We start from the raw sequence: 69,635 nt of genomic DNA on the forward strand, positions 1-69,635 counted from the left end.
TGGTTTTATTTGCCACATCTGTACAGTGAATGGGCTCAGGTGGAAACCACCCCATGGTATATACAGTATATATACACACAGGCTACTATAGCACACTCATTGTTCTCCCTGCACAGTGGCAAACTGGCCCTGAGGAGGAGGGCAAGTCTCATTATTATTAGAGACTATAATGTGCCGGTGGGGAGAACAACCACACTGACACTGATTGGAGTGGATGAAGCTAAAATGTCAGCTTTGAATGTGTATTTAAGTTTAAAAATAAATACAGGAAGAAAAAAAAGAAAAAAAAAAAAGTAGGTTGTAGCTGTACTTGACTGGCCTGGGTGAATCATGCAGCAGGGTTTGTGGTTGTTCGTTGATTTAGGAAGAGTGAGTGTTAGTGAATATTAATATAAAAAAAAGAGAATAAATAAATGTTGTATGAATCATCGTTTTTAACCCAATCACAGCGCTGTGAATCATGTCCGCACAGGGCATTGCTTAATTACTTTGATTACTGCACTTTTCTATGGGGTTGTTGCATTAGTAGCATTTCCTATCATTTTATGTGGTTTGAGGAGAAGAAAGAAAACACTTGATAAACCAAGCTAATTGTTGACATGCACTACATGTTAATGTAGATGCCGTAGGGCTGGAAAACTAAAAAGTTCAGTCAATATTAATATTGCAAATATAAAACATGCAGAAAGAAGACGACCCGGTCTTTGCATGTTATCCTCGTGTGTGTGTGTGTGTGTGTTTTCTGCGGTTTCCTACCACAGTCCAAAAAACATGCAGATTTGGGGATTAGGCAAATTGGACAAATCTAAATTCGCCACGAGTGCGAGAGTGGATGGTTGTTTTGTTTTGGCTCGACGTGTAACCCTGCGATGGACTGGTGGTGACCTGTCCGGGGTGTACACCAGCGCCCCCTGTGACCCTGTGATGTGGAGGATAAAGCTGCAGAAGATGGATGGGTAACGCTTTAGATTAGGGAACTCGTATTCACCATTAACTAGGTGCTTACTGACATATAGAAGTAGCATGTTAGGCCTTTATTAGTAATCATTAAGCACGTATTAACACCTTATAACCTTATTCCACCTCTATTAAGGCATGAAAGGTGCTAATACGTGCTTAATATTTGCTAATAAAGGGCAAGTATGCTACTTATATGTATCTTAGTAAGCACCTACACTCTTAGAAATAAAAGTGCTAAGTAGAACCATATAAGGTTCTTAGGGTTGTCCTCATACGAGAACCGTTTTTGGCTCCAGGTAGAACCTTTAAAACCGCATAGTTAGGGTTCCACCTGGGACCCATCAAAACCCTTTATTCGGGAAAGGGGTTTTAAAGGGTTCTCTGGAAACGGTTCTTATTGGAACCATCAATGTTACCAAGAGCCCTTGAAAAACCAAAGGGTTTTTCAGAAGCAAATGGTTGCAGGTAGAACCTTTTTTTTAATATAAAGATTCCACCTGGAACCCTTTTGGAGGGCTCCACCAAGAACCCTTTTAAAACCCTTTATTCAGGAAAGGGATTTTAAAGGGTTCTCTGGATCAAAATGGTTCTTTCTGGAACCATCAGTGTTACCAAGAGCCCTTGAAAAACCAAAGGGTTTTTTAGAAGCAAATGGTTGCAGGTAGAACCTTTTTTTTAATATAAAGATTCCACCTGGAACCCTTTTGGAGGGTTCCACCAAGAACCCTTTAAAAACCCTTTATTTAGGAAAGGGATTTTAAAGGGTTCTCTGGATCAAAATGGTTCTTACTGGAAACATTAGTGTTACCAAGAACCCTTGAAAAACCCTTTCTTCGGGAAAGAAGCAAATGGTTCCAGGTAGAACCTCAGCCCTTATAGAAGGACCCTTTTGGAACCCGAAGAGTGCACTTACTTACATGTTAGTACAGGCACCTAGTTAATGGTGAATATGTGTTCCCTAATCAAAAGTGTTACCGACAACAAAACATTTGTTAAAACACAAAAAACCATCAGCTAATCTGAGGGCAAATCTCTCACAGTGTTGTGCCTCAAAGTGTGCCAGGCTAATAATATACACTGAACCATTACTATGTGATAATACATCACGATATATGTTGGTTTTGGCCCTAATGAAGTGCCTCTTTGCCGTGGCAGCTTTTTAACTTTGGTACAAACAGGAGACGAGCGCCGACAGTGAGTTTTGACAGTGACCTGCTGATGTGAGTTATGCGAGTCAAAGGGAGGACACGCGCGTCTTGCGGTGTGTATTTAAAGCTCCCAGGCGTTGTAAACAGGAACTGTTGTTGCAAATCTCGCTGAATGTCTGAATGACAACACGCGCGGCGCCTCCTGCCGTGAAACTTTGCCGCGCTTCCTATTTTGTTGCGAGAGGATTTCCTGTGTGTCGTTTGTCACGCCGCAGCAGTTTCTGACATTCGTGGCAAAAAGCGTTTTTTCTTTCACGACTATCCTCCGACGCCGCGGAAGAAACGACGACTGCTGGCAAAGCTGCGTTTGGACATGAAAGCGTCCGAGACTTCCTGAGAAATGTGCGAAAAACACACAGAGGGAACGGTTCTATTTTTGAACGGCCCAGTGATCTAGTATAATCGTACTCGTACAGTACCACAGAGAGAATACATCAGATATGCTGCACAGATAATAAGGTGAGAGCTGGTAGCAGAGCAGAGGAAACAGGTTGCCAGGTTAGACCTAGTTTGTCCTCCACGTCTGGCCTTAAAAAGAAGCCTCACCTTGACATAATTGTGCCATCTGTTAATGTAAAGATGAATCCATAATGTCCTGATTCCCTCTCAGGGTACATTTTCACGGTGTGGTGATTTTCACAAGGCTGCAGATTTCCAGATTCCAGTTATTTGGCCATGATCCAGTCACCTCCACGCCTCAGTGCCTCAGCTTTTCTGAGCTCTGCAGAAAGTGGGTGCAGTTTTTTATTTTTTATTATTTTTTATTTTTTAGTTGTAATGAAACTCAGGAGGAGCGACAGCAGGGACAGCTGCCGAAACGAGGGCAACCGGTGGCAAAGCTCCCGTCAGGAAATCTGAAGAGATCATTATCTTGATTATCTCGATCTTTAAACTTACAGCTGCGTCTATCTTGTATCTGTTGAGACAGGAGTTACTGAAGTTGTACTTGCTCTGTGTTAACGCCACAGGTTTCTGCTCTACGGTGATGGAGTGAGTTATTTGACACTGCAGGACTGACTGACCTGCCCATCTGATACTTTTGTACACAGGACGATATGTCACGCAGGATTGACTGGTCAGATTACAGGAAACACCGTGTGCACACACATCAGTGGTGACCCAACCTTAACTTCAACATTTTTTTTTTTAAAAATAGAAATACCAAAGATGTAATGATTAATGCCTTGCTAAGAAATGAACTGACTAGGAAGATGAGTCGTTTTGAGGTTTTTTCTTTGTTAATATAACCCATCCATCCAGCCATCCATTATCTACCGCTTTATCCTCCACCGGAGGGTCGCAGGGGGCGCTGTGCCTATCTCAGCTGACATAGGGCGATAGGCAGGGGAACACCCTGGACAGTTCGCCAGTCCGTCGCAGGGCCACGTATAGAGACAAACAAAAATCTATTCACTGACGCTCTCACGCATACGGTCAATTTAGAGTGGCCAATTCGCCGAATCCCCATATTGCATGTTTTTGGACTGTGGGAGGAAGCCGGAGAACCCGAAGAAAAGCCACACACACACACTGGAGAACATGCACACTCCATGCAGAAAGGTCCTTGTTCCAAGCGGAGCTCGAACCCGGGAACCCGCTTCTACCCGTACTACACCAACCTTGGGCCTAAAATGAGTGTACAAAAGCATATAATGTCCACAGAATCATTATCGGTGATGACTAGTTAGCAAATGATTAACCTACAACACAGTCTTCACTACCTCCTCTGAGCCTCTATAGTGCCCAGTGGAAACATCTCATTTCTCTGTTAGAAATAGAGAATTACATACTTAAGCGCATACGTTTTATATAAAGTGTGCATGTCTGGCAATTAGGGCAGCAATTCCTGATTAATCCAGTAATCGTTTGGTCCAAAAAATGACAAAAAAATGTCGATTGGTGTTTACCAAACCTGGAAATAATGATGTTCTCAAATGTCTTGTCATATTATATCCTATTTCTCCAAGTTAAGTTAGTTCCCTGGTGTCCTAATGAACATGTCAGTGACATGCTTTGGTCATAATACCATAAGGATGAATCACCACAGCAGTTCAATCACCATGAACAAAACAGCCCTGTTCAGAACGCTCTGTTTAGTAGTATCTCTTTAGGTCCACCTTAAAAAAAAAGTAAAAAACAAAGCTTAAGGGACAGGAAATGAGATCAGCCACAGAGGCTACAGAAAAAGTGATCATGTGCAGGCTCTAGCAGGCACATTGCTGTCATATATAACATGTATCCACTGGACAGATAAATCCTCTGAGGCTGGAAGTTTGTGTAGAACTCTGTGCTGCACCGTGGAGCCAAAAATAGAACGTTTCGCGGACTGTGGACTTCTGGTTTTCGGATACCGTTGCCCTCGCCAGCGCTCTCGCGTGTTTTACGGACAAAGCGGAGCTCCGCGAGACAACAATTCAAGGACTTCAGCTCATTGTGACGTCCCAAGGAGCGCGGAAGTCAACATCGCGTGTTTTATCTCCTGTACTAAGACTGAGGAGGACCACAAAAACATGAGCGAGTCGTCTTTTTTCACACTTTGCCGACTGATAGGACCTCTAGAGTCCCAAATATAAGGATTTAAAGGGACAATGTGTAGTATGTATGGGTTTATATGACCCAAAATCCACTTTTTTATACATATTATGTGCTCCTGCATTGTCTAGTCGCTGTATAATAGTTTTTGTTTCATTTTCGTAGTGTTTCAAAAAGTCATGTAAAATAACATGACCGTGGACCGCGGTTGCATAGCCACTGTTAGCAGTGAGACGCCATGTTTCTACCGGAGCCTGTAAGGACAAACGCGAGAGAACAAATCAAGCGTCTCTTTACTTGTAGCAGGAAGTCCCGCCTCCTCTCTCTCCGCTTCGTCTGCTACGGCCGCGGTAGCTCCGCCCTCTCCCTCGCCTCACGAACCTCATCTGCTGACACGGAGAAAGACGACGAGGACGACATTTGACCGGCTGAGGACACCGTAGCGCTCAGGGAAGGGAGGGGGTGAGCAGAGGAGCAGTTCTTTGTTGTAAATCTCAGCCTCTCCGCTAGATGGCACTATAAACTACTTACTTCACCTTTAAGAAGCAGAAAAATCTGAAGACGTCTTTTAACAATGAAAAAAATACTCAAACTGCTTAAAATAGTCGAGAATAACCTTTGTAATCGAATTAATTGTGTATTTGTTTCAGTCATAGATGCGATCTTATCACAGTGTGTGTATCAGTCCACCACTGAACACAGAGGATTTTAATAATACGTCACATAATAGGAAACGTCACGTCGGTGTCATTTGCACACACACTGGTACAAGCTTGTGGAGATTTCAAAGCCACAAAGGAGAGCGTTATTATGAACAAAAGCCCAGGACCGTTTTCTTCTTTGTTAACACACGTTCCTAATCGCTAAAGATCAGATTCTTACAACAGCAGCTGAAACTCACTGAGGTTCCTGCTCAAACACGCCTCACCCTCCTCTCACCGCCAGCATTAGCTTTATTAGAAAAGACCCAATAGAAGCGGATTTGACCACTACTGTCACCGTGGCCGCTAATTAAATATTATGGTTTATGTTACTCGCATATTGTTGTAGGTCAGCCAAGAAATATCTATCAGATTATTTTTGTGTGTCCTCTGTATAGGATTGTTCTTTTTCCAGAGTGGGTGACCAGCAATCGAATGTGCATGATGTCATCGTGCACATGAATCACTCCCCCGTCGCCGCGTCGGACGTCTTTTTGGACAATTGCGGCGGCATTGAATATTTCTCTCAGGTTCTAATTTGTCCGCAATATCCTGGGAGCGTCTGGGCTTCATTGTGTTTGTGAACATATCCTCGGGTTTCACAAACAGAGCAGATGACTTGTCTTTGGGGGGAGTAGGAGGAGGAGGAGGAGGAGGAGGAGGAGGAGGAGGAGGATGGTAGAAAGTAGACAAGATAGCATTTGACCGCCGACAACATGAGTCATCATGAGGTATCAGATGAGGAGATAATCCTGTGCTGTATCCTCCAGCCTGGTGCTTATATGCAGCCAGCTGCCTTCTTCTTCCCATGTCCTCACACTACTGTGTGTGCAATCTTACCTTCAGTCTTTAATGTGGGCCTTTTTATATTTTTGGACGGCTATATTAAGGATCCTGTCAGTGGGGAGACTTGGCACGATTAGACTGAAACTAACATTTATTAGTCAATCGTTTGATCAGTAAACGAAGCGTCGCTGTAAAAGATGACTCCGCCCATACAGTGTTAAATCACACTGTGAAACGACAGAGGCTACAATGTACGATATATATTTCGCAGCATATCTGACGTAGGGATTATATATTGTTTATTGTCTCGTTCACTTCAGTCAGACCGAAAAATAAGTCATTTTTTTGATTACCTTGACATGTGTTGATCACTTCCTGTGGTCTTCCTCAAAGGCAGTCATGTGATGTTACATGTGACACGTCTTGCTTCCTGTTTTATACAGCAGGGGGGGGGGGAAACTACGCCCCCTGCTGTCCTGGCCATATCACACATGATATGGCTGATTTGAAGTCAACTTGTTCTGCTTTCTTTTTGGTTGATCGTGTGTTTTTTTGAGTTCATCTCACATGCTAGTGACTATTGAACAGAAGCTCGACGTCAATACGATCGATCCATGTTTCCGAAAAATTGCAATTGGATATTTTCCCCCATGTCAATCAGCCTTAATTTGACCCCTAGAATATTGCCGGACAAAAAATTGTCGCAGCACAACCTCACGGATTATTGTCACGGTTATAACACTGCGTTATATCCTTCCTCGTCAAAGCCTGTAGTTGATGCCTCCAGCAGAGATGAGACGGGTCGGTCAGCGCTCACTTCTTCATTTTCAAACCTTTAACCACAACTGACAACATGCCTGAAGTGACATCAGTTGAGGTAGTTTGTCAGACACGGAAGGGACCGAGGAGCCTTGTATTCAGCAATAAAGAAGCTTTGTGATTTTTCAGCTTCTTAAACGTGTGGACAGTTTCCAGTCACTTCGGGTTCGTGGGCAAAACGAGACAGGCATCGAGACAGAAACGATTGCTAGATCTCGTGCACTCGCAAAACACAGAACTTGCCTTTGGTTAAAGGCGCATTATGTAATAAATCTAAAGCAACTGGCAGTAAAATCCTCCTCACAGAGACTCTTTCAGATTCAGAGAACATACTGAACTCACCAACAACATTATTACGTTATTTTATTGTCTGGTACGACTTTCTGATAATGCATATGTTGTAAAAAGCACACAGAGCAGACACTGACATGTGTGTGTGTGTGTGATACCTTTCATCAATAATGCATGAAAACGGGAAACTGAGATAAGGCGGGCTGCAGTCTGGACATGACATTTAACCAGTGTGACGTATGGCAGACGCTTTTATTTGGGAGACAGCGGCATTTCTCCTGTGGTTCTTTTTGAACACTTACTGCATAATTAGTTTCTCCGTTACTAAGCTATTGTGGAGCAGTGACATGTCTTGCTCCGCTCCACCCGGAGAGGATCTTACCAGGTTGTGTCTTATTTTAACGGTCATTCTTTGTTCCCTTGTGTTGGAGGTCAAACATGTTTGTACCTACGCCGGGGTTATTTCACACATATAAAAAGCTGTCTATAACGCCCACTAACTTCAAGCTCCAGCCCGGTGCCAAAACTTGCACTGTAGCCTGTAGCGTATTACTGAAACCAGCGCCTGTCCAGACTCTGCAGAGACGAACACAAAGACCGACATCTCTTTCTTCTCTTCTCCCCCCCGACACATGCCTTTTTGTACATGAAGGGTCAGTGCTTCTTCTTCTTCTTCTTCTTCTTCTTCTTCTTCTTCTTCTTCTTCTTCTTCTTCTTCTTCTTAACCCCCACGGGGTTCAATCCTGGCCCTTCACCGTTAGGCTCGAGGGATGATCACCACCAGCTCGGACACACATGCAACCACGCAGTTTAAATGATTACCAGTGTGCTTTTGTAATCACTGGGTACACACCGCTTTTATAACCACCACTGTGTGTGTGTGTGTGTGTGTGTGTTTTTGATTAGTGGGCCTCTGTTGAGAAACTGCAGGGTTCGTCAGGGTTTGCTGAGCTCAGACAGATATAAATAGCAGTTCTGGCAGTGAGTATATCTCTCAGAACATTAAGAGTGTATATTCCTTAAAAAAAAAAAAAAAAAAAAAAAAAAAAAAAAATCACACCACTTATCAGCGAGATTGCATAAACACAAGCCATCCCTGCTGAATTAGACTCTCATCCAAGCGGCTAATAACTGCTCATGAAATTTCCACTGTGGTGCAATAAATGTGTGAGAGGCCATTTTCTCCATGAGCTTCTTCTTCATCCAGACAAAAAAAAAATAACAACAATACCTGACACCATCTAGTGGCCGCCACCTTGTACAGCGCGTGGCGCGAGAGGAACAAGTTGGGTGACGACGGCCCTCACACACACCCTACTACTACAACCACCGTGACAGAGCCGTAAACAAATTCGAGCTCAAATCAATGTTGTAATGATGGTTACACGCGTATCCACTCTCCAGTTTAATTGAATTTATCGAATGTGCACTTTTAATTTAGACCACGGCGGAAGATTTATTGCCGCGGCGATAAGAGCGACGCATTATTCAGGGGGTTGTAATTGACAGAGTGCTGGTTAAAAAACGACACGAGTGTGTAATCTGAGTGAGTCCGTGTTTATTTATGGGTGTGGAGTGTGTGTAACGTAAAGCAGTGTGTGTGTCAATATCATCTGCCTTTATAATTAAAGCCACGGTACGTAATGTTTGGCCATTTTTTTTATTGTCGATGCTATCTTCACGTGGAAACAGCCTTTTGCTGTCAGACCTGACGAGGGAGCGCGGAGTCTTTTTTTTATCCTGTCAAACTGCTGAACGGTGGATTTTTAATCAGCGAATTAAACGTTTTCAGACATACTCCTAACAGTTTGCAGCTGTGACGCCTTACTAGCACAATACTGCTGTTGCAGCCGTCCGACCTGATCAGGGGCGGGACCTCACGATACGAAACGATACGTTCCACGACACGTGGTCCACGATACCAATAATATCGCGATACTATTGCGGGACAATTATATATAGCGATAGCCTACATCACGGCGAATTAAAAGTGCCAGATTTCTCTATTTATTTACAACATCTACAACAAAATGCATAAAGTCTATGTATTGAACATAGATGGAGCGTCTCCCACCCAAGTTTCCCCTCGTTCATTTGAGCAGCGCCACCGCGAGGAGACATGAAGTAGCGACGCCTGGCGAGTGAAACTACATTCTTAGAAATAAGGGTTCCAAAAGTGTTCTTCTACAAGGGCTGAGGTTCTACCTGGAACCATTTGTTTTTCAGGGGTTCTTGGTAACACTAATGGTTCCAGTAAGAACCCTTTTAAACCCCCTTTTCTGAATAAAGGGTTTTAAAAGGGTTCTTGGTAACACTAAGGGTTTCTTTATAAAAAGGTTCTACCTGGAGCCAAAAAGGGTTCGTCTATGAGGACAAGCTGAGGAACCTTATATGGTTCTACTTAGCTCTTTTATTTCTAAGAGTGTAGCAGGATCTGTTTACTATGGAGCGCCTTCATTTGTGAACTAAAGTATCGACGTTTGTCCTGGCGCATCGATTGTCGTATTGGACGCACAAGGACGACGGTAAATCACCCAATCGATATTTTGACCCCCAGACAAAAAACACTCCCTGTGCGACACACGGATCAAAACACCGCGGAGAGGCTTAATCACCATTGTGTGAACGTCTTAAAAGACTACACTACACTACAGGAAAGAAAGAAAGAAAGAAACCCACAGATTCAAACCCACAGCACAGTGAAGACGACAGTAAAACGAGTCATTTAAACTGCCTTCACCACCTCATATTAATCACTCGCGTTTCACGTCCACACTGTTGACGTTAATTACCTGTAAACCCTAAGCTGCGGTCAGGAGTCTGACCCCAGTCGGCTCTCGTTAAGTCGACCGCCGACTTCTCATAAACCGGCTGCAGCCGCTTGCTGTAAGCCGTCAGCGCACATGCAGCGGAGTAGAGCGGAGCCTGCAGAGGCACCTGGCCGACCGACCGACCGACCGACCGACCGACCGGCTGCTGCTTAGTCACTAAACTTGGACACAAGTCACTGCTGGATAATCCCAGGTGTGTGTTGCTGCCGCTCGGTCAGAGTTAGCGTCACGGTCTGGATCCAACAACACGAGACTCTGATTAGACGATGAAGTCTGGTCAGGGATGCATGAACACCTGCACTCTCTCTGGAGAGGTTTACCAGGTACAGCAGCTGCTCTGTTCACTCCAAGTGTTAGAAGCTATAGGTGATCAGCCTCATTCTGTCAGACGAGGCGGCCGTTGGATTTGTTCCGTGTGTGTGCGTGTGTGAGTGTGTGTGAGTTTTTCTTTTCTTTTTTTTCTAGTTTGTCTGCAGGTTTTGTCGTAAAACACACTGGTTAACCTCAATCTGTCACTTCTACCGGGCATTTGATTTATCAAGTGAGCGGCGTCTTCCTCTCAGTGGTTTCGAGCCTGACTCTGTCATCGCAGGAAACGTTGTTTTTGAAGGGCACCGTGCGGTTAAAACGAACCAGAATTTTTTCCTGGATGCAGAGTTTAATCAGAATCTGAGATGAGGGTTGTGATTTTTTTACTGCCTGAAAAACGGCTGCGACGTGAAGTGTAAATGTTTTTATTGTTGTGGGTGAAAAAATAAACTCAGTTTGGGGAGAAAGACACGTTAAAGGTGCAATATGTAAGAATGTGGCCAAAAACGGTTACTACATTCAAATTAAAAATACCGAGGTCTTTTAGGTTTCGTTTTCTGACGTAACTGGCAACCCGTGGTTGCTCGGCAGCTGAGACTCTACTGACTGCAATGGTTGGTAGACGGCGGTAGGTGGCGCCACATGACAAAAAAGATTTCTAAACATAAACTTGATTTGCAGTCTGCAAAATATTATTATAATATTATAATATATTGTTTTAATGCAAATATTTTGTCTGTACTGTTGTTGTTGGTGAGTTTGTTTGTTATATGAACATTATTCCCGAGTCTCTGTGACATATAAAGGAGGATTTTATGGCCAGTTGCTTTAGATTAATCACATAATGCACCTTTAAAGATTTAAACCAAAGTGGAAGGTGGAGGTGGAGAAGACGGGAATTCAAACCTTTTATACAGTTATATGTTGTTGAAAAGTAAAATCAGAAGCAATAAATCACATTGTCTGCATGTAATGTGCATCTTGGATCTTAAACATATATAATAATTTAAGTGATTCAATAACCATACATTTTCCTCACAAATGTAGATTAAAACTGGGAATACACCAGTGAAGCATAAGCGCCTTTAAATCAGTTAAATTCGTGTTATGACTCAGATGCTTAAAGCGCCGAGAGCCTGAAGGAATGAAGGTTAAATGCGAAAAGATTCGAAATGGAAGAAATCCTTTTCTTTTGGTTGCTACGGCAACAAATCCTCAACACAATGCTCTGATTGTCATTAACAACCTGAGTGTTAGGAAAGGGGGGGGGGGGGTGGGGGGGGTCACTGTATTAACCACCAAGGCCTTTTTTGCTTGTTTTCTCTGAGAACATGTGGCACCTGCAGTTTCAGATGTTCGACAAAAACACAGCTGATCCCACGAGGTCCTTTATGTCGTCGTACCCTTGTGGGTTACGGACACCTCGTGTCACAAGCCACAAGCAACTTCCTCTTTTCTTCTTCCCCCCCCTCCCCCTCCCCCTGCAGATGACGGAGGGCAAACTTTGCCAAGTACAGCTGCTGGATGACAGGAAGCTGGAGCTGCTGGTTCAGGTATGACTGACTTTACACCGCATGAATCATCACAGATGACGATCACACGACTCTGAGCTCCTATGGCAAAGCCGCCATAGGAGCCACACTCCTATCTGTAATTACATTTTAGACAGCCATGATAGCATTTCTCCTAGACAAAATTGTATTCTCACTAGTCAGAATGGTAATTAAAGCGGAACTAGACCGGAAGTTCCTATTAACGTTGTTTTTTTAGTGTGTATCTGCGTCATTACCTTGTTTATGAAGCCCTGACGGTTCGAAACAAACAGTTCAGCCACTGCTGAGAACGTTGTGTTTTATTGTAATCTCGGGGCTCAACGAGATCACTGAAAATCCCATAATAGTTACGTAAGCAGCGGTTCTCCTGAACAACCGATCGTCCTGCTCCGGGCACTAGTCCGGGCACATCCGGTTGCGTACATTGAACCACAGAAGAAGAATAACGTCCGTTGTGGAGGTGTTTCACGAGCAGCAGTGTCTTCTGACTCTGGGTCTGACTCCGGTTTAAAGTCATAAAAGGGACTGCGGCGGGGAGTCGTGAAGAAGCTATTTTTAAACACTGTTAAAACAATGTTTTGATAATGAGGAGCAGTGCATCCACCGTTCCAGAGGGGGGCACTGCGCTTCTGATGTGCTGGATAGTATTGGCCAATCACAAGACTCTGTCTTCTGGGGGTGAAAGTTCACTCTGAAATCTCGCAGCAGAAAAACACCGTCAGAAAAGAGGATTTCTATCGGCTCGTTTACAGCAACTAGGAGGTTTTTGACCATAAAAACAAGTTAATATATGTAAGTAGACCTCCATAACTAACATTTATGTGCAACAGGACCACTCTATGTCACCTTTAAGGATATCCGCAATAACATTCTTACTAGTAGAAATTTTATTTCAAGATATCTACACCTTTGATTGTACTAGTCAAAACTACATTTAAGATATCTAAAAATCCTTAAAAAGTACAAGTGGCCGTTTTAACATTTAATCGATAGACTGGATTATGTATTACAGATATCTGTCATTCCATTCTTCCTAGTCAAAAAGAACATTTCAGATATCCACATGACATTATTCTTATCCACAATTGTCATTTCAGATATCCACAACGTCATTCTTCCTAGGACAAATGACGTCACTTTTGCCATTCATGTGTATTGGGCTTTCAATTTCAGACATCCACAGCGTCATTCTGGATATATAATGACGATATATCTGCAATAGAATTCTTACTGGGAGAAACTCCCATTTCAGATATCTTCAATCCAATTGCCATAAGCTCCATGGTCGTGGTTTTTCGCATCTTTGACGATACTTAGTTCACCACAGATGATGAAACCAGAATTGAAAAAAGAACGAATGTTCGATTTGATTTTAGTTTTTAACAGTTTGTCATGTGTACAAACACAGACCTTGATCTTACAGCAAAAAACATTTCCTCCGTCCTCTTGTGTTGACATTAATCATTTGACTTATTTGACCACATCCTCTCCTCCCTGCAGCCGAAGCTCCTGTCCTACGAACTCCTCGACTTGGTGTCCTCCCACTTCAACCTGAAAGAGAAGGAATACTTTGGACTGGCGTTTTTTGATGACAAGTATGTCAATGGTTTTTAAAAAAAAAAAAAATGCCCCTTGTCCGCGGGCACTTGTCATGTTTCTCTCTCTGTTTGCAGTGGTCAGCGTAAGTGGCTGCAGATGGACCGCAGGGTTCTCGATCACGACTTTTCCAAGAAGTCCACGCCCGTTGCGCTCGTCTTCTTGGTCAGGTAATAATGCGCCTCTTGGCCGTTTAAAAGGGAAATATAAAGATTTAAGGGCGCGGAAATGAAGTGGATGTTCCAGGTTACCAGGTTTTATAGAGGGTATTACGTCCATGAGTGGATTCATATACGTTGATTTGACAAACAGACAGTTATTGAGAGGACGCAGACATTTATGGAGAAGGGGCGGGACTAATGGGTAAATATAGTATAGTAAATATAGTATAATAAAGTATGCAACTTTATAGTTTTGCTCTGCCATTTCTATGTGGTATGTCCTTTGTTATCTTACACATTAGTGTTTGCATATCTACCCTACCATTCAAAAGTTTGGGGTCACTTAGAAATGTCCTATTTTTGAAGGAAAAGCTCTTTTTTTTCAATGAATATAACATCAGAATTACACTCTATACATTGTTAATGTGGAAAAGGACTATTCTAGCTGCAAACGTCTGGTTTTTAATGGAATATGTACATAGGTGCATTTCCAGTGTTCTAATGGTACATTGTGTTTGCTAATCACGTTAGAAGGCTATTGGATGATTAGAAAACCCTTGAAAACCCTTGTGCAATGACATTAGCACAGCTGAAAATAGTTTTGCTGGTTCTTTGACGAAAGCAGAGTTTGAAGCAAAAGTATTATCGGTCTATAAAGCAAGTTTCGTCTGTCTGTCTGTGACGGGAATATCTCGCTGACCGATTGTCAGATCACCCTAAAAGTTTGGATATTGGTCGAGCATGGCTCGATGGTGCGAGGGTTAGGCTATGCTATATTATTATATATATATATATATGTATATATATATATATATATATTCATTAGCCACTGGCACTGGTGTGGCTGATAGTCACAGAATAGCTAGCCACGCTAATGCTAATCGCTAATGCTAAAAATATTGTGTTGTGCCTCATGAGGTTGCACATTGTTTGTATAATGTTAGCCATGCATTACCATAACTGAAAAATCTTTTTTTATTTCTAATCTTGTCAATGTCTTGACTATATTTTCTATTCATTTTGCAACTCTTTTGATGAATAAAAGTGAGACTTTTAATGGAAAACACAACAAAAATTGTAAAGGTGACCCCAAACTCTTGTACGTGTAGTGTACTTGCACATTCGTTGCATTTCAAGCTATGCATTAGGGGGCGCTAGTTTGTCGACCTGTAGAGTTGATGTTAGCTGTTTTTTACGATGCCCGCGGCACACTGATCGTCTTGTATGCACATCAGTCGGTGTCATTTTCGACGCCCGAGAATACTTTGTTTTGGTTTGTTTTTCACATGTCGGCGTCTCGCTGTCACACGCGTCTCGCAGATCTCACACATTTTCATTCAGTTGTAGGATTTTCTATCATCTTTTTTTCTTCTCAAATGTGTTGTGTGTGCACGTGCTCTCATCCGCTGCAGATTCTACCTGGAAAACATAACACAGCTGAAGGACATCATTACCGTGGAGTTGTTTTTCCTGAATGCAAAAGCCGCTGTCTACAATGTAAGTATGTGTTTGCCTCTGTTGGTTCTGTGCTTTGTGATTTGTGTGTGTGTGTGTGTGTGTGTGTGTGTGTGATGATTCACTGTCTCTGGACCCTCACGGCACCTCAGCTCTGCTCACGTTGGCTGCAGGGCACAGTTTTCTCACTCTCTGTCGGCTGGAATGCAACGCAGACAGTCTGAGAAAGCAGGAAAACACACGCACACACACACACACACACACACACACACACACACACACACACACACACACACACACACACACACACACACACACACACACACACACACACACATTCATGTACTTGCTGCATACTGAGGACCAGCATTTCCACTTTATAAATCAACGCAAATACAAATATCTACTTCATGAACGACATCTACAAAGAACTACTGGTTGCAGTACCATAAAATGTCTGCGGGTGGAGCCCCAGAGCAGAAAGGGCTGGAATTTTTTTTTATTTAAAAAAAAAAAAAAAAATTTGGTCCAAAATTTGACAAAACCATCATACTATAGTATATCGTTCAAAATTTGAAAAAAAAAATTTGACCCAAAATTTTTTGGTCCAAAATTTGACAAAAACGTCATACTATACAATGTTGACCAAAATGTAAAAAAAAATTTTACCAAAATTTTGGACCAACATTTTTGGGTCAATTTTTTTTTTAAATGTTGGTTTCCTAAATTTGACAAAAACGTCATACTATACTATGTCGTGCAAAATTTGAACAAATCTTTGACAAAAAAAATTTGGTCCAAAATTAGACAAAAAAAATTTGGTCCAAAATTAGACAAAAAAATGTTGGTCCAAAATTAGACAAAAAAATGTTGGTCCAAAATTTGACAAAAAAAATTTGGTCCAAAATTAGACAAAAAAATCTGGTCCAAAATTTGACAAAAAAATTTGGTCCAAAATTTGACAAAAAAATTTGGTCCAAAATTTGACAAAAAAATTTGGTCCAAAATTTGACAAAAAAAATGTTGGTCCAAAATTTGACAAAAAAATGTTGGTCCAAAATTTGACAAAAAAAATTTTGGTCCAAAATTTGACAAAAAAAATTTGGTCCAAAATTTGACAAAAAAATGTTGGTCCAAAATTTGACAAAAAAAAATTGGTCCAAAATTTGACAAAAAAATTTGGTCCAAAATTTGACAAAAAAAATTTGGTCCAAAATTTGACAAAAAAACTCATACTATACTATGTCGTCCAAAATTAGATTTTTTTTTTTTTTTTTTTTACAAATTGAGTATAGCATGTTATAGCAACCAAAGGAAGTGATTTCAATGAAAACAAAGTGAGGACCGGCCGAAATGTCCTCACTTCGTAAAAATGACCTCACTTTGTTGGTTAAAAACCCTCATTGGTCCTCAGTATGCCGCAAGTACAAGAACACACGCACACACACAGGCTCGTTTTGAGAGGTTATTGTAGGGCAACGCAGAGAGGAGTCTTTATCTGGATATAGAAAGCTCTCTCCAAATGCACCTCTGCATATCGCATCTATTTATTTTTTCTCTATCCCGTCCATCTCTCGTGTCTCTTAGGGAATTATAGAAGTGGAAAGTGAAAACGTCTTCAAATTGGCCGCGAATGCTCTGCAGGTTGGTGCTTTTAATAGTTGCGTATGCTTTCATACGTGAAAGCGTGTGATCTAATACATTGTGTGTGTTTTTTATCACTATAGGAGGCGAAGGGAGATTACACAAGGTAAGTGCACACATAATAAGGTGGCTGAGGAGTATTTAACAGCTGTAGGACAAGTTAATAGCGAGCTTTTAGCAGAGACGTTAGATAGATCACTTGTTTCAGCGGAAATCAATAGCAGCGTTATGTGGGACTCTTGCACCAGGCAGCTAATGAATCTCATGCTGCTGATAGAAGCCGAGTACTGAAGCAGAGAAACCTTTGCATCGTGGGGCAGCAGCTTTTAACTCCACGCCTTTTGATATTATCAGCGTTCTGACACAAATACTGCAGGTCTTTGTGCAGGTCGCCACCTGGCTGTGACCAGATGCTGATATAGGATGGTGTGGGGAATAAAGGAATCTTTGTCGAAAGGCTTAACTGTCTGTCACGGACGTTCATAAGACGCTCGGAGGGAACTGAGTTTGTGTCATATTTGCTTAAGATTTTAAGCAAAAGTTTACACACTTTTAATTTGATTTAATGCAGAGAAATGTGAGATTTCCCCCCCACGTCACAGTGTGAGGAAGGAGCAGCAAGTAGAGGTTTTTAGATGAAACATAAGATCTTACTGTCGCACTGAAGAGAAGGACATAAACATAATGAGCAATATGTATTCAAGGTAAAATTAAATAGTACATTTAACTGTATTATATTACATATTTCACTATGAAAGGGAGTTGCTTCATTTATTTAGTTTATGGATAGTTATTCAGCACAATGAATAATAGTTTATCAGCTGATTCAGAAGACTCATCTTCATAGTCGCTCCAGCTGTCATATAAAAGCTCTGAAGTATTAAATTTGATTCTACGATCAAATCTTTTTTTTTTTCTGTTCCAGTGATGAAAACACTCGCACGGAACTGAAGAAACTTCCAACTCTTCCCACCAAAGTACTCAAGGAACACCCGTCACTTGCATACTGGTATGTTAGCTTTAAAGTATGAATCGTTTATGTTTTAGTTTGTATTGGAATTCTTGTTTTTCATTACACCAGAATGAGCCGTTTATATTTATATCATCAACCAGGTTAGCTCTATGGCAGACACCATTTTTGGACCTCCATGTTTTTTACAATAGTCCAATCAAATCCAGTCTTCTTGATGCTATCTAAGGGCTAAATAGTTTCTCTAACACATTTGGAAGCAAGGGAAGGGTGTGAGGGGATATTCAGCTGCAACGTATACAACTTCACCAATAAATTCAGATAAATGTTGTTTCATGGAGGCTGCCATCTTGTGCCGTGATGTTTCTCCAGCCAGAGTGTGTGTGTTTTTGAAGTAGCAGCATCATGACACCACCACTGGGAATAACAGTAGCTCCATATCACTAAATCTTACACACTGGACTTTTAAAGGGGACATATAATGCAAAATCAAGTTTTTTTTAAAAATCCTTATATATGAGACTCTGGAGGTCCTATCAAAAAAAGATGTGAAAAAAGATGACTCACTCATGTTTTTGTGGTCCTCCTCAGTCTAAGTACAGGAGATGAAACATGCGATGGTGACTTCCGCCAACGCGTCCCAATGAGCGGAAGTCCGCGAAAAGTTCCATTCTTGGCTCCACGGTGCAGCACAGAGTTCTACACAAACTTTCAGCCTCAGAGGATTTATCTGTCCAGCGGATACATGTTATATATGACGGCAATGTGCCTGCTAGAGCCTGCAAATGATCACTTTTCCAAATGCTAACTGCTGTTAGCTCCCTGTAGCCTCTGTGGCTGATGTCATTTCCTGGGAACTAGTTTAACTTGGAGAAATAGGGTATAATATGACCCCTTTAAGCAATATGTATTCAGTTTGCATTTTGTCTGATTCCATTTTACTGCATTTGCTTCTATTATCCCATATTTTAAGCATGAAATTCTTCCATTTTTGTGTCCTCGCAGTGAGGATCGAGTCATTGAATATTACAAACAGCTGAAAGGGGTTTCCCGCGGACAAGCCATCGTGCGGTAAGTAGTGAAGTTCATTAATCTTCCTCTCACCTCCATTAGCTCACGTCCGCCGTTTCTGGCATCCTCTTTTATTGTCATCAGATAGAAATCAATAGCTCGTCTTCAGCGCCAGTGCAACGAATCGCACTGATCCACTGGAGCGATATCAGTCTTCTCACTCTTAAGGTTGAAAAAACCTGTGGATGGTTTTAAAAAGAAGAAGCAGCTGGTGGTTTTTTTTCACAAAAAATCTCTTTTCTGTTTTTTTTTTTAGGTATTTGACGTTAGTGGAATCGCTGCCCACGTACGGCGTGCACTATTATGAAGTGAAGGTAAAAGCCTGCCGCTGTGATTCACGTCAAACGGCAACAGCGGTCACACCCGATACTGAGTCAGCCTTGTGTAAGATACGCTCTTCTCTTGCAGGATAAACAAGGGATCCCGTGGTGGCTCGGAATCAGCTACAAGGGCATCGGCCAGTACGACCTACAGGATAAATTAAAACCTCGAAAGGTAAATATTTCCCGCTGCTCCTCACTCTTTTTTCACGTGGCCGCTGCTGCCGATTCTTTGTTGGACTTTTGTGTGACTGGGTTTAGAGCAGAATAGAAAAACGCGAGTAAAGTTTCACTCCTGAGAGCTCTCGGAGTTTTCTTTAACCCTTCAACACCAAGATGTATCGACGGGGGCGACGCGCTTGGGCAAGTGCTCTTTGCAATACCGCAATTATGCGATAGTTTGTGCTATTGGCTTCTGAAAGCTGAGAAATGACTTGCACTTCAAAGCCAACCATGTCTTTGTTTTACGGTAATTTTACTGACACCGATGCAGGAAGCCGGCGAATCAATTGGAGAAACAGAGCAGGGATCATCAGATTTTTATTATATGTCAAATTTTGTTGCAAATGCTTGAAAAATTCCATTGGAAGTATGTTTTATACTGTTCAAATTTAAAAACTCCAGTGATTTTTCTCTTCTATTTTCTGTTTCCCTTGACTTTAAGCTGTTGTTACACTCTCTTAATATGCGGCGAATTGTAAATAACTACCGGATATCGAAGTGTTCTAAGTGTTCTAAGAAAAATGGGCATAAACACTTACTCACAGCACATTTTCTGGTTAAAATAAGCACACAAAAGAAAGCCAATACGGACATATTGAGGCTCAGGTGTTAAAGGGTTAATTAATTTTGCATTAAAAAAACCTTTCCTAAAGTCATCCGCCGCAGAGTGAACCTGTTTTTCTCGTCCGTCTTGTGTTGTTTTAGCTTGCGAATTAACTGCTGTAGGTGAAACACCCATGTGAGTGATGTGTAAGCTATGCTGTCCTGTGTGTGTGTGTGTGTGTGTGGGTGCAGACGTGCAGTGCAGAGCTGTGATTAAATACAAAAAAAAAAGGGTGAAAGTTTGGAGGAAGGATTCATCGCTGGCACCGTCTTCCTGTTAAAGCCGCGGTTAATCGCTTGACGTGTTGCAATCCATCATTGTCTGGTGCTTTTCAGAGTTGTGCAAGCGCACGAGGGCCCCAGCTGTGTCTCAGCGGCAGCGGTGTGTGTGTTTGTGGAAGAAGTGCCAGTGAGCTGGTGATGTCAAAGGGAAAAAAGGGGGCTGGATTTGGGTGCGTTTGTTGTGCTGTGTTTTTGGAGAGAATACCTGAGGAGACAAGTCAGGAGCTGATAAGTAGACAGAGCAAAGTATGAGTTTGTGTCGACGGCGAAGGCAGTAAAAAAGGGATTTTTAACAACTCAAGAAACGTGCGGGACGTGTGATCATCCAGGTAAGGTTTAATGCTTTATGTTATAAGTAAAACTGGGTGGACATTCGCTTCTTACAGCTTCTTTCAGGATATGAATAGAATAAATAATCCTCAGCATCCATGCGTAACGTCCGTTTCTTCAACCCCGTGTCTCACTTCGCTCTCGTCCAGACGTACACAGTGACTCATGTGCTCGAACAGATTGTTCCGATGCCAGTAAGCACCTGGTGAGCCATGGAAAAGTGCTGTAGGACTGCGTTGAGTCTTTGTGTTACGCGCTTTTGTGGTGTTCTCCTCTCTCTCCGACACCTGCATTATTGCAGAATTGGCATGACAGACTGTTGTAGTCTGGTTTCCTTTTAATGACGGGGGAGACACACCTGCACTATACTCGTTTTATTTCTGTAATCGTTTCATTTCATGTCAATCACGAGTCTGGATGTGATAAATGTGCGTCACAGCAGGAATGAATGTAATGTCATTATTATATTATAAATCGTATCTATTTTTTCTTTGTTGTTAATTTCTACTTTTTTTTAATTTCTTTTTACCTCCAGCTATACCAGTGGAAGCAGCTTGAAAACTTGTACTTCCGAGAGAAAAAGTTTGCCGTAGAAGTTAATGATCCACACAGGTGAGTAGCAGGAGGAGTTCTACAAACTGTGTATTTGTACACGTGGATAATTCTGTTGTTTTCGTGTGCGTTTTTGTGTTCAGCCCGGGCAGAAAAGCATTAAAGATAGTATATGCAACATTTCTGCAATAAGTAGTGTCCTTACTTTAGCCAAAACACTTAAAATCTACAAAAGAAAAATCTCTGCTATAATTTCCGGTAGCTCTGCCCATAAAGCGTATGTGAAGCAAAAAGGAAGGAGAAGTATGTCACGAGACCTACTGCGTGGTCAACATTACACTGTCTTTGCAAGAAACATTGATAAAAAATAATAAAAACGAAAATATTACTTCCTTCAATTGAAATAAACACGTGCATTTGCTTCACAGGGGATTTTTCTGATATTTCTTCATGATATATATTTTGTTAAAGGTCCCATATTATGCAAAATCAACTTTTTAATAATTTAAATCCTTATATTCGGGACTCTGGAGGTCCTATCAGTCGCCAAAGACGACTCACTCATGTTTTTGTGGTCCTCCTCAGTCTAAGTACAGGAGATAAAACACACGATGTTGACTTCCGCACTCATTGGGACGTCACAAGACGCTAAATTCCTGGAATTGTTGTCTCGCGGAGCTCTGCTTTGTCCGTAAAACGTGCAAGAGTGCTGGCGAGGGCAACGGCACCCGAAAACCGGAAGTCCGCGAAGTCCGTGAAACGTTCTGTTCTTAGCTCCACAGTGCAGCACAGAGTTCTACACAAACTTCCATCCTCAGAGGATTTATCTGTCCAGTGGATACATTTTTATATATGACGGCAATGTGCCTGCTAGAGCCTGCAAAATTATCACTTTTCCAACCTCTGTGGCTGATGTGTCATTTCCTGTCCCTTAAGTTTCGTTTTACTACTATTGTGCTTCATCCTTATGGTATTTCGACCAAAGCATGTCACAGACTTGTTCATTAGGACACCAGGGATCTAGGTTAACTTAGAGAAATAGGGTATAATATGGGACCTTTAAGCTTTTTGGCCACGTTTCCTGGCCCCATAGTTAGATTCTGTGATGGTTATGCCGTTGTTCTTTGCAACAGGAGAGCAGTAACCAAGCGCACGTTCGGGCAGACGGGCCTGCTCATCCACACGTGGTATGCCAGCCACTCTCTGATTAAAACCATCTGGGTCATGGCGATTAGCCAGCACCAGTTCTACCTGGATAGAAAGCAGAGCAAAGTGAGTGTCAGGTTTTTCAAGTTCACGCCTGCTTCTTCTGGTACCGATTCTTTCCCCCCGTGATGTTTGTTTTGACACAATGTCCCTCATGCTTTCAGGGCAAATTGGGAACGGCAAGGAGTTTGGAAGAAATCGCCATGGATCTCTCCGACCACGAGGGATCGAAAATAAACAGACTGGGCGACACAAGCCTGAAGAATAACCTCATAACAGCCAGCAATGGGAGCCTGGTATCCACAGGTTAGTGGAAGCTGATATCGCACAGTATCACATGACATGAATGACATTTTTGGATATAAGGATATGAGCCAAGTTATTTATTTATTTATGTTTTGCACAGGTTCTGCTGACTCTGAAATGAGTGAGGAACAGAAGAAGGAGAAACTCGCGGAGCTGAGAAAAAAAGAGCAGGAGATCCAGGACATCTTGGCCAAGAAAACGAAAGAATTGAAAAAGATCTGTCTGAGGGAGGCGGTGAGGAAAACCGTCTTCATTAAAGCCGCGTTGCTGTAGGTTCACCAGATTAATGTTCTCTGCCGTTACTTAGCGTTTCTGTTTGTGTTTTTCAGGAGCTCACGGGCAAGCTGCCAAAGGAGTATCCCCTCTCCTCAGGTGAAAGACCGCCACAGGTCAGACGGCGAGTTGGCACGGCGTTCAAATTGGACGACCTCTTCCCCTACAATGAGGTCTGTAATTTACGGCGCACTTAAATCAAATGCAGCAGCAATTCAGACCTGGTGTTTTCATGTTTAATAGTATGCGAAATTTAAAGCGGAACTAGACCGGAAGTTCCTATTAACGCTGTTTTTTTTGGTGTGTATCTGCGTCATTACCTTGTTTACGAAGCCCTGACGGTTCGAAACAAACAGTTCAGCCATTGCTGAGAACGTTGTGTTTGATTTTAATCTCGGGGCTCAACGAGATCACTGAAAATCCCGTAATAGTTACGTAAGCAGCGGTTCTCCTGAACAACTGATCGTCCTGCTCCGGGCACTAGTCCGGGCACATCCGGTTGCGTACATTGAACCGCAGAAGAAGAATAACGTCCGTTGTGGAGGTGTTTCACGAGCGACAGTGTCTTCTGTCTCTGGGTCAAAGTCATATAAGGGACTGCGACGGGGAGTCGCGACGAAGCTATTTTTAAACACTGTTAAAACAATGTTTTGATAATGAGGAGCAGTGCATCCACCGTTCCAGAGGGGGGCGCTGCGCTTCTGAGAACGGATGTGCTGGATAGTACTGGCCAATCACAAGACTCTGTCTTCTGGGGGTGAAAGTTCACTCTGAAATCTCGCAGCAGAAAAACACCGTCAGAAAAGAGGATTTCTATCGACTAGTTTACAGCAACTAGGAGGTTTTCGACCATAAAAACAAGTTAATGTATGTAAGTAGACCTCCATAACTAACATTTATGTGCAACAGGACCACTCTGTGTGAGCTTTAACATAAAATGTATTTATATAAAGGTCACAAACATTCAGAAGTCGATAGGTCTCCTCGGTGTCGGTCATCCATGTGTACTGCAGTTTATTTTCAACGTGGCGGCACAAATGTTTATAATCCCCAACAAATACACTGGTTTATGTACTTCCTCAGTGCCAAGCGAGAAATAAAACTATTTTCGGAACACAGGCAAAGTTGAATAGGGACACTGTAGGCCTTTAGGGAACACTGAGTGTCAACCTATCTCGATTTTGTGACAAAAAAACCCCCAATGACAATCTTGTCTTTTGTGCAGGATCCTTTCCTCAGGAACCTGGAGAGCAGATTTGCTCTGCAGCAGAAGATCGTGGAGGCGGCAAAGAAACTCGCCAACGAGTCAGAATTATGCAAAACGGTCAAGAAGAAGAGGAGAAGGAACTGTCTGGACGCCATGCACAAACTCCAACAGATCGAGGACGAGATGAACCAGTACAGAATCAAGAAGGGGAAGAAGCCCACGCAGCGGGCCTCAGTAATCATCGCAGGTGGGTTGGCTCAAGACGATCCTGCGTCACTGCAATGAATCGTTCGTCATCAAATTCTCACTATAAACGTCCTCTTTCACCAGATGAACTCGTCCGTTCAGACTTCAGCTCACTGTCTAGTCTCCCGCTGGACGACGGTGAGTCAGACATTGCACATTCTGGTGCTTTAAAAGCATCCAAGCAGCTGTGATTATCGTGAAAAAGGACATGATATTAAAAAGGAGCTTGTTTCAATGTTTACGCTCTCTGTGTGTGTTCAGACGACTCAGACGGCGTCAGCCAGAGGCCACGGTCACGGTCGGTGCAAGGTTCTCCACAGCTCAGTCCCATGCGATCACTGGGCGCAGAATATGATCTGGAGAGACAGGGATCGCCGAGGGAAAATTACACCAAGAACCACAGCAGGTGGGGAAACAGATGTCTTTTGCCTTTTCCATTAGGTTTCAGTGAGACTCGCTGATTTTATTTGCAGCTTATTTTTTCTCTAGGAACGACGCAATTACATCATGTTTTTTTGTTTGTTTGCTTTTGTAATTGCTTTCCTGCAAATCTCATCCCTTTTAATTTTGATCCCTCTCCTCATCACACATCCTTTTAGATTAGCTTTTGAAGGCCAGGAGGGCTCCCACCACTACCACAATCCGAGAGAAGTCTCTTCCGCCCACACTAGTCCCTATAAAACCCTTCCCAGACCTCCCAGAGATCCGCGCAGCATGCCTCCCACCCCGGCTATGACCCGCAATGCCTACAGCAGCAGCCAGCTCAGGTGTGATCTCCTCTCCACAGCTCTGCTCACCCGTTATCCGTCATTCTCCTTCACTAACTTCACCGGTTCTTTTCCCAACCTTTAACCGAATCCCTCACAACAACTCCTAACCCGCTACTTTCAAGAAACGTTAACCCTAATTGTTCTCATCTCTAGGTCGGAGGGGTCGCCTCACTGCTTCAGGCATCGCAGCGGGAGTCTCGAGTCGCAGCCGCGGCTGAGAAAAGACGGCGAGCCGGAGAAGCCCGTGTTCATCCTGTCGCGCGGCCACCGCAGCAACAGCACAGAGATGTTAGAAGACTGCTCCTCTTACACCAGCCAGTCCAGCCTGGACTACGGCGGCGCGGCCAACTCCCACTACAGCACGCTGGACTCGCGCACCTCAACGTTGCATCGCCTCCACAGAAAGGTGGACGTGTACGGAAACACCGGGAGCATGCCCAACCTGGTCCAGCACCATTCCGGTTGCAGTTATTCGTGCGACACCTCCGCACACTACGCGCCCAGCGCCTACTACGTCACCGACTACCCCTGCTCGGACATGGAGCCTTTCACCAACGGCGGCTACATGTATGAGAACGAAGTGGAGGGCCACTACAACGTCAACCCTTCCTACCAAGTCAACGGCTATCACGGGCACGACAGATTCAGACATTACGGTAGCGACCGCGCAGACGGACTTTCCCAGAATCCCTACGCGACGGTGAGGCCGCCGCGGAACAGGGACGGGCCCAGAAATGAGCTGTTGGCCAAGAACATGCAGAAGGCACTGGTGGCGGAGCATCTGAAAGGCTGGTACCACCGCAGCAGGGGCCACAGGGACGGCGGGAGAGGGATGCTGGCCGGGTACGACTTTGACAGCGGCTCTCAGCTCAGCCTGGGCTACCAGACCATGCCAGCGGCCTTTAGCCACTCCAGTCGAACCACCTCTTTCTCCTCAGGTGAGAAAACGTGCAAGGGCCGTAAGTCATACTGTATTTTAACAAAGGTCATTTTTTATAATCATCAAAGACTCTTATAACAATCAGGATTAAAAGATATTCTCCCCACAGCAAAAGTTTAGCCACCTTTTCCAAATGACTAGTTCGTAATGAAATTCGTTCTCATATGTGAGGGGACATATTACGCAAAATCAACTTTTTAATCATTTTAATCCTCATATTTGGGACTCTGGAGGCCCTATGAGTAGGCAAAGTGTGAAAATGATGACTCACTCATGTTTTCGTGGTAGTAAAGGAGATAAAACGTGATGTTGACTTCCGCAGGCGAGGGCAATAGTATCCGGAAGAGCGGAAATCTGCAAAGTGTCCTATTCTTGGCTGCATAGTGCAGCACAGAGTTCTACACAATCTTCCACTGGATACATTTTATATATGGCGGCAATGTGCTGGCTAGAGGCGGCAAATGATGGCTTTTCCTAATGCTAACTGCTAACTGTTAGCTTCTGGAGCCTCAATGACCATGCTGACGTAGTTTCCTGTGTCTCATTTGCATTTAAAGAGACAGGCACTCAAAACAGAGTGTTGTGAACAGGGCTGTTTTGGCAGAGTGATTGAACTGCTGTGGTGCTTCATCCTTAAGGTTTTTTGACCAAAGCATGTCACAGACATGTTCATTAGGACACCAGGGAACTAGGTTAACTTGGAGAAATATATGTCTCCTTTAATGACTGCACAATTTGGATTAATGCATAAAATGAAACCAACACACAGTACATACAGTATTATAAATCATAATTTCTAAATTTGGCCCAAGTTGATGCAGTAGTTGCTTCATGACGTGGGTTAATTGTTCTATCCAATAACAACAATGATGACACACCAATACGAGTTGAGAATATTTTGCTTTTGTCCGGTTTTGCAGTGTCGTCTGCAGACAGCGCAGGGAACTGGCGCAACCAGCTGGTCGTTGGCCTGACGGAGTACGACGCACCCGTCGTGACACCTCAGCACCCCGGAGCTCCTGCGTCCCCGTACAACAACCGCAGTCCCTCACACAGCAGGTGAGCGCCTCCACAAAATAATCGCACCCCGACGCTCATTGTTGTTTAGTTATGTGTAAAATGTCAGATTAAATTCCGGTTGCTGAGGACATGCATTATGATGGAAGATCACTTTGTGTTGAAGACAGGTTTCTCTTTCTCTATGTATTCTGCCACTGTCACCTAACTCCTTAAAAGGGAAAACTCTAACTCTAACATCCTTCTCCCTCTTATGCCTCGACATATGGTTAATGATCATGTGTGCAGACTTCCCCCAGAGAACAAAGTGTCTGACACTGTGCCTAAAAGTTCTGAGTCAGTTGAGGTGGTTGATGCTGAAGCCACTAGTACAGACGAACCTTCAGACAACCATTCTAGCACTTAAGGGTGAGACCAGTGGGCTGCTTTGTGTGTCATGATCCCAGTCTCATCCCCCATTTTTGACCTTTCCATCCTGATTTGCATGCTGCGTCTTGTATAGACTATTCATTCGACCCATCCACTTTTTCATACTGTGGTTTGTCGTTAATCAGGTGCATTGTATTTGGTCACATGTCCGTCATTATCTTCACCTTGTACATGAAATACATCACAACAAGGACATGACTGTTGAGTCTAGTCCATGTGACTAAGTAGTAGTTGATTCGTGTTCAGCCATTCCCAAATACAACCCATTTTAAATTCTCAAAATATTATTTAATTATTGTTCCCCACCAATTTTAACAGAGATACATGTAATATACATATATATATATATATGTATATATATATATATATACATATATATATGTATATATAAATAAAAGAAGAATTTTTAAATGGTTCTCGTCAAACGTAGCTCAATTACAAAAAAGATGTATTTATTTATTTGTATTGCACTTCCCAGCCCACCTGCAATACCTTCATTAACCACTAGTGGGCAATGACCACTCTTGTTCAAATAGTTGACGTATAAAAGAAAAGAAGTAGAAATTCATTTGATACACAACTTGTTGGAAAATGTATAATCCTGCTTATAAACCAAAACAATAGATGTGTGAAATAACCTTTGGTTACACACAAGTATGAGATTTGTGCGAGAAATTAATAAAAATAAAAAGTAAACACTAACTGAACCCAAATAAGCGGAAGTCAAACTTGCTTCTTGAAAAAATCCAAGAGCTCTGAGTCAGTTAAACTACAAGTAAAACAGAAACATGAGAGTTTAGCGTAGAGGTCAAGTAACAAAAGAACAAACACTTAGTTGGTCTCATAGAAATCTACAAGTAAAGCACTGAGGAGGTCTGGTGCCGTGTGTGGAGACGGGACACACTGGCAAGGAGTGAAAGGAAAACCAGAGTATATGAAGCAGCAGGTGATGAGATCATGGGTTGCAGGTGTGAAACTCAGAGACTCCGCCCAGCCGACCGGGCCAACCTCCTGAAACACACAAAGCCAAAGACAATTGCACAGCAAAACAGGAAGCGAAACAAAATAAGACACAGAACATGAAGAAAGTCAGTAGTTTTTCCAACATTCCAACTCATTTAAAGTTCACCAAACAACTTGGTGGTGGTTCAAAAGTAGGAAGGTTGCCATGTGACTGTGGTGTGTTGCATTTCCATCCCTCAGTTCTATCACAAGATTCAATCACGTGTTCGTTGTTCTCAGCCAGACGCAGCGTCCAGTCGTGTTGACGTGTCCTTGTGTCATTTCCCATACAGGTTTCGAATGGATGGAAGCTACATGAGCATCCGCTAAAAAAAAAAGGACCAAATCGAATTTTTTGGCACAAAGGAAACCGGGGGCGAGGGGGGGGGGAGTGGCCCAGCAGCCCAGCAGCACATGAAAGGGATGAAGTTGAAAACACAGGGTGAACACAGACTTGGCAGCCATAACTCCACCATGGGAGATGTTCTATCCGTGGCAGTCTTCTTTGTGCGTACGCCAGCTGTCCTCGTGTGAAAGTAACCTCGGAAACACAGTGATAACACTCTTGAATGACTTTCCCATGTGCCTTGGATCGGATGAACTGTACAGGTGGATGAGAATGTGTTAAAAAAAAAATAAAATAAAAAAGATAAATGGACTGGATTCAAATGTGATTGTGTATTTAAGATGAAAAAGAAAAAAAACAGACGACGTGTTGTTACCAAATCCAATTCCACGGCTACTGTCTTCTACGAAACAGTAGACTAAAGAATTTTAATGATTATCACGACCTTTTCTCGGAAAAATAATATTCGTAAATATGCTGTAACATCCAAATTGGAAACAAACTCCGAGCTTGAAATGTTCACAAATGACTCGATCACCGTCAGAGCCGACTGTGTACTCTATGAATTTCCACGTCTGACGTTCTTTAATCTTTGAATCAGAATGTATTATGTCAATATTGTTTATAGAGCATTTGTCCATGTTGGTGCCGTAGTGTTTTCAAATGCATGGTGAGAACATAGATCTTTTGATAATGACTTCTTTTTTATATTAACTGAAGACCACTGCTGTTAAAAAAAAACAACAAAAAAACATTTTATCTCCTTCTGTCTCCTTATCTCTTCCCCCCCCTCATATTTGTACAGTCAGTGTGTAGAGATATGTTGTTAGATGTTGTCATAAAATATTTTCCACTAGGAACAAGGATGTGAATAAACACTTGTGTGACACAGACATGAACGTGGTCACTTTCTTGTGTGGACGGTAAACAACCAGCTCAGGTTTTGTTATTAAGGAAGTGAGTAAACCCTAAAAGCAGACGTCTCAAATTTGACCCCACCCCCCAATCAATTTCATGCAGCCCGACCGCGTAATATCAAGTTATAATAACTTAATTATCCATGTTTATTTATAATAAAGTCATTTTGCAGCATAAGAAAGTTAATATTGTGAATTAGTTATTGTTCCATGGAAAAATTGTATGAAATATCATTGGAAAATGTATAATTTTCTCAAAAAGTTTGACTTTCTTTCTACTTAGTTGGCAGTTTGAGACCCGACTCAAAGGTATAGTTGGATGTTTTCCCTAGAATCTACACTCTTAGACATAAAAGTGCTAAGTAGAACCATAAGGTTCTACGGCTTGTCCTCATAGGAGAACCCTTTTTGGCTCCAAGGTTCTACCTGGAACCCTTTTGGAGGGTTCCACCAAGAACCCTTTTAAAACCCTTTATTCAGGAAAGGGGTTTTCAAGGGTTCTCTGGATCAAACGTGTTCTTACTAGAACCATTAGTGTTACCAAGAACCCTTGAAAAACCCTTTCTTCGTGAAAGGGTCTTTCAGAAGCAAATGGTTCCAGGTAGAACCTCAGCCCCTTGTAGAAGGACCCTTTTGGAACCCTTATTTCTAAGAGTGTATAGTACATACCCATAGACTAGACCTGCCATCATTTTCCAACCCAAGCAGTGCCATGCCGATGAAATGTAAGATAGTGAGAGAAATGTATATCGTTAAGACTGATGTAAATCCTCTGTATCTACTCTGCAAAGATGTAAAAAGGTCAAACTATGAAATTACAGACCTCAATGTCTTAGCATCTTCCCTTCAACTGTGAGGGTCCCTTCCCCGAAAGAAAAACTATCCCGTCTGGCTCATGTGTTTGTTGTCATCGTGCACTTACAGAGTCTTCTGTCTTTTGGAGAGCTCTGTGTGCAGTTCAATGTCTAAACCCCCCCCCCCCCCCAACCTCCACACCAACAGGCCCATGGAAATGGTCCACCTGCTACTGTCAATCCCGCACTTTCCTGAAGCATCTGTCAACCCAGAAGATCCCGATGACCAGGCCAGCAGGCAGGAGGAGGGGGGTGCTGAAAAGAGAATGTTAACATGTCTTTCCCCTGCTTGTACTTTAAATATCTTCCATGCAGTTGACGGGGGTTTAATTTTAGACTCCACAGGAGGCAGACGCAAAGGGTTTGTAGCTGAAGTCAAAGCCAGAGCCCTCTCCATTTTGCTCTGTCCTGAGTCATAGACCGGAACAGACAGGAACTCATTCCCCTTTTTTTAAAATATATATATATATATACAAGAAGAACAAAGAAACTACAGACCCGCAAATATGTCAGACGGTAGAGACAATGACGACCTCAATGAAGAAGACATTGATGAGGACGAACTCCTGGCTATGCTTTCGCCGGAGGAACTTCAGGAGCTTCAGAGTGAGATGGATGTTATTATTGCCCCAGATGAGACCGTACCAGTCGGACAGAGACAGAAGGACCAGACAGAAAAGCCTCCGACGGGGACGTTCGACCACAGATCCCTGGTCGACTACCTCTACTGGGAGAAAGAGTCCAAGCGCATGGTGGAGGAAGAGAGAGTGCCTGCTACTCTGCTGCCCAGTGAGGTAACGTAGGCTATCAAAATTAGATTTTTTTACAAAATAAACTCTACTGTTAGATTCTAATCTTGATGTTGTGATGTATTGTGTTGATTAGAAAACTCTGAAGGAGGAAGCTGAAAGGAAGGAAAAAGAAGAAAACACAGAGGTTGTGAGATGCGAAGTGATAGAGGAAGTGGTTGAGGAAGAGGTTGTAGACGGTGCCAATGGAGAGGAAATCGTCGAGGAGATCATTGAGGAAATTATCGAAGAAGTCGATGAGAGGAGTGAAGATGACAAACAGGTGGTTGCGGAGGATAATTTAGAGGTGAAGCTTCCAGTGAATAAAGAGAAACGTGAAGATACAGAGAAACGAGAAGATACGGAGAAACGTGAAGATACGGAGAAACGTGAAGATACGGAGAACGGTGTGGATCCTCAAGATCACAATACAGAAACATTAACAAAGAACAACACGGATACAAATGAGGCAAACGACGACGAGAGCTCAGCTTCTGAACACAGTGCATCTCAAGTTGAAGAGCAAAAAGACACTTTGCCTCCTAAAGAAGCCCCAGAAGCACCAGAGGAAAATGAAACTGGCGATAAGCTCCCACCGAAAAAAATCAACAAATTGAAAATTCCCAACTTGGCCCTGAATAATATCAAAATGACGTCGAGGCCTTCGGGGAACGAGACAAACTTGGAGTCGACGCTGGACAAGATGCGCAACAACAACCCGTCGGTTACCGAGGTGAACCTCAACAACATCGAGAACATTCCCAAAGAGATGCTCCTGGACTACGTCAACGCCTTGAAGAAGAACAAACACGTCAAAACGTTCAGCATAGCCAACACGGGCGTGGATGAAAACATCGCTTTCAACCTGGCCAACATGCTGCGAGAGAACCGCAGCATCACCACTCTGAACATCGAGTCCAACTTCGTGACGGGGAAAGGCATCGTCGCGATCATCCGCTGCCTCCAGTTCAACGAGACGCTCACGGAGCTGCGGTTTCACAACCAGCGGCACATGCTGGGTCACCACGCCGAGATGGAGATCTCGCGTTTGCTCAAGGCCAATAACACCCTCCTGAAGATGGGCTACCACTTTGAGCAGCCGGGACCCAGGATGGTGGTCACCAACTTGTTGACTCGTAACCTCGACCGACAGCGGCAACTGAGGAAGGAGGAGCAGAAGCTGCAGCAACTGAAGGAGCAGAAGGAGCTGATGCAGATGTATGAGAACAGTCTGAACCTGCCTGCTGGTTTACTCGAGATGCTGGGGTACTTGCCTACCCTAGAACTCCTACAGGAGCATGGGCTTGTCCCGCCCACGTCGGCACTCGGTGCTGTGCCTCAAACACACCTCACAGCAGAGCAAAAGGTGCCGCAAAAGGAGCAGCAAAGGAGGGAGCAGCCTCAGAAGCAGCAGCCTCAGAAGCAGATCAAACAGAAAAGCATTTCCAAACAATCCAGCGCTGAACCGGCGAGTCCTTTGAGGAACGTGCAGCTCAAGAGAACACCCAAGAAACGTGATCCATTTCTGGACCAGGACCCAAGGGACAACAAGGGGCCAGCCAGGGCCAGTTTCCAGCTGAAGAAGACCCCCAGAGCGAAGGATGCAGGCAGCAAAGAGACGACGGACGGAAAACCCAACCTGACCGAAGTCATTAAGACTTTGAAGCCCGTCCCGCGCAGACGAGAACCAGCAAAGGTCGACCTCACGCCACGTGATCATCTTCTGGATGAGATCAAAAAGAGCAACGTGGCCTATCTCAAAGCTGTGAGTATCTCATGTGGGTGCTGATCTGTCATCGCTGCATCTATCTGTCCCATATCATTGTTGAACTGCCAACAGAGTGTCCCAGTATCAGATGATATTTGTGTTTACTGTGTGTCCTGTTTGCAGGTGCCGCTTCCCAAAGAACTGGAATCAAGCGAAACGAGTCTCTTCTGAGGTTATAGCTCAGCTAACTGTATGTTTTCACCATTATGTTGTGTTTACTTTAAACATATTTAGCATTAGTTGCCTTATTCATGTGTAAATTAATAGTGTGTTGAGTTTGGGAACTCATGAATGTAGAATTAAGAGTGCATCACCAATACAGCCTATTTTTTTAATTAATGCTTTGAAGTAATTGAGTTGGTTTGTTTGATTTATTTTAATTGTGAATGATTTACTATGGAGCAATTCAGTTCATGTAATTAACCTTTTGCTATTAAAAACAACTTTGCTCCTTGCCCGGGGATTAATTTCTTCCTTTTAAATCATAACTACAATACATTGGAACAGCGAGTGTCAAACTAAATGTTTTTACAAATGATCATTTTTTCCACAAAAAGTAGTAGTTGCTGAGGCCAATCCTGACAGAGTGAAGTAATGAAATAACACAGTTTGGGAGGGTGAATTAGTACTATAAGCTGAAATAAAAACCCATGAAAGCAAGAAATAAATGACAGTTATATAAATTGTATTATTATCTTTATTTGTTTTACATAGGACAGCCAGGTTTTATGTCCAGGTCTGTGGTTTCATCCTCGCTTCTCAAAAAAAAAATGAAAAAGTCAAATGAAAAACATATATAATATACTTATAGCTTTCATACACAATCCATCCGGACCGCCATTTGTGAGGTAAGCATGCACAAACTGCAGTCAAGGAGCGAAAAAAAAGCAATGGTTCAACAACTGCTTTTTACTATCAGGAGTGTCAGTGTTATACACATATCACAGATGACAGATTTCATTTGGTTTTTAAAAGGAAGGGGGAACAGTATGAGATGTATCGAGTCCAGTATTTCCTAATGACGAAGAAACAAAATCTTAATTTAATCAATATTTTTGCCTCGTTATCGTAGTTATGTATGTATGTTTCTAATCTGCAGCCATTGTATTCATTACTGCATGCTATACTGTGATAATAAAAGGGATAACAACATACAAGTTAATAACATGACAATATGTAAACAATAAAGCTGCACTTGCCATTCATTTTTCAATATTGCATAGCTGTGGTCAGAGGGGCTACACATCGGGACGGCCTCTATGGTCAGCAACTGTGTGCACAAAATGTTTGACAACGCTTATTATCTTAAACGCCGAGGATTATTAGTCAGGCAGTGTAATCGTATATCTAGCCTAGAAGCAAACTGATCTCAGATCAGATTTTATACAGCTCCTGAAATAGCGCGACGATAGTTATTGCTGTCGATTAAAGCAGATAACAGTTAACGAGAATTTTGCATGCGTGACTTGAGGTAGCGAAATGAAAGGACATAACCGTTATCTGATTGGATTGTGATGACACGTTAGGCTCTCTTTTGTAAACACTCAAAAGTGTGTCGTCAACAGGGGGAAATCGCCGTTTTTTTTAATTATACACAGGAATGCTCAAACCTTCACTAACCTTTGTTCACCCAGTGCATCTTAGCATCCAGTGCTCAATGGTGTGTGTGTGTGTGCAAATCCAATAATAATCATGTTTTAAGTGCCTCTCTGATTAGTTTAAACTAATACAAACGAATGTATAAATAAAGTACATGGATAATAAGTATGCAAAAGCAAACTTCAGTAACTTGACATGTACTGTGTGTGTGTGTGTATGTGGGGGGGGGGGGGGGGGGATAAGAACTTAATCAATGGGATAATGCTGAGAAAACCTAAATCCATACTGTACGACGTTCAATTCTCTTCGCTCTAAGCTTGACCTTTTTTACTCCTTCATTTTGCTTTCAAGGAAATCCTGAATCTTGTTCATTTTCTCCTCCTGTTGATCCAGAAGGTCCATGATGATGCCCATGGGAGTTTTTTTCAGCCCAGCACCTTCCATCTTGTTCTCCATTCTGTTCTTCATGTTGCGCAGTCTCAGGGAGGCGTGGATCAGGATTACTACAGTGACAGAAAGTTTGTTTTAAAATGTAAGAAAAAAAAAAACAACAACAACAAGTATTTGAACGTCTCAAACAGTATAGGTCATTCTGTCCACAATACATCTTTGGAAATTCTTCAAAACTAAATGTGATACTCAGAAAGCAAGTGTGAGGATAGGCATATCTGTTATTCCCATGGCAGGCAGATACTGCATGCATGACATCAGTCTTTAAATGTAGTTCTGTCCAAATCAACAACACATGGCAACGCAACAACACAAGTAGCAGTGGTCAAGCCTCTAGGGAAGTGAACAATCTCCCGTGTCAATCTGCCGCCACGTCGGAGCTGCTATATTTGCTCTAATGAATCAAACCACCATTTATCTAAACCACGCCGTCGAAACCTTTTGACTCCAACTCCAGACCTTTGGCTCTTAATTACAGCACAGGACACCCTGCAGTGCAGTGCCGACTTTACTGTACAGCAATACTGTACATTATGTTCAGTTCCTACAATGAGTCAGTGTTTGGAAAATCTTGTTCACGACCACAGAAAAAAAAAACTCACTCATTCATCCCTGTGTGACTCACCACCACTTTCTGTCATGTAACAGTGGCCAAGAAAGGTTTTGAAATAGGCTGTGAGGAAATCAGCAAGTTGAAATCCACCATTAAATCTATTCATTTACTAATACTGTGTATTACAACATCCTTATAGGTCTCACTTTTCTTTGTCACAACTTAATATAGTGTTCAGGGGCTTTCAAGTGGTTAAAAACCTTGGTAACTTGGCACTAACAGTGCATATTTCCATCTGTTTTGGGGTTTCCACAGAACTGGCTGCCCATAAGGAATCAGCAAATGTCTAGAATTCCACCATCTAATTTGAATCATGAAAAATGGACTTTAAACAACTTTTCTAATATAAAGAGGCCCAAACTATGGGATATCTGACAGTCTACAATAGCAAAACATACAGATACTTACACAACAAAGGAAAGGTGATGCCAAAGATGAATACCATGACACCTCCACAAAGCGACAGCAGAAAGTAGCTGGTGACCATAACCCCAACGACAAACAGGGTGGGGTTCTTCCTTTTGAAGTTCTTGACGATGGCTTTGTTCTCTCCAGCCCACACTGAGCCCATGAAGACCAGAGTCACCACAGCTCCTCCCAGGAACATGCCAAACGGGTTCAGGAACCTGTAGCAGAAATGATATGTCATTAGTCGCTCACATACGGTGGAAGATTGTATTCATAACCTGCTGCTGGGGTTAACAACAATGTGGCCACTTTAAAGCAGTGTCTCCAGAGAGAAAAAATATCCCATTTAACAAATTATTCAAAGCATACAGTGCTTAAAAGATTTATTAGACTGCCACCCAAAGCCACAGCTGCTCTATATTAATAGCACTGGTAATTATCATAATAATTTGTATGTTTCTGTAAGTTAATACACCAGTATGTAGAAGCTCTTCAACTGCATAAGAAAAAAATAGCAAAGCACATTATTATTTCTCAAATTATAGTTATTTACTTACATTCTTGAACAAAAACAATGTTTTATCAAGTATAAAAAGGTGAGTTTATGTATTGTTTTTATTATAATAAATAGCCCTGTGTGTGTATTATTTGCTCTGAAGAAGAATTGTGATTATATTTCATTATTATTTATTATTCATTTTATTATTTTAATTTCAATGATTCCTTTGACACTGTGCTCCATGTAATGTACAGAATGTACACATCTTGCTAAATGTTGGGGCCTAAAACCTCAAGTGAGTGAGACAAACACTTAGCATAGCATGCAACATTGTTTTCAACATAAACAGGATAATAAATAGTGTTTTTACACTCATGTGACTGTTGGCCGCTGTATATTTAGAAAGTAGATGTTAAAAGGCCAACAAAGAGGGCAGAGTCACAGTGAAATGGACGTTGGCAGAACAATGCTTACGGAAATAGCCTGCGTTGTCCATGATGGGTGCGGGTAAACGGTATGTAGGCTAATTAAACACAGATACACCCATGCTAGCATGGCTGCGTTAGCATGCTACTGCCAGAACTCACCCAACGATGACGAACACCACCACAGCCGCTGCGAAGTAATTTGTCTGGTAGTACATGAGGTTACTAATCACTCTGTTGTTCCACTTGGCCAAATCTCCGAACTCGGGCTTGGCGAAGCGGTCCGGCCCCGGGTAGAAATCGTCCCACGGTCTGAGGGGCGCAAGCTCCATCTTGGCAGCCATGGCTTCAACGTGTTGATTACGGCCACACGAATACAAACATACCCACACGGGCTGCGTAATATTTTTGACAGATCAGCTGATGATCTCGTCTGTGCTCTCGCAGCGAGAAGCGAAGTCAAACGCAACTGCTCGGAAGATCTCGCGAGATTCCTCATCTCGAGGAAGTGCTTGGAGCTGAGTCTTGCGTCCTAAAATGCGCAGGATTACAATAGTGAAATAGGTTATTATTATTATTATTATTATTATTATTATTATTATTATTATTATTATTATTATTATTATTATTATTATTATTATTATTGTTGTTGTTGTGATACTAATTATTATTATTATTTCCTCGTAATACAGAGCAAGGTGTACTCGTGGAAAATATGCACATTTAAGAACTGAAAAATCTGAGTTCTGAATTGAATAATAATTAAAAATTGCGATCTTTTGTGCTCCATTCCTCCATTGTGTTAGGAAGAGATTTTTTGTATTTTTTTGGGGAAAGCAGGATTCTGACTTTAATCTCAGAAGTCAGGCTTTTTCTCAAATTTTTTACATGTGGCCCTAATCCTCTTCCGTACTAATGTAGTGATACAATTATTCGAGTTATTTATTGGTATAGATAAAACAACAAATCAATAAATTAAAGTACAAAACGTTATTTTTTTTCCCCCTGTTTATTTGACTATGCGAAACGACAACATGTGCTTTCGACAGCGGAAGTAGTGCGCCTGGCTGCACCTCCGTGCGCAGCCTTGACTCTCGCGAACACAGCAGTCAGAATCGAGGACATGGGACCGTGAAAGTATGGCGGATGCCGAGGAGCCGTAAGTCTCAATGGACAAAAAAATATAATTTTACAACACCGAAACCTTCGCGGTGTGTCGTCAACACGCCGCGTATGAACACCGCTTTCCCTTTATTTCTTCCAGGGAGAAGAAAAGAAGGCGAATAGAGGACCTGACCGAGAAGTTAGTGACGAATGCTAAATAAAGGTGTCTGACTGGTAGCAGGTTTTGCGTTGCACAGTGAGCGGCGACTGCTGGGCCAGGACAGTCCAGGATAAACATCTTAGCAATGGGCAACTCTTAAATAAACCATTTAGCTCTTTGTTTTGTTCAGTAATAAACACAACTAAATCGAATATCAGTGTCGAACATAAATAACCCTGACCATGCACTGCATCCATCATTAGCAGCACAATGGAGCTGTGCACCTAGTTAATAACACATATTTAACCAGTGGAGGGATTTAGTCCATGTTTAAACTGATAAAACAACATCACAATCATTCACATTATCAAATAATGTGTTTGAAACGTAATGCTAAACAATATACCGCTAATTTGAAGTATATAGGCCACGAGTATGAATGTTTTGAATTGGGACACTGCATGCTTTCTGCCAGTACAGTGCAAGACAATACAAGTCTGAAATGAAAGTGAAAACAACAATAATAATAACTTCTACAGTTGGATCCTTTGTGTGTAAAAATGAATGAACGTTTTCTAATTTGGAGAGTTCAGTGTATCCTGGTGTATTGTGTGTCCAGAATGGCTGTAGATGCTGCACACATGGACACTGGTTGCGAATGGGATGGCCGGTGGAATCACGTGAAGAAGTTTTTGGAGCGATCCGGCCCGTTCACCCATCCTGACTTTGAGCCAGGCACTGAGGTGACACTTGAAACACAACACTAAAGCTTTGACTTCACCTCGCCATGGATTATGTTCATGTTTTATTAAGTGTGCGGTTCACGACCATTTTAACGCTTCTCTCGTTGCCAGTCGTTACAGTTTTTGTTGGAGACCTGTAAGATTCTGGTCATCGGCGCAGGAGGACTCGGATGTGAGCTCCTCAAAAATCTGGTAGGAAACTTTTTAATCTTCATTTTATATTAATATAGTTAGTTTAGGCAAGAGAAAACACAATGGTTTAAAATTTAAACTCTTGTGTTTCAGGCTCTGTCTGGATTTCGCCTAATTCACGTGGTTGATATGGATACTATTGATGTGTCCAACCTCAACAGACAGTTTCTTTTCAGGTAGGTTACACGCCTCAATTTCTCTCCACACAATTACTACAGCCCAGCCCTTAAGCAGCAACAAAAATGAAAAATATGCATCAGTGTCAGTTGGTGCAGGCGTGTAAGGACGCATAAAACAAAAACAAAACGGACAGAGTTGCAGAGGCCCACACTGATGGTGTGTGAGAACCAGATGACTGGCAAAAAGAAGGTTTTTAAACCATGTGGTGTCGTGGTCCAGGTGTAGCTCATCACCTTAATGATGACCCCGCCTCCCTCAGCCTGAAGGAGAGAGAAAAGGCCAGCATCCTAAGGATAGGGAGGGGTCATCACACAGTAGTTTAATAAAAGCCAAATTCAACTCGCTTTGCAAATGTTTTTTCACGTTATTATTACCATAAATCATTTCCATATTGCTCAACTGAAATTGATTAAATAACCATCTGTATCCACGCTGTAGTGTCTGTGATCAATTATTCTTTTAAAAGTTAACACCAAATTGTTGTTGCATTACTGTATGATCAAATCGACGTCTTTTGATTTAAGGCCCAAAGATGTTGGACGACCAAAGGCCGACGTGGCTGCTGAATTTGTAAACTGTCGGATTCCTGGTTGTGAAGTCGTCCCGTATCCTTTGTTGTTAGTTCAGTGAAAATGAAATAAAACAGTTGTCAATCGTCATTTTAATTCCTTAATATTAATAATAACATCCAGTCACTTTAAAAAGATCCAAGACTTTGATGAGTCCTTCTACAGGCGTAAGTCTGTGTTTATTATAAGTCATATTATAATTTTCTAATATCAGATTATTCAACCCACTCATCTTGTTTTTGCAGAGTTCCACATCATCGTCTGCGGACTGGACTCCATTATTGCCAGGCGCTGGATGAACGGGATGCTGGTAGAGATGAGAAATCCATCTTTTATAAATTAGAAGTGTGTGTGTGTGTGTGTGTGTGAGCGTAACATGACTAATTTGAGTTGTGCTGCATTTTTTTCGAAATAGATATCCCTCCTGAGTTATGAAGACGGAGTCCCGGATCCCAGCTCCATCATTCCCCTCATCGACGGAGGAACAGAGGGCTTTAAAGGAAACGCGCGTGTCATTCTGCCCGGCATGACCGCATGCATCGACTGCACCCTGGAGCTGTACCCGCCACAGGTCGGTGTTTTTAGACTTTAGCCATTCAACCTGAACCTGGTAACAGGGCTGTGAAACACTGCTGTTGTGGGCACATTCATGTGTGTTATATTGGGACTATTGCTTTCCTCCTCCTCCTGACTCTACAGCCCAACATCACAGGTTCAAAAGTAAATACAAATGTAAACCTACAATTGCTTTATACATCCTGTAAACACAGATTTAGACTAAAAGCAAAGTGTGCACCATATGATTTTGAAGGATAAAGACACACAATCATCAGTCGTTTTAGTAATCTTATCTTTTGCCCACCCCCAAGTATAAATACAAAAAAATTCATCAAATTAAATTCACCTGATGGGTTAAAGAATCATTTTCACATTTGTTGTTGAGCTTGTTCGTTGACGGGGAGGAGGAAAAAAAAGGCTGTGAAGGTGATAGTTTACATGTCCGTCTGCAGCATCTGTTTATGTTGGGGGTGGGGGGGGGGGGGAGGAAAAAAATAAGACTTGTCACCTGATGGAAATAGGAAACTGCCAAACAGGGCAAAGAAAAGAAGACGAAGAAGTCTGTGAAACCCAAACGTGTTTCTTGGAAAGAATGTGCAGTTAAAGGCACAGCAGTGCACCAAGTATCTCACCCAAACAGACAGGAAATAAATGAAAGACATAAAATGAAAACATGGTTTTGATGTAGTCATTTCTCTTCAAACAAGTTTAGTGCTACATCTTTTACCTTTATATATATATATGTTTTTTTTTTTTTTTTTACATCCCACAGATTAATTTCCCCATGTGCACCATCGCGTCAATGCCAAGGCTCCCAGAACATTGCATCGAATATGCCAGAATCTTGCAGTGGCCAAAAGAAAATCCATTCGGAGGTAAACTGATATTCTTTCATATTCGTATATATATATATGTGTACACCCGTCTGCATTATTTCAACACAGGCTCAAAAACCTCGCTCTTCTCTCTCCTCCTATAGACAGCGGCTTGGACGGAGACAATCCAGAGCACATTCAGTGGGTGTTTGAACGAGCCCAAGAAAGAGCTGCAGAGTTTAACATAACGGGAGTGACGTACAGACTCACTCAAGGTGAACATGTGTCATTTAAAACAGAGATTTTGTTTTTTGTTTTTTGTTAAAAAGGTGGCATTGACAAGACTGTGCTTTTAAAAAGAAAAGACAAAGTGACTGTTTGTTCCGCCACAGGTGTCGTGAAGAGGATCATTCCTGCTGTGGCATCGACGAATGCTGTTATCGCTGGTATGAAACTGTTTTGTTTTAGCTGTTTGAAAGGGTTTTTATAATTTAATATTGATTGTTTGGAATATCCTGGGGGTCAGGAGGAGACGCAGGCAATTTAAAAACAAATAAACACTATTTTAAAAGCCACAATTGTTACAAAGAAAGGAAAAATGAAGGAAAAACGAGCCAAATGAATAGCAACCTCTTCCACAAGTGTGCCTTGATTTAATATTTTCTTTTTTTTGCCTTTCTTAATAAAATAATAGTAATAGTAGCCCACTGAAGCAGTGTTTTGGTGACAAAAGTTAAAGACCAGAGCTTAAATATCCTGATGGGATGGGTGGTTGACTGAGCCACCTGTAGTTATCGTTATGCTGCTCAAGTTTCCATTTCTCACACTGATTATGGTGCACAGTCTATTTACCCACTTGAGAAATCACACGATTCAGTTAATTTGACTCTGACTTTTGTTCTCCACAGCTGCGTGCGCCACTGAAGTTTTTAAAATCGCTACAAGGTCGGTGCCACGAGAGCACGCACCCCGATTCTCTCATTTTTAAAATACGTCGATTGCTTTTACAAAATGAGAACGACGCTAACCCAAGATGTTGTCTTTCTTTCAGCGCGTATATTCCTTTAAATAATTACATGGTCTTTAACGACGTGGACGGACTATACACCTACACGTTTGAAGCAGAGCGAAAGGTTTGTGGGGTTTTTTTTCGCGCTAACTGGACACTAAACACTTCCTTGTCTCCGTGTGGACAACAAACTGATTTCTCTTTGTACTTTACATCATTTACAGGAGAATTGTTCAGCGTGCAGCCTGGTGCCTAAGGACCTTCAGTTCCCTCCTTCTGCCAAGTTACAGGACGTTTTAGAGTACCTGACAGAGAACGCTTCGCTGTGAGTGTTCGGCACAAATGTTTGTCCAATGCCGCGGGGGAAATAACAAGCCTCTAAAGACTATTTATTCCATGTTGTTCCAGGCAAATGGAATCTCCCGCTATCACTACAACACTGGAAGGGAAGAATAAGACGCTATATTTGCAGGTGATGTTTATATTCTTTGATCGTTGCATCATGGAACCGAGTCACTTCATTACTAAGTCTGATTGAGCTACAATTCTTTTTTTTTTTCATTCCAGTCGGTTAAATCCATTGAGGAACGAACCAGGCCAAACCTCTGCAAGACTCTAAAAGGTAATAATAAAAGCCAGTCCTCCACTGTAAACGTTGTTTGACCTGCAGATATTTCCTCCGTCACCCGTGCTCTTTCTTTTTCCCCCCCCCCCTCCTGATTCAGAGCTGGGGTTGTCAGACGGACAGGAGCTGGCCGTGGCAGACGTCACCACGCCCCAAACGGTTCTCTTCAAACTCAATTTCTCCGCCTGAAACCTCCGTGACGGCAGCACGGTTAGAGCACTGATAACAGACGGACTGAATCTGAATGAAAAGCCGTGCGTTTTCTTTCATCAGTCGTTGCAGCAGAATCTTTTTTTTTTTTTTTTTTTTCATGGCAGTGATTATGTAAATGAGTACACTCTCACTTGTCCGATAGGATTGTTTTCTTGTACGAATGAGAAATGAGTTAAGTTTGTTTTGGGTTTTTTTCTTTTTTCGTATTACGTTGTTTACTTCTTTGCGTATTTGACCCATGCTGACTAATATTGTTGCTTATTTACCTGTATGTCAACGGCGAGAGTATAAGAATGTGCGCTATGCTCGAATAATAAAGTTTTACTATCGTCGTTGTGGGTCCGGCCTTTTTGAGTCGTCTTCGCTTCAGATCGGCTTCACCTCATTCTGAAAGACCTGGATTACTCCTGCGACACATTCAGTTTCCAGTAACAAATAGGGGTGGAATATATGATTTTATGAACAAAGGCACTCACAATAAGTTGATCATGGTAAAATCCCATGATTGGGATGATCGTGAATTCAAAATGTGTCATTATTGCACTTAAAAAAATGCTGTTTTGCTTGCCAGCCTACAGTCCCAGTGATTTATTTTTCATGTACCTCAAGGAGGAGCTCATCATTTCTGATTATTTTTTATTTACAATTCACATTCAATGTGGCATTTTAAGGGTTAAAATGTGTGTGAATTGCATTTTAAATTGTAATATCATTCCTTTACTAGTTGGCTAGTGACAAATATGTTTTGTTTATTGAAAAAAACAAAATAAACTGAAACCATAATTTAAATTTTAAAAAAAAGTGACGCTGCCAAAGGACTAGTCCGACCATTTTATAAGATCAGTGTAGGCCTGTTTCAGCAATCCACATATTGGAGTGGATTTACCCATAAACAACAAATAAATAATAAATAATAAATAAATAAGGCATTGTGCCCTTTTTCTAAACGCGGCTGATCCTTTCTGTCCACGTCACTCTCCTCCTTCACTTTAAGCTTCTTATGGCGCTAATGAAAGTGGCCGCACATTGTCCCCGCGCTTGTGTCCAGATGGTTTCCGTCTTGATTAAGTTTTTAAATTTTCAAGCTGACACTGAGCTGTTGCTCCCCGGGAGTGATGATGATCCCATAAGTCTGCTGCAGAGAGCGAGCGCACATCATCATCATCATCATCAACATCAACAACAACACTCCAGGAAGAGGAGCAGAGGCGCGCGCTCACGCGATTTTACTTTATTTACTTTATTTATTTTTAAGTATTTGTAATTTAAGTTTGTTTAAGTTAAGGCGGAAACGGAGACAAACTTTTTTTTTTTGTCTCCTCATCAATGAGAAGATGAGGATGATGTAAACAGAGACACAGATGGAGGCTGTTTCAGCTGCTGCTTCTCATGTGTGTCAACAATAATCCGACTAAAGGTAAGAGGTTAAATATGACAATGCACTGTTGTTATTTATTTATTAAAACATGCGTGAAAACGCATTAATTAACATAAAACACTTTATTTCCCATGCTATTGTGTTTTATTCCCTTATTTAACCCTAGAACACCATCGCTGGGTTCACCCAAGCAAATAAATGTATGTGATTTTCATGAAAACCAAGTTTTTATCTTCATTATTATTATTATTATTATTATTATTATTATTATTATTTTGTTGTTGTTGTTGTTGTTGTTTTGTTCCCAAATTCTTAATTTTCCAGTTATTTTGGAGCATTTCTATATGGTTCCCTCAGGATGACATGACACACTTTAAAATAAAAGAACACAACTCAAATTTGTCAAGTATTTTATATGTATGTCATGTTTTTAAGTACTTTTTATTGGGTGTATTTATTATCTCAGGGAAAAATCACCCAGCGTTAGTGATGGAGTTTTGTATTTGAGCGATAAAATTAAAGTCGTTGATGAAACTTCTGTGTTTTTTTCCCCCAAAATTATGTTCATTATGTATTGAATAACGAGGAATCCATGTTGTTTTTATCACCTGACCTCAAACAGTAAATCAGTCGCTCAATTCAAACATTTCTAATCGATTACCCTGAGACTATTACAAATTCATTGCTAATGAAAACTGTTATTTGCAACGACTTAAACTTCCGAACGTCACGCTTTCTTCCGTGAATCGCACGGTTTCTTAATCCCTCAGCAGCCCCCACAGTGTTTATCGTTTAATATAGATGTGCTTCTTTCTGAATCACGTAGATGATATGACTTGTGTCATCGCAGCGAGGGTTTGGCTTTGAATGCAGAGATAGAGATGGAGATGTTTACAGCTGCAGGGATGATATGAGTGTGCGAAATGAGTGCAAGGACCCACTCTCATCTGCCTCCATCGAGCTTTTGTTGGCATTTCTTTCATTCGATTTGGCTCAGCTTAGTGGATGTGAGGAGCAAATAGATGCAGTGATCCCATGAACCACATATCAGGAGTCAGGAGAAATCTGGAGATTGCACGTCTTGTGGAGAAACAGTGTCCTGATAATAACGCTTTTTTTTTTTTTTCCTCCTGTTCAGGCAACATGATGCTGATCAAAGAGGCTCGGCCTTTACACTTGGGTCTCCTGCTTCTCTGGATAGTAAGCTTCTGCTTCCAGCCAGTGTCCACTGGCAACCAAAGCTCCGGAGGACAGACAGGTAATAGTGTCAGACCCAACCAGACCAATCACACCCTCCTGAGGGACTCATTAAGGCTCCTGGTCACCCAGCATGGTCGCCTGTTACACACAGAGTTAAAGCATCGAGACCTTGAGACTCGTGTGTTTACAGACACGGAGGGAAAAAAACCAAAAAACAAAGCCTTTTGTTTGCAGAGATGCTCTAAACTGTTCCTTCTTCCCACATAATAGGAGTATTTAATCTCCGCAGTGTCACGTGGGAGAAAGGGATGACACTTTAGTGTCATTACAGTGGTAATAATAACCGTGAAGTGACAATAAAAAACAAAAACAACGGGGGAAAAATACTTCAAATTCAAAATCGTGTCACATTTACAAGTAAAAGTGCAATAAATGAGCATCAAAGTCGACCTTATTTCAAAATGCTCTCATGTCATCTTAAAGGTGCATTATGTAATAAATCTAAAGCAACTGGCCGTAAAATCCTCCTAATATGTCACAGAGACTCAGGAATAATGTTCATATAACAAACTGAACTCACCAACAACAACAGTACAGACAAAATATTTGCATAAAAAAAAATATTTTGCAGACTGCAAATCGTGTTTATGTTTTGAAATCATGTTTTGGCATGTGGCGCCACCTACGGCCGTCTACCAATCATTGCAGTCAGTAGAGTCTCAGCTGCCGAGCAACCACGGGTTGCCAGTTACGTCGGAAAAAACGAAACCTAAAAGACCTCAGTATTTTGAATTTAAATGTAGTAACCGTTTTTAAGCCACATTCTTCCATTACGGCACCTTTAACTATAGCATCACCTTATTATGAGATCGTGAGCACTATTATAACTATTTTTCCCGTTAATAACAACATAAATCACATAGGTTGTGATATAATAATGACAATTATGATACATTTTATCTACAATATGTCACATTTGGATATTCTCAAAACCCTTTAAAATACATATTGGTAAGTGTTTCACACTGCAGGTGCTGACCATACAAGTCTAAATCAATAAGTGTGTCTGAGCCTTTGTTGTTGTTGTTGTCGTTGTTGTCTTTATCCCTGTTCTCTTGCAGATGTAAGTCTTTAGTGTTGTAAAAATCACAAAAACAAACATCAGCATAACGTTTTCTTTGATATGCTTCTTTTATTTCAGCTCAGTTTGTGATCACAGACTCACAGACTCTGGGTAAATAAATGACCCGTTGTCTCTCATGTGACATCAATGCTAAGCCTTTTTTTATCCACTTGGTGGTGCTGTAGCTTCATGGAAATCCAAAGGAAGAAGTGAGAACACACAGACTCACACTTTGCCTATTTGGTCATCAGGGTGACACAAAGATTAGTGTGTATTTTTGTCACTGAATAGTGGCAGAAAATCAATTTGCAATTTTTTTATTTTTTTTTTTTACCCCCCTTACAGTGCTGTCATCTCTGACGGCGGCAGTCCTCCAAGTCCACCTCTACTTACACTTACGCCAAAGTGACATGAAAAATTGTCACCCCCATGTTCTTCTTCTTCAGGGTCATCATCGCAGGAGAGGACGGGCACTTGTGAAGTGGTCGCCGCTCACCGCTGCTGCAACAAGAACAAGATCGAGGAACGCTCTCAAACGGTCAAGTGCTCCTGCTTCCCAGGACAGGTGGCGGGGACGACGGGGGCGCTGCCCTCTTGTGTTGATGGTAATATCAGCCTCTTCCAGCCTCACTTAAACAAAAACACACTGACGTGACGTGAATATAGGATTTGTCCAAGTAGATTCTGGGGTTCTAGCCCCACTCCCCCTCAAACCATTCATATGTTTCTAGTCTTTTAAGTGACCTTCAACTGAGGTATATTTCACTCCAGCGTCCATTGTGCGTCAAAAGTGGTGGTGCAAAATGGAGCCGTGTCTGGAGGGGGAGGAGTGCCGAGTTCTCCCTGACCTCACTGGCTGGTCATGCATCTCCGGGAACAAAGTGAAGACCACAAAGGTGAGAAATCCTGCATTAGCCTCGAGTCACAGTGGCACGAGCACCGTGCAAAAAGACACCGCATGGCTGTACTTTAGTGCCATGATATATATAGAAATGTGTGTACCCCTGTGTTTTGTCAGCTGGGATTGTCCCCCCCCCCTCCATCCTCCTCCTCCTCCTCACGTGGAGGATAAAGTGGTAGAAGATGAATGAATAAACGCAGTCTTGTGGCGAACCTCTCTTCATAAAAGCGTTATTTGACTATAAGCTCTCCTACGATGCTCCACAATCGGCCCCGTAATCGCCCGCTCCCATTGGCCACATCGACCGTCTTTTGCTCTCGAAACCAGAAAGAGTGGGCTCTGAAACCCTAATTCTGTAATCTGGGGAAATGACGGGGGGGGGGGGGGGCCAAGAGGACAAACATGAAATAAGCCGTAGGAACCGGCGCCGAAAACTAAAACCCATGTAATTAAATCTGACGACCGAAGGATGCACTTTCTCAAAAGTTGCTTTTTTTCTCCCCCTTGAACTGCTTTATGTGCGATTGCCTGAGTGAAACACACTGTGTGCAGCCAGTGATCGCTGGTTACCCAGTCGTCGAGCGGCTGATCAGATTACGCGATGGAAGAGAAGCATAAACTATAGGAGAGAATAGGTTTTTATCCTTTACTGCTGCTATGCCTGTCAAGCTGCCTGTTCTTGAACCAAAAGCAGTTCATGATAACACAAGCAGCGAAAACCGGCTGTGTCTTCAGTTCAACTCTGATATAAAAAAGCCTTTGTGAGTTTTTCCCCCACTGAAGTGATGCAAGCACGAGCACATAGCAGATGAAACTGGGTACTGTAAGCTAATGATAATGATGGTTAAATCTTCATTCATCTTAGGTGTTGACTCGGTAACAATGACAGCTTAACGTGACGGTTAGTCACACTACATGTCATAATGCTGCAATGATGAAATCAGGTTGCATTGTTACTGATAAATATGTCACACATGACACTTAGGGTGAATTCCAATTCCTTGCTTAACCCTCAATCTCAAAAATGCTCCCTCGAGTCCAAGTGCTGTCCCGATTCTCAGAAAAATTAAGTTGAGGGGCAAGTTTAAGGGCCGTATCGCCCTCAATATTGAGATTTTTTCCGAGACCACCCTTGGGAGCAAGGGCTACCCAGAATGCATTGCGTGTTTTGACAGAACAAAGATGGCGCCGAAAGCAGCGAAACGAGTACGCTACAAATGAAGTATTTTCTTTGTTAATAGAGATATAAAAATGATGAAAATCATTGTATTATTTTAGTTTAGGCCCATTTTATGGATTACTGACGTCATTGTAAATTATGGACTGAACTTAAAACAGATTATGTTTTTGGATGTATTAAACTGACTTATTAAAGGGCCACTTCACCCAAAAAAAAATAAAAAAATTTTATACTTATTTCCAGAAAGTCGACGTCAAAGTCACTTCATTCAAAGAAAATAAAAGCCCTACACTGCTCTTTACTGTGTTTATAAAAGATCTGATGAATTTAAATTTGACAACAATTTTCTTGAATTTCAACAAACACAGCAGCATCATAACGATTATAAGCTTTAGAATGATTTTATTCTTCATTTGACCAAGTGGAAAAAAAAATGGGCCAAACAGCCCTTTAAATGTTGTATGTGTTGTTGTGTTATAGGTGGCGCGGTAGCCAAGAGTGAAACTCCACCATCCTGGCCCGGCCGGCCTGCAGCAGTCACTTTACCTTCCAGCAAGACTCTGAAGGCAGTGAACGCACCATCAGATAAAGACTAAAGAACAATATAGATTTAATTATCTGCTGACTATGTCTCACACTGCTGTAACTCGTTATGTTAATTCCATTTGGCTTGAACGCCGTTTCAGTTGAGGTTAATCCCGCCGAGTGGGCAAGCTATTAGCAATTAACTCAAGATAAAAAAAAAAAGAAACACACACAAAACTGATGCAGTATACGTTTTGTCCCAGTTCCAAACATCATATACACTATAGTGAAGTCTGCATCATTGTACCAGTGCTTGATATGCAGGGCACATTTTGATTCACTCAATCGAAGTTTGGATGGGCCTGCTGGCAGACACTTAAAAAGAGATTTTGTGGATTTTCATGAGGCAGAATGTGAATCCAGTCAGGGGGCTTGTGACTCCCCCCCCCCCCCCCCCCCTCCCCCGATCAAAGCAGAGGACCACAAATACTGAGAAATTTATGATGGGAGCATTTGTAGACAATGCTGTCCCACATACTTACTCCGGGGCTCTATAAAGAGGTCACATCCCTTCGGACGAGTTCTAAGCACAAAGCGGCGTTCTCACAAACACACACACACACATGCTGCTTTTTCTCGACTCCGCTGGTTGGACCAGGCCGCCACCTGCAACGCTGCGATGGCATGCACACAAGCATGAAGCCCTGATGCAAAAACAAGGACTGTTTGAAATGCTAATGCTGTGGAGGGAGAGAGAGACGAGGAGCGTCTTCACTGCTGAGAGTATTTACATCATGCTTTTTGTTTGTCTCGCTAAACTGAGTGCTCCTGTGGAGAGGACTCCTCTCGTGGTATAATGAAGGAAACATTGGGGGCTTTCTGCCTCGAAGCGAGCGCTACGGCTTCAAGAGGGGATCGGAATGTTATTCATTTATGTGTTTTTATTATATATCATCGTTATCATCACATCGTCGTCCTGTCGGTGCCGTTTTTTTGGCTTTCTGCTTTTCATTTATCAACATTTTTAACAAGACAAACACGCAGCAAACTGCAAAATCGTCTCATCCGAGGCGCCGGGTTCGAATCCACGCCACACACTGTGCGCCGGTTGAAAGCGGCAGAAAAAAACCAAACTGTTTGCTCGGCGTTCACTTAACATAATCGTGCACCGCGTCTGTTTTTGTGTGGCGACTGGATTCCTCTCCGAGCGTTTCACGCACGGGTTTGCTTTTGTAAAATCACTGCAGGTCATAATTGATATTTAAAGGGGTCATAGTATACCCTGTTTCTCCAAGTTAACCTAGTTCCCCGGTGTCCTAATGAACATGTCCATGACATCAGCCACAGAGGCTACTGGGAGCTAACAGCAGTTAGTATTTGGAAAAGTGATCATTTGCAGGCTCTAGCAGGCACATTGCCGTCATATTTAACATGTATCCACTGGACAGATAAATCCTCTGAGGCTGGAAGTTTGTGTAGAACTCTGTGCTGCACTGTGGAGCCAAGAATAAAACTTTTCGCGGACTTCCGGTTTTTCTGATAACCCCGCCCTCACCAGCACTCTCGCTTGTTTTACGGACAAAGCGGAGCTCCGCGAGACAACAATTCCAGGAATTTAGCGCATTGTGACGTAGCAATAAGTGCGAAAGTCAACTTGGCGTGTTTCATCTCCTGTACTTAGACTGAGGAGGACCACAAAAACATGACTGAGTCATCTTTTTTCACACTTTGCCGACTGATAGGACCTCCAGAGTCCCAAATATAAGGATTTTTATGCTTAAAAAGCTGATTTTGCCGAAATATGTCCCCTTTAATGTCAGGAGTTGTTATGAATGATGTTAGAATTTGAAGAATTACATAGTGACTTAAATCAATGTTGTCTTTCTGAGTTATTTACACACCTTTTTGTGACTTCTTGCATTGATTCACAGACATGACTATTGCTCTTGTAAACCAGTATCTGGTACCCGGCAGATTATTTAACAAATCATATCGAGTTTAGAGCTTATAAAAAATAAAACATAAAAACACTGCTGTTGTCATGCTAACAGCGTAAAATAACTACCTACATATGTTAGGCTCGGAAAAAAAAAGAGAAGCAGTAATTCTTAAAATTCAAATGATGCACAATGAACATTAACAGTACGAGTACGTGTCTCACGCGCATGTGTCTGTAATTGTTAGCTTAAGGCAGCAAACGTGGGTTTTTGCTTCTGCCTGAAGACGTTTTAAGACACTTTGCCTGATGAAGATTCCATGTTTTGGCCAAAATATTCAACTGCTTACAAAAAATTGGCCCTCGGCCACATTTACTTGCTGATCCCTGTTGTAAATACTGTGATTCTGTTTCGGTTAGCGTCATAAACAGCGTTTAAACCTTTGTAACGTATATCGTAGCTGTTTTTCTTTTAAAGCTTGTGATGCAGCTGACAACAGTGTATTCACAGTGGAAAAACCCCTGTCTGTTGATGTCACTCACATAGATTTTCCCTTGATTAACATTAATGTTTAGAAAAGACCTCCAGGACTTAGCAATGCATTGATGTAAAAGGCGGAGACAATAATAGACACTCCTGACAATAAAGTGCATTCCATGCAGCAATTAGCAGACAAAATAACCTTGGATTTCTGATACCACAGAATACATGTTTAATACATGCAGTACATATCAAGATCTTCGATGAGCTGCTTTTTTTTAAAACCTTTGTTAAACATTTATTCAAGAATGAAGACGATTGACTCAAAAATGTAACTGCTCAAACTGTGTGACCAGATGGAGCGCTGGATAAGATGCTATTTAGAACATAATATTCACCTGGCTCTGCCTTTAGAATAACTCGCTTTTACAATACTCCACAAACAGATAGACGTAATAAGTGAGCAGAACACCCTCATTATTAACCTTTATTTTACCAGGACGATCCCATTGAGATTGCGAATCTCTTTTCCAAGAGCGTCCTGGCAACAAACAAACACATCAACAAAGACAACCAAGACAATAATAACAGACATTAGACAGCCTTTAATGACATAAAACTAAAAAGAAGCAGTGACAGACTAATGATTTAGATTCTAAGTCCAATCAGAATCAGACGTAAAATAAAATAGGTTGACGGCCGGAGGGCTAACCTCCACATGTGTCCTCCTAACACAAGTATAAACTAAACGTCCACATCTCAGTCTTATAGCATATTTTCACATCGGGTATTCGGAATGAAATGTATCTTGATTTTCTGGCACCCGTTAAGACCAAAAGATTAATCAGGAAAATGATGGGCAGACAAATCCATATTGAAATTAACGACCAGAGTTGCAAGTTTGTCACGTTTGTCACGTTTTGATTTTCGTTTCAGGTTTTGGCAGCTGAGACTTTTGTGTTTTACGACGGACAGTAATTCTGAGAACAAAGTAACACGCGTGCGCGTTTATGCTTGACCTCTTCAAGCGGAATGGATAGTGATTGGTGAAGATGCTTTTCGCTGTTTAAAGGGGTTCATATTATACCCTGTTTCTCCAAGTTAACCTAGTTCCCTGGTGTCCTAATGAACATGTCTGTGACATGTTTTGGTCAAAATACCATAAGGATGAAGCACCACAGCAGTTCAATCACCCTGCCATAACAACCCATCCACAACGCTCTGTTTAGTAGTATCTCTTTAGGTCCACCTTAAAAAAAAAGTAAAACGAAACTTAAGGGACAGAAATGACGTCAGCCACAGAGGCTACTGGGAGCTAACAGCAGTTAAAAAAGTGATCATTTGCAGGCTCTAGCAGGCACATTGCCGTCATATATAACATGTATCCACTGGACATGTGAATCCTCTGAGGCTGGAAGTTTGTGTAGAACTCTGTGCTGCACTGTGGAGCCAAGAACGGAACACTTCACGGACTTCCGGTTTTCGGATACCGTTGCCCTCGTCTGCACTCTCGCGATCTAAAATGTTGATTTTGCATAACAGGTCGCCTTTAAGCTAACTTCAAAATTTCCACAGAGGACTTTTGCTTTTCATACCAGTGGGAATTAAACTTGGGAGTTGGTTAAGCCAAACATTTTTATTATGACTCCATTTTTCCTGATCAAAATGCCTTATCTTCACACATAAAGGTGCAACGATTTCCTGATTATTCCTAAAACAAAAAATTAGAAGACCTGGCCAAAGATTTGGGAAATTTTACATTTTCAAACAGATTCTACAGAAACTTTAACAAAAGGTTTGTTCATAATTTTACCGAGTGATTCGATGTCAGACTTATTACATTATTACTTTTTCAAGTTGTCCAAATTCTACCTTGATTCACAGCTTTCCTTTGTGATACACAGCGTTTTGTTTCCCCTCTTACGTTGTAAAATATGAATTTTCCTTTTTTTGAAAGCTTCAATAAAAAAACAAGTTTTTGAATAGAAGATTAAAGTAAAAGTGAACTCTTATACACCTCAGTGGTTTACATCAACGGCGACAGCATGCATCCTGGGATTTGTGCTTAAATCCCCAAACACCACCAGAACTCACAGCTGTCTTTTTTGTTCTTTTCTTTTTTAAAAAAAACTTTTTTCTTCAAGGGATCCAGTCATTATGTGACTTTCAGATGAGTCTTACATAAACTCCAGCATGTGCACTCATGCAGGTTCTAATAAAAGTTTGAGAAACCTGTGGAGAGCTGCTTGATTACCTTTTTAACTGTAGAATAACCTTAAAGCCACTCCAAAGAGCTTGAGCTCTGCGGTTTTGTACAAAGTTAGCAGGAACCCGCTGAGCATTTGTTGAATATGTGGCTGTAAAAGGAATGAAAAAATATATATCTACAGAGCAAGTTGCGTCTGTGCGTCTGCATGTCTGTCTGTGACGGGCATAACTCGCTGACCGTTAGTCAGATCGCCCTAAGACTTTGGATATGGGTTGAGCATGGCCCGATGTTGTGCATCCTTGATTTTCAAAGTTTTTGGAGGAATTTTAATTTTCACCGATTTATCACGCTACACCAGGCAGGCAGAGGCTCATCAGCAGCAGCTGCGCTGTCTGTAGCGGGGAGGTGGGAGTGAAGAGGCTGTCCTCACGGTGGGTGAGACATTTTCACACGGTTCACCGCAGAACATGGTGTTATACTCTCACACGTCACCAATACGCGAGCGCATATTTATTTTGCATTAGCATGCTACTACCTTGCGGCTAACTTGGCGAACCTGTTTCAAAAGGTAAGCTAGCGAGGCTACGATTAGCATTAGCGTAGGGCTAACATAATACAAACATTGTGCAACCTCATTAGACACAACGCAATTTTTTCAAATTTTCGACTAGCATTAGCGTAGCTAGCTGTGTTGTGACTGTCAGCCATGAGTGTTTGATTTATGTTAGCCTTTACGTTACTTATCATGCGTTACCATAACTGAAAAATCTTCTTCAGCTCCCACTATAGGAATACATACTTCATATGGGCACTGCAGTATATATATATATATATACATATACATTCCAAATTCAAACTGGATGCATCAAAGTGGAGGTAATTAAGGAGTTACATGATTCACAACAACTGAGGCAAACATACAAATAACCCCAATATGATTAGTAAAGAATTGAACAGTGGGACCCATGGTTCACAAACTTCAAACCCAGACTCACAAATAACACGGTTCTTGGCAGCTTGTTTGATTCAATTTCCAGGTGGAATGTGTCGGGGAACCTGTGCCTTCCCCGAGTCTGTCCACTGGTAACAGTAGTTCATGTTCACTAATAGAAAATAAAGTGTCTTGGGGCACATGAAAAACATAATGGAAACACTGTTCCATTCGCCTTTAACAACTTTTCCCTCATCGAGAATTTGACACGTGTAATAAAAAAATGTAAACACAGTTCTGCTGCTTCACTTCCTCCCTCTCTCTGTGTGTGTGTGTGTGCGTATATATATAAAAGAAATTAGTCTTTTTTTCTTCTTCTTCTTTTTTTTTTTTTTTTACTGCAGGCAACTATAGCATATAGGCGACCAAGAGCAATAGAGTGAGTGTAGTTCCGTCATGGCTTGGAGGTTTTCATCTATCTCCCTTGTAATTTACGCGTCACATGCGATGTGGAACAGAGATTCCATTTTGCTTAATTAAAACAGAGTTGAACAATTACACTTTAATGGACATTAATTGGACAATATTAATGTGGAGCTGCATGTGATGTATTTGATTGTCATCGTGCCTCATGGCCCTGTGTGTTACAGCGTTATACGCTCGCTTAGGGAATAGAGGATTACATTTTTAATATCCATGCACTTAGAAACAGTCTATATATTCTATGTTTATTATTTAAAGTGTTTTTTATATATATAGATGAGGGGAAGTAATAGCATTTTAATTCTTTTCTTCTTAAAAGAGTGAATTGACAACTTTCTCTGAACCACACTGGTTCATTCTCTCGCACAGAGCTGGTATTGTTGTTGTTGTTGTCGTATAATGAGCATAACTGCTGTTGTTGGAGAAACTTGGGTGAAAGCTATTCTCTGTATTGTCTTCTATACGGAAAACAATGCAGCTCCTCTGTGCCGTAAATCAACGTGTCATTTTTCCATGCGAGCCAACATCCCGGCGGCAAAGATAATAACATAATGAAAGCCGTGCTTATAGGGAATCAATACGAGCGTGGATGGGTTTTTTCTATTACCATTACACTGTGTAATCGGTTTAAACATGTCGATCGCATGTTTTTTACGCCAAAAAAAAAGTGATCTATTTTTGCTTCATCCGTGTTTTCTTTTGGTTTGCGAGCGGTAATTGATTCAGTCAGTATACGTTTACACGCACAGTTTAATCCAGCTAAGGCTGCGTAGTCCGACTAAAGGCCACATTATACTTCTCCGACTGCGTTATCCGTCTGCGTCACCACGGAGACCACTCGAGTCTTTATACTTCTGCGTCGTGGTGACGGATACGCGCTGCAATTTCCCGCCCGAACAGTAGGGGTCGCTGCGCAAGGTTGTTGTGCTTCTGGCTACAGTGAGCAATGGCGTCGAGAGAGAGAGAGAAAGACTGTTGTTGTTGAAACATTTGCCGTTTCTCACTTTTCTGTGTCACGGAACGCAATTTTAAGATCATTTGAGGCGAGAAATTGGCCATTTAGAGTCTAAACATGTGCTGTGTGTGTTAAGATATGACGTATTTATAGTTTGGCAGCGAGGACCAATCGCAGCTCTTGCCGTCTCCGTTGTCCCTTGACGGAGTGACGGACACTTAAAAAATATTTCGTGCAGTCGGAGACGACGCAGAGGACTCTGCGTAACCTACGAAGAGAACTTTGCGCAGAAGTATAAATTGGTCTTATACATGGGGAGGAGAAAATGGATTTATAGGCTGTGTGTACGTGTGACTCCGCGTCCAAAGGTGGCGCTGTATCTGTCTGTAAGCTAGAGCGTATTGAATCAGTTTCAGAAACGGAGAGATGGACGGTGAGATGAGTCATGCGTCATGCGTCATGCCGAGGAAAGACGTCCCTGTTGTATGATTTCGGGGCAACAGCACTGCAGTTTATACGTCGTCTGCTTCTACTTCCGGGTCAAAGACACCCGGAAGTAGAAGCAGAACACCAAGTTTGACTCCAGACTAAGCGTATACATGCAGGAGTAATCGGACTATGAACCACATTATCCAGGTATGTTAGTCCGACTAGGACGAGCTCGATTTTAGTCAGACTAACTTGTTTCAACGTATTCTCATGAAGGGTTCGTATGAAAACGTACGAAAAAGAAAATGTACCCCCCGTTTTTAGTGCATTATGCCACGAAGTTTTCAGGTCTCTACCGCTGTTATGGTTACGGCGACGGGTTAGGGTTAATGAAAGTGTTTAGGGTTAGGGGATGAAGCGCATCGTCACATGACCACGCCTCCGAATCGGAAATTACGTGCGAAAACTCGTAGCTTTCAGTACAAATCTTTGATGAGAATAGGCTAGGTTAAGAAAATTTAATTATTGTCTTAGTTGGACTAAAAGTTGGAGTTTTAACAGTTTTTCCGAGGGTCAAGAGGGAGGTGGAGCCAATCCCAAATGACATGGGTCCGACATACAGGAACAAACCATTAACTCTCACATTTACACCTCAGTAAATAAAACTTTTTTTAAGGGAAACGTGCTGATTCGTTACATATCGGAGGTGTATTTTATTTTAGTTTGCTCTGACTGTCTGATGAATACGCTGGCATCAAAAGCGTTATTGATCTTCAAAAGTGTTATTCCCAATATGTTGAACTTTTCCTCTTCAGTACGTGAGTCAAGAGCTCCTCTTTTCCAATATTTTGGAGACAAACGAGAGCAAAAGCGAAACGACAACATTCTGAAATGACACAAACTTCTGAAGTTAGTTCCCCCCCCCCCCCCCCCCCCCGCTGAGCGCCGGATAAACCTTCACGTGTTCAAGCCTTCAGATTAAGACGGCCCTAATTTCCCAAACTATTTTTAAAGCGTCTTGCACGGGGTAATTGTAATTTACTGTCAGACATCATTAATTTCAAGTGTTAGGGCTGAGGCCAGAGTGGCAGAGGAAGAAAATAACCTTCAGCGAGACACAACACCAGACCGGGGAGACGGATCGGACACGACCGGGCCGCTGCTCAATTCTCATGCTTCAGCCTCGACGGATGATGGTCACATTATGTCAGACAAAGAAACAGATAAGACTCCGAGCACAGAACAGTGTGCTCGGCGATAAACGCGGTGATCTTACTCATGCGGATCTCGCCGTCAGAAGACATTTCGGTCCACTTCCGAAGATTATTTTAAAAGCCGAAAGTTGTTGTTGGCAGTAAAAACCTGGAGGTAATATCCATGTTTTTCCAGAGGTAAATTTACCCACGGCAGACAATAATCACCACACAAACAGACATCTCTAAATCAAACATCACAGAGGCAACCTAACGAACCCGAATGGTCGCAAATTTCACCAAATAAAAGCATGAATCAATAAACACGGATCACTGTGAGGATAAATATGAAGGTTTCATTGCGGCTGTCTTTTCATAAACGTCTCTTTGTTGCAACGTAGCCTTCAAAATTCGGTAGCATTTTTATAAACATTAAAATATTCTCCATGCTCATATAAATTTTTTTTTAATTAGGGTTGACACGTTGATACGTTTGATGAATTTTCTCACCGCTACGAAAAAAACCCCCCCAAAAAAACATGTGAAGAGGATTTGGACTGAACCCAAATCTCAAACATTGTTGTTTTATGAATCAAATGAAGCACTTACAACGTAGTGAGAGAAACATCGCAGCTCTCGTATCTCGTGAAAACATTCCCACGTCGGAGTGAATCAATTCAGCGTTTCCCCACAAAGCTGAATTATTACACTTCCCTCTCGCACACCTGTACTTATTGTGGACAATGTGTAGCGCTGTTCACGACCGCTTTACAAAAGACAGGCTGAGCTCATCTTTAATTCAAGAAAGGCTTTCACACCTCACATACACATAAATCCTCTTCTTTCCATCCTTCTTACATGAGGGCAGAAAAAAAAAAAAATTCAACTATCCCTGTACTTTTGAGGAATTATTTCACCTCCTCTTCCATAATGCCAGTGTTTCCAGTCGACAACATATGGCTGGATGACACACACACACACACACACACTCTTGTCACATCCATTTCCAAACAATCACGTCAGGTTCGCGGCAGGTCGCACCCCCGTTGAAATGAGCACACCTGGAAACAAAACAGTTTGTTGTACTGTGTCTCTGTGATGCAGTGCGATTTAATTAGAAAACCATTTTTAGCCCCGTGATTGAATTGTTCTTTTTATTTTTTTCTCCCTCTCTCTCTCTCTCTCTCTCTCTGTCGCTCACACATGAACGTCTGTTGGAAACGTCACGGCAGGAAAAACACAGGAAAATCATCCGAGTGCCTCAGCATCAGTCTGACATAACTTGGCATTAGCCCCGGCGTGATAGACTCTGCCGGCGTCGCTGTAAATCTGTCCCGTGTTTGCTTTGTGCGATGAAGATGTTATTCCTTTGTGAGGACCTGAAAGGCTCGGTGTTCTCTGCATGAATCATTTAGATGAAAGCCTGGGGAGGAGGGAGTTGGGGGGGGGGGGCAGAAAGGAGCATGAGGCACCTGATGTCAACTTTAATTAGAATCCAGTTTGGTCCACCTTGACTTTGAAATCCCAGAATCCTGCAGGGGCAGCGTACAGACAGCTCTCAGTCGCAGGGATGTGATTCGACTAATAAATGTTGCCGATTGCCTGATGCCACGTATAAAACTCTTAGCTTGTTAACGGTTGTGGAGTTCTCTGTGAGCGAGCGCGCCTGACAGGGTCCCGCAAACACACGCCCTTAATGCCTTCTCAACAGGTACGGCGTCGTAAAAATAACTAATAAAAAAAAAAGGCATCTCGAGCATGATCTTCTCCCGAGCAGATAATTCTCGTTGTGTGCGGGGCTTATCTTTTCAGAGAAGTCATTTCACACTTTGCTGCTTATCATCACATCATCTTGCTTCAGTGTTGCACCTTAATATTCATGGAAACAGATCACCGTTCCTGCAAGTGCAGAGACTCGGAGCATGACTGGACTGTCTGTGGGAGTTTGAACGGAAATGCGTCTCCAGGAACAAAACCCACGGGAGCACCTCAATTCCCAGGACGTCCCTGGTGCGTCATAAAAAAAAAAAAAAAAAAAAAAAAAAACAGAAGTCAGGCCACATCACCATCAATTGTGATTTATTTCTTGCTGTTCTGCAGCTTGATGTGAGACATCAGAGCCTACAGCAGCAGCAGCAGCAGCAGCACAGATCCACTCCAAAGACTTACAGAGGAATGGGATGCTGTTTGCCTCCACCCTGCACACACATTATGCTCATTTAGCAATGCCACGTTGGACGGGAAAACATGTTCAGGCTCTTCAGATTGGTGGTAACCTGAAGCAAACAAAACCCGTGACGTGAACAGTGTTTCCATGTACCCATGTGCACTCACCGCCGCTTCGGTTAAATGTTCGTAATTTTCAGTATAGCGGGTGATGGACACCTTCAGCGCCTGTGCTCGTTCCGTATAATCCACAACGTGGGTGGAGTCATAGCTTGTCAATAAAGCCTCTGTGAAGCCTCTCAATTCGACGCTGACATTAGTTGCCATGCAAACAAGCCAAACGTGTACAGTTTCACTCACTAAGCCTGTCTTCTTTTTAAAAAAACTAGCCCCACATTTTGCACACGCAGTAATACAAACAGGCTTCAGGGAAGGTCACATCGCTGTTTTTGCTTCTTGTAATGCAGCAGCGGGTTCTTTAACGATATTTGTCTTAGCCCCATAAATATATCTCTCGTCTCCAGTATTTCAGCATCAGTGAGTGCTGCAGCCTGCGCTCTTGTATTTATCACATTTATGATGTCTTTGAATATACAAGCATCCTTCTGGATAAGGTTTTTAAAAACAAACAAACAAACAAACAAACAAACCCATCACCTTTTGCATTTTTTCCCCCCGCAGTTTGCACACACGACACATCCTTTTGTGTGGTAAGCGATATGAAAACGTTCATGTTTATCAGACTGTATCTCATCTGAATTTCTCTGTCGGCCACAATGGCGGCTTCAGGGGAGCAGACTGATAACCTGTCAAACTGCGGCGTGGCCGGTGGACGTGAACATGGTCAACCTCCAGTCAGCGTGAGAACAAATATCTTCACCTGTTTCATCTATTCATCATCAGGCGTCCATGTTTGAGACATCTTTGACACAATAGGTTCCTGCATTTCTTACATTTCTCACATGCTGTGGCTCATATTATATCCAAGAAACATCGTCTTACACTCTTAGAATTAAAAGTGCTAAGCAGAACCACATAAGGTTCTTCGGCTTGTCCGAGAACCCTTTCTGGCTCCAGGTAGAACCTTTTTTATAAAGGTTCCACCTGGAACCCTTTTGGAGGGTTCCACCAAGAACCCTTTTAAAACCATTTATTCAGGAAAGGGCTTTTAAAAGGTTCTCTGGATCAAAATGGTTCTTACTGGAACCATTAGTGTTACCAAGAACCCTTGAAAAACCCTTTCTTCGGGAAAGGGTTTTTCAGAAGCAAATGGTTCTAGGTAGAACCTCAGCCCTTGTAGAAGGACCCTTTTGGAACCCTTATTTCTGAGAGTGTATGCACTAGATCAGGGGTGTCAAACTCATTTTCACTGAGGGCCACATCAGCATAATTGTTACCCTCAAAGGACCAGATGTAACTGTCATACAGAATAAATGTAACTAAATGTAACCAAATAATGTAAATATAAAGGTAACTACTCTGTAACATATTGCTAAATAACGTTCTGTATTTATTACTTATTCAAGTTACAAATATGATGCATTATAGATGTAACCCGGTCCGCGATGGTGATGCCGTCACTTTGCGGGTAACGCAATTGCCATGCATTGTGGGAAATGTAGTTTATGGTCAACGCACGCCTTTAGACCTATTTTAACACAGATTTTTAAGACCAATTAATCACCCGCGGGCCACTTAAAATGACGTGGCGGGCCACATCTGGACCCCGGGCCTCGAGTTTGACATAATTATGTGCACTAGAATATGCAAATGGGTATCAAAACTGAATATTTCTGTTCAAAACTGTGAGAAGGTTGACAAAATTTACAGGAAGTTACATTTTTAAAAGATATATATTTGATATATATTTTTAACTTCTTGTATTTTATATAAGCCAAACAAATAATATATTGTACATGAATGAATTTTAGAAGCCAGTGGGATAAAAAAAAATGAAAACAGGTTGGTTGAAGATGCAGAGGGGGAACAAAAAAAAAAAAGCTAATTTTTCCAGAAGATGGATGAAGCCACGCTCAGCAGCAGCAGTCACCCAGAGTTCTTCCTGGAATAGATTCTGAGGAGTGGACACCTGCTGCTATACTGCATCAAAGTGTTGTAAATACAGGAGGGAGTTCTGGTTCCATTCATCTGTGTGTGAAATTGATCTCAGGTCATGTGTGTGTGTGTGTGTGTGTGTAGAGGGAGCAACAGTTAACTCAAGTGTTGAGCTTTATACGTTTGATGTTTAAATGTGACGCTGTGCAACCTGGTTAACATATAGAATACAGAAAGTGCAGTGTAGTAAAGTATTATTTTAGGGGAGTTAATTGGCAAAACACAAATATAAAACTAAAAAGGTATCTTGTTTAATTACATTAACCCTTTAACACCGAGCGAATCGCAGATGACACGCTTTGCATCACCGTAATTACACATTATATATAAATATATATTGTTATTACACTATTTTAACATGCAGTTCATTGTAAATAAGTTATTCAGGACATTGTGACGCTTAGTTGGTAAAGGGTTACAATTTAAAATGTATGCACACACGACGAACTGTCCGTGGTGCACCTCGCCTATTGTCCGATGTCGGCTGAAATTGGCACAGCGCCCTCCTGTGGAGGATAAAGCTGTAGAAGATGGATGAATGGATGGATGGATGGATAGAGGGATGGATGGATGTACTTTAAGCCAGGGCCTTGCTTTATGCAGGCGTGCATTTCACATTTTAAAGAAGAAACTTACTCTACAGAGAATGTCATGGAGAAGGGGAGTGTGTGTGTGTGTGGGGGGAGAATCTCAGCAACATTATGTTGAAAAAGAGCAAGTTGTTTGTAGACGTGTTCATTTTTTTTGACAGTTTGCTGAGGTTCTGCTACGGACTGTGTGATGTAAGAATGTTGTCATCCACAATGATATGAGTGCTCTATCCCCCAAAAGAAAATAGCACATATAAAAACAACAGAGTTGACCAAAAACATGGCATAAATACATAAAACACATTGACCTTTGTTTGCGTTTTATTACTCTATATGCAGATGTCAATGTGAAGCCCAAATGTAGGACAACATGTAGGAGAAGCTATTGGAATGGGACGTGGGATCAGGGAGGTGTGTGTGTGTGTGTGTGTGTGTGTGTGTGTGTGTGTGTGTGTGTGTGTGTGTGTGTGTGTGTGTGTGTGTGTGTGTGTGTGTGTGCGTGTGTGTGTGTGTGCATGTGTGTGTGTGTTCTTGCACTTGCGGCATACTGAGGACCAGTGAGGGTTTTTAACCAACAAAATGAGGTCATTTTTACGGAGTGAGGACATTTTGGCCGGTCCTCACTTTGTTTTCATTGAAATCACTTCCTCAGGTTGCTATAGCTAGCTATACTCAATTTGTCCCAAAAAAATAATTCAAATTTTTGATGACATAGAAAAGTATGACTTTTTTGTCAAATTTTGGACCAAAAATGTTTTGTATTTTTTTTTTCAAATTTTGGACGGCATAGTATTGTATGACGTTTTTGTCAAATTTTGGACCAAAAATTTTGTGTCAAATTTTGGACCAAAAATGTTGTGTCAAATTTTGGACCAAACATTTTGTGTCAAATTTTGGACCAAACATTTTGTGTCAAATTTTGGACCAAACATTTTGTGTCAAATTTTGGACCAAACATTTTGTGTCAAATTTTGGACCAAAAATGTTGTGTCAAATTTTGGACCAAAAATTTTGGACCAAAAATTTTGGACCAAAAATTGTGTGTCAAATTTTGGACCAAAAATTGTGTGTCAAATTTTGGACCAAAAATTTTGTGTCAAATTTTGGACCAACAATTTTTTTGTCCAATTTTAGACAAAAAAATCTTGTCATATCTTCGACCAAAAATTTTGTGTCAAATTTTGGACCAAAAATGTTGTGTCAATTTTTTTTTTTAATTTGGGACGACATAGTATATGGTATGACGTTTTTGTCAAATTTTGGACCAAAAATTTTGTGTCCAATTTTTTTTTCAAATTTTGGATGATATAGTATTGTATGACGTTACTGTCAAATTTTGGACCAACATTTTTTTGTCAAAGATTTTTTCTAATTTTGGACGACATAGTATATAGTATGACGTTTTTGTCAAATTTTGGACCAAAAAAAAAAAAAAAAAGGTTTTCCAGCCCTTTTTGCTCTTGGGCTCCACCTGCAGACATTTTATGGTACTACAAACAGTAGTTCTTTGTAGATGTCATTCATGAAGTAGATATTTGTAATTGTGTTGATTTAGAAAGTGGAAATGCTGGTCCTCACTTTGTCAGCGACTCAGTCCTCAGTATGCAGCAAGAACAAGAATGTGTGTGTGTGTGTGTGTGTGACTCCCCACACTGACACTGATGAATGGAACCATGGGCGTGAGCTGAGTGTGTGTGTATGTGACTCTCTTGCGGACACAAAATCCACATAAAGTATGGACAGACCTGTGTCACAACCCTCGACTGTGACCCTTGATTTAATTCTAGCGCTTTTGATTTATCTGGCCTTTAGTTTTTGTTGTTTGGACTTTCATTATCCCTGTTTCGGATTCTAGCTTTGTTTTTTTGTCTTGCATTTAATGCATTTTCTGTTTCCGTTTGTCACTTCCTGGTGTTTCTCATTTGTCGGTCGCCTTCACCTGTTGTCGTATCAGATACGCCTTGTTTCTTGTTTTTTTTCAGTTCACGTCTTGTCAGAATGTCTGCTTTGTTCTCTTGAGTTTCTTACTGAAAATACTGTATTTTCGCTTGAGTCACTGCCTTTTGAAAACCCCCCCCCAAACTTTTTTTATATATAACCCAGTTTTTGAGAGTGGACATGTTAATTATAGAGCTTTAAGGGGAGATTTTGTTAACTTTTCTTCATCGCCAGTTCAGCTGTTTACTGCAGTCACCGTGGACACTTTGTCCAAACCTCTGCCATCTGGAAAAGGGTTTCAGAAGAATAAAAACACACACGAACAGACTGAGAAACAGTTTTTACCCTTGAGTGGTAGAATCCATAACGCCGCCTCACTGCAGCCTTATACTCTTAACTCCTGAACTGGTCACTCACACAATATGTCCAGTTTTACATCCAGTTTTAAATCTGTGCAATTTTTACATGTGTGCCATTTCCCATACATGTGCAATTTTCAGTGTATTGTAGGGATGTCCGCTAATATCGGCCCGATATTAGCCTGATAATGCCGATAATGAAACCCCTATGAATTAATCTGGATTTCGCCAAAATGTGCGAGTAAACGCTTCATATATATGGTCCTTTTACATTTAAGGGTGCACGATTGATGACCGGGCTTCCCCGGCCACTCGAGGACCTCCTTTGTCCAAAAGCTAATTCCTCCCTCTGTCCCCGCAAGCTACTGACTCCTTTGAACCAAAACAACAGCGTGCGGCTAGCTGTGGCTAGCCGTGGGCTAGCGCGTGACTGCAACGCGTTGGTTATGCTAGGAGGAACCAATACGGCTTCGTTTAATGCCTCCAATTCAATCACGTACCTGAAGAACAATCACTCTGAGTGCAACATTTGTGCAGCAAAGTAATGGAAAGAAGCAACAAGCAATATACATGTAAATAAGCTAATTTCTGATGCTGTATCCATTAGCTTCACAACAGCTACCTGGTCTCTTGAAGCGTTAGCCAGGTAAGTATGCCGAGCTTGACTGCTCGATGACTAAGATCAAGACTTTGTGCTCAAAAAGGCTGTGCATCTACACTCTTAGAAATAAGGGTTCCAAAAGGGTCCTTCTACAAGGGCTGAGGTTCTACCTGGAACCATTTGTTTTTTCAACGGTTCTTGGTAACCCTAATGGTTCCAGTAAGAAACATTTTGATCAGATTTTGACCTCATTAGAAGAAAAACCCCATCACTACTACTACGCTCTCAGATATAAGGGTTCCAAACGGGTCCTTCTACAAGGGCTGAGGTTCTACCTTGAACCATTTGCTTCTGAAAAAAACCCTTTCCCGAAGAAAGGGTTTTTCAAGGGTTCTTGGTAACACTAATGGTTCCAGTAAGAACCATTTTGATACAGAGAACCCTTTAAAACCCATTTCCAGAATAAAGGGTTTTAAAAGAGTTCTTGGTGGACCCCTCCAAAAGGGTTCCAGGTGGAACCTTTATAAAAAGGTTCTACATTGAGCCAAAAAGGGTTCTCCTATGAGGACAAGCCGAAGAACCCTATATGGTTCTACTTAGCACTTTTATTTCTAAGAGTGTAGCCTCATTTGTTGCACTTTAAAGGAGGGCCATGTTTGCTTGTTTTTATTTGTTGTACCTTTCTTGTTTTTATTGCACACCACATCTTTTTTATTGCTCATGTGGAGCAGTTTATAATTTCAATGACTGTATTAGGACAAGTGACGTCTATATTTGTTCCCTTTTCTTTGCACTTCACTTCGCACGTCTAAAGTGTTGTTTGTGCCTCATAAAAATGGGCTATGTGTTATCAACATTGGGTAGTTGAGAGAAAATGATGATAAATAAATGGCACTTTTTTTTCAATAACAAGTTGATTTTTATTTATCTTATTTTGTACAGGCAGTGTTTATTTGTGGAATGCATCCAGTGGAGCATCACAATAAACGTAGGCAATATGTTTTAATTCCACAGCAGGAGGTACGTGATGTGACCTAAAATTAGTTTTGTGGGAAAACATCCTGTATATATAATATCAAAATCGGTTGATATCTGAAATTAATGCCCCGTCGCAATACCACCCCTAACCCTAAATTTTGTGCGTTCTCTTGTAGGGGGGAGCAAGGGGGAGTGCGATTTTGCCCTTATGCGGGATTAAAACGAAGTGGAAGATGAAATTACCCATGATGCTTTGCGAATTCAGCGAGCTGGCTGATTTGTTTCAACAAAGATGGCGGAAGGAACATCATGTAGAGCTACATGACAGGCAAACTCTCTCGAAGCACTCGGCAAATAGCCGCTACCTAGCTAGCTAGCTAGCTGTGCTACATCCGGGTAGTTTTGTCAGTGTTTTGGATGGTGTATAGCTGGCGTTCACCTGAACACAAATACCCTGGACTTGTCAGATTTCAATCACATTCGTAAAATAGTGTTTACGAGGATGGAAAAAACCAGCTCCACCAGTAGAATTGTCAGCATGTGACGTAGGTTAGCGCATTAGTTACGTTCACTACGCTAATTTGCATCTAGCGGTGTCCCAATTCCATAGGGAAGCCACTTCCCTCAACGAGGGAAATTTATGGTTGAGGGCGCTCCAAACCATAAACGGTAAAAAAGCCAATATCGGACTTCCCTAGTGTATGATATGTATATGTGTGCAATTTTTTAAATTTTTTAGGGCCTGAGCACGAATTGGCTCAAGTCTCTTTAGTGGACTCAACAGCACCCCCTAATGTAAAAACAGAGCCAAAATTAAATTTTTTTGAAACTTGGTGGAAGATGTTATAGCCCCAGACGAACAAAAAAGTCAATCGTAACATGGCCTCAACTCAACAGGAAGTCGGCCATTTTTATATTTTTATTCTCTCTTATTAGTCAGTGCAGTTTTTATATATCTATTTTTCTTTTATTTATTATTTGTACATTCTTCAAGTCTTATTGAGAGAAAGTGTCCAGTTTTATTTTGCTGAAGTAAGGTAACTGTGCACTGTGGCTCCAGCTTAGTTGTTACTATAGAGACATGAGAGCATCAATCTTCTCATCTAAGTCTCAGCAAGCAATGAAGAAATAAACAAAACTATTGAAATCTTTCTTCAAAGAGGAGATTTACCAGCTGAAGACGAACGCACCAGAAAGAAAACAGCACTGATACAAAGACGCACTCACATCGGCAACAGGAACAATGACTTTTAATCGTGAACTTTTCAGCACATTATTCAATCGATGGCTTCATATGTACAATATCGTAACGTGAATGATCTGACACACGAATAAGGCATTTCAAGTATTGAAAAATCAACCTACGTTTTTTATCACATTTTTGGTGATCCAGTCCGTTTTCAGGGGAGCTGACGTTGTCGTTAAAGATGTGAGCATAGGCAAACCAGTACCATACAAACACGTGGTAAAATGTACAGTATCAAGACACATGAGCAGTATCTGTAAAACATCCCCCCCCCCGCCACCGCGATGCATCACACCTCTGCGTAAGAAGAGGGATCGACAATGCATTCGGGGACTGAGATGAGCGATATTCAACACCACCATAAATCGAGTTTGTGTTCACAAAAACGAAAAAAAGACAAACGACGTATGTACATTTTTTTTTTTTTTTCTTACTCTGACTTCTGAAAGGAAAGAAAAAAAAAATCCTGAGGGCAGTCAACCATTCTTGCTCACTCAATGTCCTTTGATTATTCCTCTGCCGTTTGGTGTCTTCACTGATGTCTGAAGTGGGACATCAGATGCAGTCCAGGCCCCTTTTTTCGTCCACACGCAGACATTTATCAGCGTTCCATCGCAAAGTTAAAACGAAATGAACGATGACACTATATTCATTACACGGTTAGGGATGAAGTTCCTCGCAGGCAGCTTGGAGCGTCAGAATTTTCAGAAGCCTCGAGCCGGCGTGTGCTTTATATATTCTACATTGTTTGTTTTTTTTCACACTGAATCTGAGAAGTGTTCACATTTCTTAAAGCAACAACAGGTTCATTGTTTCTCGCGGCAATTGGTCCTATGACGGTGCTGAAACGAGAAGAAAACATGCATTTAGAAGGATGTATGTTAGCGCGTGTTTCGAAGCATTATTCAAGAAAATGCACCAGAACTGCAATGTTCCGCTATGAATGTAGAGCATTGGTTCTCAAAGTGCGGGCCGGGGGCCAATGGCAGAAACATTTCTGGCGGCCCGCAGTGAATTACCAAAACCCAATTATCCAATAATGTTTATTGGACATTACTGGATACAGACCAATAAGTGTAAGCAAAAATACTGGGTATTTACCTGGTTTCTATATGGTGAATTTTAGTGTATTATTGGGTTATAAACTGGTAATAAGCAGGTAGCTACAGCTACCAATTACTAGCTATTTACCCAGTAAATATATGGTAACAGAAATGTGTTACTTGGTATTAGGTAAGAAAAATGGCCAAAATACTGGATAATTACCCAGTAAATTATAAAGCGTTATTAT

The 69,635-nt window shown here is 41.7% G+C and overlaps 5 protein-coding genes across 6 annotated transcripts; 4 read left to right on the forward strand and 1 right to left on the reverse strand.

Moving 5' to 3' along the window:
* Positions 1-10,394: 10,394 nt before the first annotated feature.
* On the forward strand, positions 10,395-27,567 carry frmd4bb (FERM domain containing 4Bb; the record flags this gene model as incomplete). Its single annotated transcript, XM_083895580.1, has 23 exons — positions 10,395-10,451; positions 11,925-11,990; positions 13,491-13,585; positions 13,664-13,756; positions 15,160-15,244; positions 16,790-16,846; positions 16,930-16,952; positions 17,772-17,855; positions 18,822-18,887; positions 19,144-19,201; positions 19,296-19,382; positions 21,180-21,256; positions 22,330-22,468; positions 22,567-22,708; positions 22,809-22,942; positions 23,038-23,154; positions 24,207-24,435; positions 24,519-24,572; positions 24,696-24,840; positions 25,034-25,201; positions 25,358-26,142; positions 27,065-27,203; positions 27,450-27,567. 23 exons carry the CDS (start codon positions 10,395-10,397, stop codon positions 27,565-27,567), a joined length of 3,018 nt encoding a protein of 1,005 aa, XP_083751706.1.
* A 3,398-nt stretch (positions 27,568-30,965) lies between these two features.
* Positions 30,966-34,988, forward strand: LOC310931589 (leiomodin-3-like). Its single transcript, XM_083894783.1, has 3 exons — positions 30,966-31,503; positions 31,595-33,262; positions 33,389-34,988. The coding sequence occupies exons 1-3, from the start codon at positions 31,216-31,218 to the stop codon at positions 33,434-33,436; spliced, it is 2,004 nt and encodes a 667-aa protein (XP_083750909.1). The 5' UTR covers positions 30,966-31,215; the 3' UTR covers positions 33,437-34,988.
* Positions 33,949-37,706, reverse strand: LOC310931590 (PRA1 family protein 3-like). The gene is made up of 3 exons (XM_083894784.1): positions 37,422-37,706; positions 36,336-36,553; positions 33,949-35,367 (listed from the first exon to the last, which is right to left on the reverse strand). Exons 1-3 carry the CDS (start codon positions 37,601-37,603, stop codon positions 35,192-35,194), a joined length of 576 nt encoding a protein of 191 aa, XP_083750910.1. The 5' UTR covers positions 37,604-37,706; the 3' UTR covers positions 33,949-35,191.
* A 675-nt stretch (positions 37,707-38,381) lies between these two features.
* Positions 38,382-43,723, forward strand: LOC310931958 (NEDD8-activating enzyme E1 catalytic subunit). Of its 2 annotated transcripts, none has more exons than XM_083895208.1 (18): positions 38,382-38,418; positions 38,524-38,562; positions 39,143-39,266; positions 39,378-39,458; positions 39,552-39,634; positions 40,163-40,243; positions 40,331-40,374; positions 40,453-40,517; positions 40,623-40,778; positions 41,538-41,640; positions 41,745-41,855; positions 41,973-42,026; positions 42,489-42,525; positions 42,632-42,713; positions 42,814-42,914; positions 42,998-43,061; positions 43,157-43,211; positions 43,315-43,723. In XM_083895208.1, the coding sequence occupies exons 1-18, from the start codon at positions 38,399-38,401 to the stop codon at positions 43,401-43,403; spliced, it is 1,389 nt and encodes a 462-aa protein (XP_083751334.1). In that variant the 5' UTR covers positions 38,382-38,398; the 3' UTR covers positions 43,404-43,723. The 2 variants fall into 2 exon arrangements, with proteins under 2 accessions (XP_083751334.1, XP_083751335.1); XM_083895209.1 differs by having other exon boundaries at positions 38,403-38,418; positions 38,524-38,586.
* A 2,225-nt stretch (positions 43,724-45,948) lies between these two features.
* On the forward strand, positions 45,949-49,701 carry LOC310932250 (chemokine-like protein TAFA-2; the record flags this gene model as incomplete). Its single annotated transcript, XM_083895543.1, has 4 exons — positions 45,949-46,063; positions 47,575-47,733; positions 47,900-48,024; positions 49,690-49,701. 4 exons carry the CDS (start codon positions 45,949-45,951, stop codon positions 49,699-49,701), a joined length of 411 nt encoding a protein of 136 aa, XP_083751669.1.
* Between the last annotated feature and the right edge of the window lie 19,934 nt (positions 49,702-69,635).

The sequence above is a fragment of the Microchirus variegatus genome (assembly GCF_963457635.1).
Source record: "Microchirus variegatus genome assembly, chromosome: 9".
NCBI classification, from domain to species: domain Eukaryota; kingdom Metazoa; phylum Chordata; class Actinopteri; order Pleuronectiformes; family Soleidae; genus Microchirus; species Microchirus variegatus.

What these genes read in the sequence shown, in the direction of transcription:
- LOC310931590 (XM_083894784.1), bottom strand. Translation starts at nt 37,603, where the DNA reads ATGGCTGCCAAGATGGAGCTTGCGCCCCTCAGACCGTGGGACGATTTC. An exon ending in GTGGTGTTCGTCATCGTTGG is followed by an intron (nt 36,554 to 37,421) that starts GTGAGTTCTGGC and finishes TTTCTGCTACAG; the next exon opens with GTTCCTGAACCCGTTTGGCA. An exon ending in CATCACCTTTCCTTTGTTGT is followed by an intron (nt 35,368 to 36,335) that starts GTAAGTATCTGT and finishes CTGTCACTGTAG; the next exon opens with TAATCCTGATCCACGCCTCC.
- LOC310931958 (XM_083895208.1), top strand. Translation starts at nt 38,399, where the DNA reads ATGGCGGATGCCGAGGAGCC. An exon ending in GTGAGCTCCTCAAAAATCTG is followed by an intron (nt 39,459 to 39,551) that starts GTAGGAAACTTT and finishes CTTGTGTTTCAG; the next exon opens with GCTCTGTCTGGATTTCGCCT. An exon ending in GACGTACAGACTCACTCAAG is followed by an intron (nt 41,856 to 41,972) that starts GTGAACATGTGT and finishes GTTCCGCCACAG; the next exon opens with GTGTCGTGAAGAGGATCATT.
- LOC310931589 (XM_083894783.1), top strand. Translation starts at nt 31,216, where the DNA reads ATGTCAGACGGTAGAGACAATGACGACCTCAATGAAGAAGACATTGAT. An exon ending in CTACTCTGCTGCCCAGTGAG is followed by an intron (nt 31,504 to 31,594) that starts GTAACGTAGGCT and finishes TGTGTTGATTAG; the next exon opens with AAAACTCTGAAGGAGGAAGC. An exon ending in ACGTGGCCTATCTCAAAGCT is followed by an intron (nt 33,263 to 33,388) that starts GTGAGTATCTCA and finishes TCCTGTTTGCAG; the next exon opens with GTGCCGCTTCCCAAAGAACT.